We start from the raw sequence: 62,750 nt of genomic DNA on the forward strand, positions 1-62,750 counted from the left end.
CTCCAATACTTTGGCCACCTGATGTGAAGAGCTGACTCACTGGAAAAGACCCTGATGTGGGGAAAGACTGAGGGCAGGAGGAGAAGAGAGCAGCAGAGGATGAGATGGTTAGATAGTATCACTGACTCAATGGACATTTGTTTGAGCAAACTCCAGGAGATAGTACAGGACAGGGAAGCCTGTTGTGCTACAGTCCATGGGGTCACAAAGAGTAGCACACCATTTAAGGAAAGACCAACAGACCTCAGTTCAGTTCAGTTCAGTCATGCAGTCGTGTCCAACACTTTGTGACCTCATGAATCACTGCACGCCACGCCTCCCTGTCCATCACCATCTTCCGGAGATCACCCAAACTCATGTCCATTGAGTCAGTGATGCCATCCAGGCATCTCATCCTCTGTCACCCCTTCTTCTTCTTCCCCCAATGCCTCCCAGCATCAGGGTCGTTTCCAATGTGTTAGCTCTCCGCATCAGGTGGCCAAAGTATTGGAGTTTCAGCTTCAGCATCATACCTTCCAATGAACACCCAGGACTGATCTCCTTTAGGATGGACTGGTTGGATCTCCTTGCAGCCCAAGGAACTCTCAAGAGTCTTCTCCAACACCACAGTTCAAAAGCATCAATTCTTCGGTGCTCAGCTTTCTTCACAGTCCAACTCTCACATCCATACATGACCACTGGAAGAACCATAGCCTTGACTAGACAGACCATTGTTGGCAAAGTAAGGTCTCTGCTTTTTAACATGCTGTCTAGGTTGATCATAACTTTCCTTTCAAGGAGTAAGTATCTTTTAATTTCATGGCAGCAACCACCATCTGCAGTGATTTTGGAGCCCCCCTAAATAAAGTTTCTCACTGTTTCCCCATCAATTTGCCATGAAGTGATGGGACCACATGCCATGATTTTAGTTTTCTGAATGTTGAGCTTTAAGCCAACGTTTTCACTCTCCTCTTTCACTTTCATCAAGAGACTTTTTGGTTCCTCTTCACTTTCTGCCATAAGGGTGGTGTCATCTGCATATTTGAGGTTATTGATATTTCTCCTGACAATCTTGATTCCAGCTTGTGCTTCTTCCAGCCCAGTGTTTCTCATGATGTACTCTGCATATAAGTTAAATAAGCAGGGTGACAATATACAGATTTGACATACTCCTTTTCCAATTTGGAACCAGGCTGTTGTTCCACGTCTAGTTCTAATTTTGCTTCTTGACCTGCATACAGATTTCTCAGGAGGCAGGTGAGGTGGTCTGGTATTCCCATCTCTTTAAGAATTTTCCACAGTTTGTTGTGATCCACACAGTCAAAGGCTCTGGCATAGTCAATAAAGCAGGAAAATGTGGCCTTGGAGTTCAGAATGAAGCAGGACAAAAGCTTATAGAATTTTGCCAAGAGAACACACTGGTCATAGCAAACACCCTCTTCCAACAACACAAGAGAAGACTCTACATGTGGACATCACCAGATGGTCAATGCTGAAATCAGATTGATTGTAGTCTTTGCAGGCAAAGATAGAGAAACACTATACAGTCAGGGGAAAAAAAGACCCAGAGCTGACTGTGGCTCAGATTTTGAACTGCTAATTGCCAAATTCTGACTTAAATAGAAGAAAGTAGAGAAAACCGCCAGACCATTGAGGTATGACCTATATCAAATCCCTTATGATTATAGAGTGGAAGTAGCAAATAGATTCAAGGGATTAGGTTTGATAGAGTGCTTGAAGATCTATGGACAGAGGTTCATGACATTGTACAGGAGGCAGTGATTAAGACCATCCCCAAGAAAAAGAAATGAAAAAAGGCAAAATGGTTGTCTGAGAAGGCCTTACAAATAGCTGAGGAAAGAAGAGAAGCAAAAGGCAAAGGAAAAAAGGAAAGATGTACACATTTGAATGCAGAGTTCCAAAGAATAGCAAGGAGAAAAAAGAAAGCCTTCCTCAGTGATCAATGCAAAGAAATAGAGGAAAACAACAGAATGGGAAAGACTGGAGATCTCTTCAAGAAAATTAGAGATACCAAGGGAATATTTCATACAAAGATGGGCACAATGAAAGACAAAAATGGTATGAAACTAACAGAAGCAGAAGATATTAAGAAGAGGTGGCAAGAATACACAGAAGAACTATACAAAAAAGATCTTCATGACCTAGACAACCACAATGGTGTTATCACTCACCTAGAGCCAGACATCCTGGAATGTGAAATCAAGTGGGCCTTAGGAAGCATCACTACGAAGAAAGCTAGTGAAAGCTAGTGAATGTGATGGAATTCCAGTTGAGCTATTTCAAATCCTAAAAGATGATGCTGTGAAAGTGCTGCACTCAATACGCTAGCAAATTTGGAAAACTCAGCACTGGCCACTGGACTGGAAATGGTCAGTTTTCATTCCAACCCCAAAGAAAGGCAATGTCAAAAATGCTCAAACTACCACACAATTGCACTAATCTCATGCTAGCAAAGTGATGCTAAAAAATTCTCCAAGCCAGGCTTCAACAGAACCTGAACCGTGAAACTTCCAGATGTTCAAGCTGCATTTAGAACAGGCAGAGGAACCAGAGATCAAATTGCCAACATCCACTGGATCATCAGGAAAAAAGCAACAAGTAAGCAACATTTAATTTAGTTGTCAAACAAAGCAGATATTTTTTTGTTTTTCAGAGAGTTGAAGAGTAGAAGGGATTATCCCCAGGTCAGACAGCAAGTATGATGTTGAATTAAACTTTTGATTCACTACTGTGTAACTTATAACCAATAAGAATTATGAAATCATGAAATTTGGGAACTGGAATAAATGCTAAACGTAATTGAATTTAACCAGGTGCTTTTATCTTTAAACAATATTTGCTATACAATTGACCACTCAGAACAACCACAAACATTTTGGCTATAAGATCATGGTATGTCTGATGATTGGAATGTTAAACTTTTGTTGTGAAACCAAATATTTCTCCCTACAGTTTCAAGCAGTTAATGTTACTTTATTTTTTTTTATTTTTTTATTTTTTGTTAAATTTATTTATTTATTTATTTTAAATTTTTACTTTACAATTCTGTATTGGTTTTGGCATAGATTGACATGAATCCACCACAGGTGTACATGCGTTCCCAAACATGAACCCCCCTCCCCACAACATCTCTCTGGGTCATCCCCGCGCGTCAGCCCCAAGCGTGTCATATCCTGCATCAGACATAGACTGGCATTTCGATTCTTACATGATATTATACATGTTTCAATGCCATTCTCCCAAATCATCACACCCTCTCCCTCTCCCTCTGAGTCCAAAAGTCCGTTATACACATCTGTGTCTTTTTTGCTGTCCTGCATACAGGGTCATCATTGCCATCTTCCTAAATTCCATATATATGTGTTAGTATACTGTATTGGTGTTTTTCTTTCTGGCTCACTTCACTCTGTATAATCGGCTCCAGTTTCATCCATCTCATCAGAACTGATTCAAATGTATTCTTTTTAATGGCTGAGTAATACTCCATTGTGTATATGTACCACAGCTTTCTTATCCATTCATCTACTGATGGACATCTAGGTTGTTTCCATGTCCTGGCTATTATAAACAGTGCTGCAATGAACATTGGGGTACATGTGTCTCTTTCAATTCTGGTTTCCTCTGTGTGTATGCCCAACAGTGGGATTGCTGGGTCATAAGGCATTTCTATTTGCAATTTTTTAAGGAATCTCCACACTGTTCTCCATAGTGGCTGTACTAGTTTGCATTCCCACCAACAGTGTAGGAGGGTTCCCTTCTCTCTACACCCTCTCCAGCATTTATTGTCAAGCAGTTAATGTTACTTCAATCTCTTAAGACATACAAAGACATATCTCTAAAATAAGTCAATTCATTTAACATTGAGATGACTGTTATGTGCTATGTGCAGTTTTGCTCTGCTAAAAAATGTCCTCAGCTATTTCAGTCATTCTAAAATGCATATTTCTATATCATTTTTGTGAAGCTGTCTAGTTTTTCCCTGTCACATAAAGTATTGTACCTCAGATTGAGCACACTAATCCAATTATTGCTTGAGATTTAAGTAAGAACATGAGTTTCCATTTTTTGTGATCCTACTAATCTTGGCATCACTGACTCGATGGACATGAGTTTGAGTAAGCTCCAGGAGCTGGTGATGGACAGGAAATCCCAGCGTGCTGCAGTCCATGGGGTCACAAAGAGTCAGACATGACTGAGTGACTGAACTGAACTAAAACATCTTCATAAAGTTAAACTAAAAACACATTGGTGTTAAAAAAAATACACTAACTAGTTAATGTAACTGTTGCTAGTTAATGTAACACATTGGTCTTTATAAAAATACACCAACTATTTAATGTAACTGTTGACTACTGTTTACGAAAATTTCTACTTGTATTTTGCATGTATTCTACTAATTCATATCACCACCATCTTTGAATTCTATGGAGAACATACGCAAAACACATGATTATTTTTTTAAAACACATCATAAATGACCCTTAGCGTTTGTCTTCAAAAGCCATTATTATAGTTTGGAAATATGAATAATTATCTGACTGCCAGTACTTCAACCATGAAGCTTAAATTGCCTAAACCATTCTTAGTGCACTGCTCCTCGGTCAGAGATGTGTGCAATTGAGTGGTAGTTTGAGCATTCTTTGGCATTGCCTTTCTTTGGGATTGGAATGAAAACTGACTTTTCAGTCCTGTGGCCACTGCTGAGTTTTCCAAATTTGTTGGCATATTGAGTGCAGCACTTTCACTGCATCATCTTTCAGGATTTGAAATAGCTCCACTGGAATTCCATCACCTCCACTAGCTTTGTTCATAGTGATGCTTTCTAAGGCCCACTTGACTTCACATTCCAGGATATCTGACTCTAGGTAACTGATCACACCATCATGATTATCTGGGTCATGAAGATCTTTTTTGTACAGTTCTGTGTATTCTTGCCACCTCTTCTTAATATCTTCTGCTTCTGTTAGGTCCATACCATTTCTGTCCTTTATCGAGCCCATCTTTGCAAGAAGTGTTCCCTTGGTATCTCTAATTTTCTTGAAAAGATCTCTAGTCTTTCCCATTCTGTTGTTTTCCTCTATTTCTTTGCATGGGTCGCTGAGGATGGCTTTCTTATCTCTCCTTGCTATTCTTTGGAACTCTGCATTTAGACGCTTATATCTTTTCTTTCTTCCTTTGCTTTTTGCTTCTCTTCTTTTCACAGCTGTTTGTAAGGCCTCCCCAGACAGCCATTTTGCTTTTTTGCATTTCTTTTCCATGGGGATGGTCTTGATCCCTGTCACCTGTACAGTGTCACGAACCTCCGTCCATAGTTCATCAGGCACTCTATCTATCAGATCTAGGCCTTAAATCTATTTCTCATTTCCACTGTATAATCATAAGGGATTTGATTTAGGTCATACCTGAATGGCCTAGTGGTTTTCCCCACTTTCTTCAACTTAAGTCTGAATTTGGCAATAAGGAGTTCATGGTCTGAGCCACAGTCAGCTCCCAGTCTTGTTTTTGCTGACTGTATAGAGCTTCTCCATCTTTGGCTGCAAAGAATATAATCAATCTGATTTCGGTGTTGACCATCTGGTGATGTTCATGTGTAGAGTCTTCTCTTGTGTTGTTGAAAGAGGGTGTTTGCTATGACCAGTGCGTTCTCTTGGCAAAACTCTATTAGCCTTGGCTCTGCTTCATTCTGTACTCCAAGGCCAAATTTGCCTGTTACCCCAGGTGTTTTTTGACTTCCTACTGTTGCATTCCAGTCCCCTGTAATGAAAAGGACATCTTTTTGGGGTGTTAGTTCTAAAAGGCCTTGTAGGTCTTCATAGAACCATTCAACGTCAGCTTCTTCAGTATTACTGGTTGGGGCATAAGCTTGGATTACTGTGATATTGAATGGTTTGCCTTGCAAACGAACAGAGATCATTCTGTCATTTTTGAGATTGCATCCAAGTACTGCATTTCAGACTCTTTTGTTGACCATGATGGCTACTCCATTTCTTCTAAGGGATTCCTGCCCACAGTAGTAGATATAATGGTCATCTGAGTTAAATTCACCCATTCCAGTCCATTTTAGTTCACTGATTCCTAGAATGTCTATGTTCACTCTTGCCATCTCTTGTTTGACCACTTCCAATTTGCCTTGATTCATGGACCTAACATTCCAGGTTCCTATGCAACATTGCTCTTTACAGCGTCGGACCTTGCTTCTATCACCAGTCACATCCACAACTGGGTATTGTTTTTGCTTTGGCTCCATCCCTTCATTCTTTCTGGAGTTATTTCTCCACTGATCTCCAGTAGCATATTGGGCATCTACTGACCTGGGGAGTTCCTCTTTCAGTATCCTATCATTTTGCCTTTTCATACTGTTAATGGGGTTCTCAAGGCAAGATTATTGAAGTGGTTTGCCATTCCCTGCTCCAGTGGACCACATCCTGTCAGAGAAATGTGACAAAGAAAGGCAATGCCAAAATATGCTCAATCTACCACACAATTGCACTCATCTCACACCCTAGTATAGTAATGCTCAAATTCTTCAAGCCAGGCTTCAGCAATACGTGGACTGTGAACAGCCAGATGTTCAAGCTAGTTTTAGAAAAGGCAGAGGAAGCAAAGATCAAATTGCCAACACCCACTGGATCATGGAACCAGCAAGAGAATTCCAGAAAATCATCTATTTCTGCTTTATTGACTATGCCAAAGTCATTGACTGTGTGGATCACAATAAACTGTGGAAAATTCTGAAAGAGATGGGAATACCAGACCACCTGACCAGCCTCTTAAGAAACCTATATGCAGGGCTGAAAGCAATAGTTAGAACTGGACATGGAACAACAGACTGGTTACAAATAGGAAAAGGAGTTCGTCAAGACTGTATATTGTCACCGTGCTTATTGAACTTATATGCAGAGTACATCATGAGAAACACTGGGCTGGAAGAAGCACAAGCTGGAATCAAGACTGTAGGGAGAAATATCAATAACCTCAGATACGCAGATGACACCACCCTGATGGCAGAAAGTGAGGAGGAAATAAAAAACCTCTTGATGAAAGTGAAAGAAGAGAGTGAAAAAGTTGGCTTAAAGCTCAACATTCAGAAAATGAAGACGATGGCATCCAGTCCCATCACTTCATGGCAAATAGATGGAGAAACAGTGGCAACAGTGAGAGACTTTATTTTGGGGGGCTCCAAAATCACTGCAGATAGTGATTGCAGCCATGAAATTAAAAGGTTCTTACCCCGTGGAAGGAAAGTTATGACCAACCTAGATAGCATATTCAAAAGCAGAGATAATACTTTGCCAACAATGGTCCATCTAGTCACAGCTATGGTTTTTCCAGTAGTCATGTATGGATGCAAAAGTTGGACTGTGAAGAAAGCTGAGCACCGAAGAATTGATGCTTTTGAACTGTGGTGTTGGAGAAGACTCTTGAGAGTCCCTTGGGCTGCAAGGAGATCCAACCAGTCCATCCTAAAGGAGATCAGTCCTGGGTGTTCATTGGAAGGAATGATGCTGAAGCTGAAACCAATACTTTGGCCACCTCATGCAAAGAGTTGACTCATTGGAAAAGACTCTGATTCTGGGAGGGACTGGGGGCAGGAGGAGAAGGGGATGATAGAGGATAAGATGGCTGGATGGCATCTCTGACTCAATGAGTGTCAGTTTGAGTGAACTCCGGGAATTGGTGATGGACAGGGAGACCTAGCGTGCTGTGATTCATCGGGTAGCAGAGCCGACACGACTGAGCACTGAACTGAACTGAACTGAACTGAAGGCAGAAAGAGAAAAACAAATATCATTTGTTGTAAAGTAAAAACTAACACAACATTGTAAAGCAATTATACTCCAATAAATATAACAAATAATAAAAGATTTTATGAACTATAAACACTATGCCCTATTTTCAAATGAGTAACTATTTATTCTATTCCCTTAAGGCAAGCTCTAGTGTAATTGAGGCTTATTTCAGTTGAGTAAATGATTGAGCTTTTCCACAATTTTAATGTGGAAATTGATTGAGAAGCACTGTGTTACCCAACTGTAAATTCTTTTAAAAATAATTGAACCTATAAGTGCTCCCTGTTGTGAGTTTCCAGTTTATCTTACATCATACTACAATCTAAGACTGCTTCCAGTTATTCCAGCTTTGGAATAAAAAAGTCAAAGTATATAAAAAAGAAGCACTATAAAACATAATTGCCTTATAATAAACTGTTTCATTAAATATATAATTTAATAAGTAAAATTAGTATAGTGACCACTTCAAAAAAATATTACATCAGTATTCTGTATTCTTGCCCCATAACTCTAAAATTCAATTATATATAGATTTCATTTTTGAATCAATTATTTATATTATCTATTATTATAAAAATTAAATATATATACTACATGAAAAATGATTTTAATTCATTATTAAAATTTTCTGGCTTTATTAACAGTAGGATAAATTTTCAGAATATGTCCTGATGCTCTAAATTTACTATTCACAGTCTAAATGGTGAAGCCACAGCATTGGCAGGAGCTTGTAAGAAGTGCAGAATCTCAGATCCAACTTAGACTGGCCAGATCAGGATCTCCAGTTTAACAAAATCCTTAGCAGAAGCCTGTGAACAAATCTTTATTGCTAGTTGATAAGTTCAGGATTGACAAATTATACCTTTTGAAAGAAAATGTTCGACAACTGGGGACACTTCACCTGCGATTGCCTCTTTTTTCAAGAGCCAGTCTCCTGAGAAATGAACATCCTTGCAGAGTATTTAAATCCATGTTATTTATTGCCTGGTATAGCTAAATCCAGGATACACCTTCATAGCACAGTGATCACAACTGCTCAAGGGAGAACTAAGAAAGGTGCAGATGTTTGCTACCTTGAAGCTGAGGAAACACACTGAAGACTTAGAATTGAAGATGCTGATCTGTGATACATAACAGCTTCAAAAGTGACTCTTGAGACCAGGGTTGTCAGGTCTGCCCTCCCAGCACTAAAGACAGCAGAATGCTGGGTACCTGTCACTCCACACACTAACACTAGTGCTATTCTTCTCTGAGAGCACATTGTGAAATAGATTTGGCATTGAGATTTCCAGGAACAAAGAAAGGTGAAGTGTGTTGATTTTATACTTGGTATTTGAGACTTCAGTTATGAAAGTAAGAACCGTTGGCATTCAGGCAAATATTCCACAACATCTTCATTCATAAAATTATTAGTTTATTCATAAACCATGTTTTTAAACTTGCTGTGATGTGCCAGATGTGGTATATTTTCTTGGATACAGAGGAAACTAAGTCAGATTTGTTCATCGTTTGATTTATAGTACAGCTGGAGTCTGAAAATGTGCTGTTTAGAAATGGGGGATTATTGAGCTTGTAGTAAAAAATGTCTAATCAATTAGAAGGAATTTGAGGGTTTCATGATGGTATTCTGCTTTCCAGGTGCTCAGGTGATAAAAGAATCCACCTGCAATGTGGGAGACCTGGGTTTGATATCTGGGTTGGGAAGATGCCCTGGAGAAGAGAATGGTGACCCACTCCAGTATTCTTGCCTAGAGTATCCCATGGACAGAGGGGCCTGGTGGGCTACAGTTCATGAGGTTGCAAAGAGTCAGACATGACTGAGCAGCTAACCCTACTACTACTATAATGACATTAATTGTAAATGAGATTAGTAAAGATAATAGAGATGAATGGGGTTGGTGAGACTATTATTTCATATGAGTATGTAAAAATCTAGATAAAGTTGAGAGAATTTGACTTATTCCAGAAAACAATCATTTTCTGAATTTGAATGTAAGTTTCTGAAACCGGAAGGAATCACATGTGAACTGAGTCTGATTGAGTGTATTCAGTGATTAAGAACAGACATTTCTAAGAACTCAAAATTTTAGAATATTTTCCTTTGTATTCTTAGATCTTTCAAATGCCGTACATAAAATGTCTTTTGTCTCTTTAGAGTCCCTTGAGATATATAACGACATCTGTTAATTATCCCAACACCTCAAGTATTTTTCAAGATTTACAGTCTTTATTTGCCCTTTATCTTGTCAATATCTCTCCTTAAAAAGAATATCCATAACTAAACTCCAAACTCATTTATAATTTAAGTGTAGCATAGTGCTTCCCAACCTAATTGCACACATAGAAAATGGTAATATTTGCGTGAAGTGACAGGTTAAGTGAATCAGGCTGCATGTGGCCAGTGGTGATCAGCTTAACTCATGAAGAAGTATTGGTTCGATCTCACTTCCTCATATCTGTGGCTTTGTAGTTCCATGGAACTACTATTAGAAAATCATGTTACTGGAATTACTACTGATCTAGACACTGTGTTTCTACAAGTGCAATCTGAAACTAATTTCTTTATTAACCAGTCACTTACTTTGTGAATTTTAGTGACTTAATAAAAAATTGACCCCTTATTCTTTTCAAGTGAATGACACACAAAGCTATATCCAGTATTCAAAGGATTAGGTTTTTTAAAATCTAAATTTTAAACATAAATACTCTTTACTTCACTAAACTTCAAGTTTGTTTGTTTTAACTGTTTTCAGTGTCTCTATTAATTTTTCCAGTTGCCGTCACCCTTGGGGTTTAAGTTGTAGAAACTTGGAAGGTTTTATTGATCACAGAGTGTGCACTGATCAGAGGGCACTGGCAATTTTCAAGCCCAAGCTTCACTGAGAAAAGAAAACTTTCAGCAGAGAGTTTGAGTACCAACTGCTCTTTTCTAATTGTACTCCTACTTATCCCCATTAAAAGTCAAATAAGCTAAGGCCAGTAAGTAGTAACTTTGTCATTTTTAATGTTCAGTGATTCCATCTTATATTCTGATAAATGACTCACCCCCGTATAAGCAGGGTTTATAGCAATGCTATATACACCTAATTCTTACATTAGGTGTATAAGATGAACACTGGATCAGGACTAATAAGTAACAGAAGGCATTTTGAAACAAAAATTACAAAATATTCCGTTCCCTAGCTCTGAATCCATTAGGAGAGCTGTTCAAATTTACATGCCCCTCTGAGTTTTCACTCCAATTTTATTTTCATATTATGCTTCTTTATAATGAATATTAGGCCTTCTTACTATCAAATTTTGAATTTCATAAGGTAAGTAACTGTGTTTTTGTAATTTTTATACTCTAGACTAAACTTCATTTTGAAATGAAGTGCTGTTTCAGCAATTTTTGCCAAATTATTGAAGAAAGAAAGAAGGAAGAAGGTAAGGGAAAGACGAAAAGGAGGAAAGGGAAGAAAGGGGGGAAAGAAATAAGAAGATAAAAGGAAAAGGAAGGAGAAAAAAATTTCTCAAGTTCTCCACCTAAAACATGCTGCTACATGAACTTTGTGTCTTCTAACACAGTAGTTCCCAAATCTCACTGATCATCAGAATTACATTGGCAGTTTTGTTGGTTTATTTGTTTTATATCATTTTGATTATAAGGTGTTAAGAGCTTTAAAATCTTCCAAGATTCTAAACACCTTTGAGGACATTTTTAAAGATAAAGAGCAAAAAGGAAAAGCATTTTTTAAATAAAAGTATCAAATATTAGACTAAAAAGGAAGCAGTGGTAATGATTTAACTAAAGTAACAGCATATATAATAAAAGAGAAATTTGATAAAATTCTGGAATTCTGGAAGTACCAAGATTTGTTAATTATTTAAAATTGTAGAGGCAATCTTTTGAAGAGACAGAAAGAAAAGTGATTTATCAGAGCTACTCTACAGAGATTAATCTATCCCTGGAGTAAAGACTGTTAAGGAAGATGGTTGAAGACTTTCATTTTTAATTATATGTTTACATTTTTACACTCATTATTTTTATAAATGTTGTGATCTCTCTAGGTGACTCTGCTGATCAGCCATATTGGGGAATCCTGAATTAACAGACCATCTTTGTGTTCAGACATGTTCTTTTACATCTGACTGTAAAGTGACCAGCCCGCAGAACTCCATCTTACCCACGCGCATATCATGAGAGGCAGTACCACTTGACTATGTGAAGTGATCATAAGTTATTATATCACGTTCATGTTCATCAACTAAAATCTTGGCCTTGATGTAAAATTCTTTTGACTTGAAATAGGTTGGAATCCAGAAATCTGGAGGAAAGAAGAGTGCTCAAATAATAGTAGAAATGTTCATTTTGACTGCCTTTAAAAGTCCAGAAATCAGTGTTTCTCTTAAACTTTATGAAATATCTCAATTATAAGATTCTTGAAGTTTATAATTTTTACTCTAGTTCAACCAGAATCACAGTTTGTCCTAGAATGACAATAGAAGCTAAAGAAATCCCCACATTATGTATGTCCTCTGATGACCATTAAAGAATGGTCTCAGCAGGATTACTCTCTGCCTCACACACATGCACATGCCTATGTTCATAAATCTCTCTCTCTCACACACACACACACGCACACACACACACACGCACACACACACACACACACACACCACAACACAAAAATACACTCATTTCCTTATTTTTAAACTTAGAACCTGCTGAGAAGAAAATGGACCCTGGAAATCACTCCTCAGTGACTGAGTTCATCCTCGCTGGGCTCACAGAGAAACCAGAGCTCCAGATTTCCCTTCTGGTCTTCTTCCTAGGAATCTACTCAGTCATGGTGGTGGGGAACCTGGGCATGGTCACACTGATAGGGCTCAGTTCTCACCTGCACACCCCCATGTACTATTTCCTCACCAATTTGTCCTTTATTGATTTCTGTCATTCCACTGTCGTTACCCCCAAAATGCTGGTGAACTTTGTGACAGAGAGGAATATCATCTCCTACCCTGAATGTATGACTCAGCTCTATTTCTTTATTGTTTTTATTATTGCAGAATGTTATATGCTGGCTGTAATGGCATATGACCGCTATGTTGCCATCTGTAACCCTTTGCTTTACAATGTCATCATGTCTTATTATAGGTGCTTCCAGCTCACAGTGACAGTTTATATTTTGTGCATCATTGAATCTGCAATCCATACAGGGTTTATGATTAGACTCTATTTCTGCAAGGCCAATGTGATTAACCATTATTTTTGTGATCTCTTGCCACTCTTGGAGCTATCCTGTTCTAGCATCTCCATGAATGAATTATTGGCTCTAGTCTTTAGTGCTTTTAATATCCTGATTCCTGTTTTAACCATCCTTGCTTCCTACATCTTCATCCTCTCTAGCATCCTTCAAATCCACTCCACTGAAGGCAGATCCAAAGCCTTCAGCACCTGCAGCTCCCATATCTCAGCTGTCGCTGTTTTCTATGGATCTGTAGCATTTATGTACCTGCAGCCATCATCAGTCAGCTCCATGGACCAAGGGAAAGTGTCCTCTGTGTTTTATACCTGTATTGTACCCATGCTAAACCCTCTAATCTACAGTCTGCGGAATAAGGATGTCAAATTTGCTCTGAAGAAAATTCTGGACAGCGGAAAATGTAGATGAATAGACTCAATGTCATAGTGTCATATCAGAAATATGTCTTTGGTTTGCTGAGACAGGCAATGCTTTAGTTTTATTGTTAAAATTTTTGGAAATTCAGAATCATTTTCTCATATAATACTTTTCCCAAATTCTCTCTGGGCCACTTCCATTGAACCTGTGTTACAGTGACTATGTATGGAAAAATAACAAGAATAAAGTCAGAGTCTTAAGAATTAAAGAAGTTCCAGTTTAATTAAAAAAAATACAAACAACAACAACTATGATGATCATTATAAAATAATAACATACATGATTGAGATAGTATAAAATATCAAGCAGAAAGCCCAGCACTTTAAAGTAGATGACTTCATTTAATAGTTATAGGTTTCTCTCAGAGCAAGCCCTAGTACTATATTACTTTGAAATCTGAATAAACTGACACTTATTTAGTTTCAGTAAATGTCTAAGTTCCCAAACATAATAAATGAGAAGAGTCTAGAATGTCTGGCTCCAGAATCTGTGCTTTTACTCAAAGTGATATATTGGCCCCAAGTAATCATGGGTAAGTCTAAGGCCTTCCCAGTAATTTTCTTTTGCACATTAATCTACAGTTCCTTATAAGACTGTGTCATTTTCTTCTCTCTCTCTAATCTTAGTATCACTTTTGTTTCATTTGATATAATGAAAATAATCAAAATATTTCAAATCTGTCTTAATCAAAGGAAAAAGAAATCAGTTGGAGAGTTACTGCAGAATCTTATGATGGAAACTCACTAAAGAGATTCAAATTTTCATGCTTAACACCAATAAATTTATGAAAGCAGTCCAACACATTTTTATCTTTATACAAGTAATGCTGTATTGTTTATGGAAAAACTACTCATAGTAGCCAAAAAAGCCATAATTTACAAATAATTGCCATTCCACATCAGTTTTATCTTGGAAACATTTATTCTTTCCCCTTATATGATTCCTTATTTGCTTCTGGGCATCTTACCACCTGGTTACTATAAATCTGGGTCTTCCCTGGTGCCTCAGTGGCAAAGAATCTGCCTGGTAATGCAGGACAAGTAAGTCCAATCCCTTGGTCAGGAAGATCCCTTGGAGAAAGAAATGGCAACCCACTCCAAATTTCTAACCTGGGAAATTCCATGGACAGAGTAGTCTATGGGTGTCAAAAAAAAAGTCGGACATGACAACTATAAATTCTCATGAAAATTTTAAATTCTCAGCTGTCTTCTGTCTCTTCTCAGTTCAAAACATGAACTCATTAATAACAGATCAATGTTCTTTGGAAAGTGTTTAACCTTATTCACCTGTAGTGTCTAATTATGTAACAAAAACACATATAACATAATATTATTTACTACCCTTGTATCCCATTATCCATTAACTCATTGATGTCAGACATTCATTTTCCAAGTGCTCTCATATTATTTGACTTAAATTTAATCAGTATTTTAAAAAAAGATACATAAGTTCCCAATCCTGATTAAAGAAAAAAATATATATATATGCTTTAAAAAAATAAATAAATAAAACCTACCAAAAAAGAAAAAAATAATAATAAAATAAAATAAGATAAATGGCTACAATTAAAACTCCTATCCTTCCAATTAAAATTAATTTAGAAAAATGATTTTTTAAAAAAACCTCCTATCTCAGGCATGATTCCTACTCTGCTGTATATATATATATTCTAGAATATATATGTATATATACATATATTCTATGTATTCTATATATTCTAGAATATATATATATATATATTCTTTCTGCTTGTGCAATCTTGATTCCATAACCTGGAAGAACAAACTTAAGAACTGATGCTTTTGAATTGCTGTGTTGGAGAAGATTCCTAAGAATCCTCTGGACTGCAAGGAGATCAAACCAATCAATCCTAAAGGAAATCAACCCTGAATATTCACTGGGAGAACTGATGCTGAAACTGAAGCTCCAGTACTTTGGCCACCTGATGCAAAGAGCTGACCTATTAGAAAGACCCTGAAGCTGGGAAAGATTGAAGTCAGAAGGAGAAGGGGACTACAGAGGATGAGATGGTTGGATGGCATCACCGATTCAATGCACATGAGTTTGAGCAAGCTCTGAGAGGTGTGGAAGGACAGGGAAGCCTGGTGTGCTGAAGTCCACGGGGTCACAAAGAGTCGGACATGATTGAGCAACTGAACAACAACAACAATATATCAGAACATATACCCTATTAGTACTGAAAGAATGGCATCTATGGGTTTCTTAACACTTTTCAGGATGTATAGTCATAGGAAAAATATCTGTTTTTACTTTTTGTTTACATCTTTTCTGTGTCTGACCTTTCGTTGTTGTTGTTGTTCACTCACTCAGTCATGTCTGACTCTTTATGACCTCAAGACCTGGAGCTTTCCAGACTTCCCTGTCCTTCACCATCTCCTGGGGCTTACTCAAATTCATGTCCACTGAATCAGTGATGCCATCCAACCATCTCGTCTTCTATTGTGCCCTCCTTTTTCTCATATGTTCAATCTTTCCCAGCATCAGGGTATTTTCCAGTGAGTCAGCTCTTCACATCAGATGGCCAAAGTATTGGAGCTTCAGCTTCAGCATCAATCCTTCTAATGAATCTTCAGAATTTATTTCCTTTAGGATTAACTGGTTTGATCTCCTTGCAGTCCAAAGGACTCTCAAGAGTCTTCTCCAACAACACAGTTCAAAAGTATCAACTCTTCGGCGCTCAGCCTTTATGGTCCAGCTCTCACATCCATACGTAACTACTGGAAAAGAGAAAGTTTTGACTAGACAGACCTTTGTCAGCAAAGTAATGTCTCTGCTTCTTAATATGCTATCTAGGTTGGTCACAGCTTTTCTTCCAAGGAGTAAATGTCTTTTAAATTTGTGGCTGCAGTCATCATCTGCAGTGATTCTGGAGTCTACTGTTTCTGTTTCTTCCCATCTATTTGCCATGAAGTGATGGGACCAGATGCCATGATCTTAGTTTTTTGAATGTTGAGTTTTAAGTCAGCTTTCACTGTCCTCTTTCACCTTCGTCAAGAGGCTCTTTAGTTCCTCTTCTCTTTCTGTCATAAGGATGATGTCATCTGCATATCTGAGATTATTGATATTTCTCCCAGCAACCTTGGCTCCACCTTGTGCTTCATTCAGCCAGGCCTTTTGCATGATGTATTCTGCATACAAGTTAAATAAGCAGGGTGATAATATACAGCCTTGACCTTTACCAAACTCCAAAATCTCTTTCTAACTTTTAAAATTCAGCACACTGAAGTAACTGTAAATCATTGTCTGCTCAACTATAAGGTGGCATTCCAGACACACATATTGCCCTTCAAACATCCCAGAATCCTGCAGCCACAGCAAATCCAATGCTAAAGAAACCTTTTAATTGGGGGACATCTTGCTTAAATCTGAAAGAACTCTAGGGAACATCCCCGTGCCCCAGCCCCAAGCATCCTGTATCCTGCATCGAACATAGACTGGCAATTCATTTCTTACATGATAGTATACATGTTTCAGTGCCATTCTGCCAAATCATCTCACCCTCTCCCTCTCCCTCAGAGTCCAAAAGTCTGTTCTATACATCTGTGTCTCTTTGTCTCTATACATTGCTGTCTCACATACAGGGTTATCATTACCATCTTTCTAAATTCCATATACATGTGTTAGTATACTGTATTGGTGTTTTTCTTTCTGGCTTACTCCACTCTGTATAATCGGCTCCAGTTTCATCCATCTCATTAGAACTGATTCAAATGTATTCTTTTTCATGGCTGAGTAATACTCCATTGTGTATATGTACCACAGCTTTCTTATCCATTCATCTGCTGATGGACATCAAGGTTGTTTCCATGTCCTGGCTATTATAAACAGTGCTGCAATGAACATTGGGGTACATGTGTCTCTTTCTATTCTGGTTTCCTCAGTGTGTATGCCCAGCAGTGGGATTGCTGGGTCATAATGCAGTTCTATTTGCAATTTTTTAAGGAATCTCTACACTGTTCTCCATAGTGGCTGTACTAGTTTGCACTCCCACCAACAGTGTAAGAGGGTTTCCTTTTCTCCACACCCTCTCCAGCATTTATTGCTTGCAGACTTTTGGATCACAGCCATTCTGACTGGTGTGAGATGGTACCTCATTGTGGTCTTGATTTGCATTTCTCTGATAATGAGTGACTGGGAACTCATGTACACCCATGGTGGATTCATGTCAATGTATGGCAAAACCAATACAGTATTGTAAAGTAAAATAAAGTAAAAATAAAAATTTTAAAAATTTAAAGAAAAATTAAAAAAAAAGAGATAAATGGGTAAAAAAGATGTGTTATATACATATATAGAATACTACCCAGTCATAAAAAATAAAATAATCCCATTTGCAGCTCCATGGGTAGATTTAGAGTTTACCATACTAAGTGAACTAAGAAGATAGACAAATACCACATGACATCATATATGGAATCTAAAATATGACATAAATGAACCTATCTACAAAACAGAAACAGACTCACAGACAGAGAATGAAACTGTGGTTGCCAAAGGGAATGGGAGGCAGGGGAAAGATGGACTGGGAGCTTGGGATTAACAGATGTGAACTGTTCTGGATAAACAACAAGGTCCTAGGAGAAAGCATGTGGGAATATAGTCAATATCCTGTGATAAATCATAATGGGAAGGAATTTTTAAAAGCATGTATATGTATGTATAACAATCACTGCTGTATAGCAGAAGTTAACATAATACTGTAAATCAACTATACTTCAATAAAAAAAATTTGGAAAAAAAAGAAAGAACTCTAGGGAAGTTATTCAAAACAACAGATCTTCTAACCTTCATTTTTCCAAGAGGTCCATAGATGAGCAGTGACAAGATCTGAGAGGTTTTATTTAAAATGCATAATATCAAGCCATTTTTGAGACTTACTATCACAAACCACTTTTGATCAAGATCCTTAGGTTATTCCTGTGTACATTAAAGGTTTAGATGTTTTCAAAAAATACTGATATCTTATGTTATACTCTTAAAATTTTGACTTTTTGACATAGGGGGTACCGTGGGTATTGAAATAATAATAAAATAAACTCCCTTGTTAACTTGAAATGAGTATCCAAAATTGAGAAATACGAATGCATGCAAGCGTAAACTGGTAATAATAATTGAACTGATATATTTAACTATATTTTATAGTATTTCTCCTAACTTGAGTGTCCAATTTACTTTAAGTTAACCTTATATTATTTCCCATTTTCTGATTTTGGAACAAAAAATGAAAATATACAAACAAATGAAAAAATAGAAGGAATATGAAAATAGAAGGAATAAGAAACAAAGGTGCTAATAAAATGTTTATTTATATTTAGCAACTAGAATTTTTAATAGTGAGGACCTCAGAAAAACCAAATATAACATAAATATTCTGAATTCTTACCTGTAAACTTAAATCCGATTTTATATAGGTTTGACTTTTGAATCAATATTTATATTTCCTACTTACAATTAAATGAATTAAATGTATTTTTATACAAGAAAAAAGGTGTGTTGATTTTACATTCTCTTTACTTCATTATTTTGAAATCTATTGTCCTATTAACATTAAGATAACTTGTCAGGAGGTTTTCCAGGTGGTGCTAGTGGTAAAGAACTAGCCTGCCAATACAGGAGACATATGAGATGCAGGTTCAACCCCTGGGTCAGGAAGATCTCCTGGAGGAGGGCATGGCAACCTACTCCAGTATTCTTTCCTGGGGAATCCCAGGGACAGAGAAGCCTGGCAGGCTACAGTTCATGGAATCTCAAAAGAGTCAGACACGACTGAAGTGGCTTAGCACTCATGCATCCAACTTGTCAAGATGAGCCATGATCCTCTAAAACCTTTTATTCACAGAGTGGACTGGGAACCAGTAGCATTGGCAAGGAGCTTGTAAGAGATGCAGAATCTCAAAATCTCAAATACTCCTCAGAACCACTGAATGAGGATCTGCATTAAAAAAAAAAAAAGTCCCCAGGTGATCCTGTGAAGAAATCTTTATCACTAACTGAAGAGTTCAGGATTGGCAAACAATCCTTCTTAAGGAAAAATCTGGGGACATGTCAACTGGGGACATGTTAACTGCAATTGCTTCTTTTTCAAGAGCTTGTCTCCTGAGAAATAGAAATCCTTAGAGAGTATTTTACTCCATGTTATTTATTCACTGGCATAGCTAAATCCAGGACACACCTTCATAGCACAGTGATCACAACCACTCAGGGGAGAACTGAGAAAGGTGCAGATGTTTGCTACCTTGAATCTGAAAAAACACTCTGAAGACTTAGACTTGGAGATGCTGACCTGTGATGCAGATCAGCTTCAAAAGTGGCTCTGAGACCAGGGTTGTCCCCGCCCTCTCAGCACTAAAGACAGCAGAATGCTGGATACCTATCACTCCCAACACTCACACTAGTACTATTCTTCCCTAAGAGCGTGTTTCCAACAAGATTTGGCATTGTGGTTTCCAGAAGAAAAAAGGTGTGTTGATTATACATTCTCTTTCTGAGACTTTAATTATGAAAGTAATAACCATTGGCATTTAGGCAAATATTCCACAATACAGTTATTCATATAAGTATCAATTTATTCATAGCATATTTTTAACTTGCTATGATGTGCCAGATGTAGGCTGCTTACTGATCAGAGGAGAATAAGTCTGATTTGTTCATCTGATTTATAGACCAACTTCAGTCTGAAAATATGCTATTTAGAAATGGAAGATTCTTAAGCATGTAGTAAGAAAGTCTAATCAATTTCAAGGAATTGGAGGTTTTCATGATGACATTAATTGTAAATGAGATTAGAAAAGAAAAAAATATTTAGCAGATAATAGAGATAATGAGGTTGGTAAGACTACTTTTTTTCATGTGAAATAATGAAAGCATGAGTAAATAAAAATATAGATAAGTTGAGAGAATTTGACTTATTCTAGAAAAAGAAAATGTTCTGAATTTGAATGTAAGTTTCTGAAACTGAAAGGAGCCAGATACAAATTGAGTCTGAAAAGTGGCAAGAGGTGGTGTAGATATCCATACTTTGCCTTAAAAGCCATGAAGAAAATTCTTTCCCTAAAGTCCCTGGTGGTTCATCATCTGATTTATGGTTAAGTGTATTCAATGATCAAGAATTGCCATTTCTAAGGACCCCAATTTTTAGAAAAATTTCCCTTGTATATAATGAAAGGTATATTCATTGGAAGGACTGATGCTGAAGCTGAAACTCCAATACGAAGAGCTGACTCATTTGAAAAGACCATGATGCTGGGAAAGATTGAGGGCAGGAGGAGAAGGGAGCAATAGAGGATGAGATGGCTGGATGGCACCACCAACTCAACGGACATGGGTTTGGGTGAACTCCAGGATTTGGTGATGGACAGGGACGCCTGGCATGCTGCGGTTCATGGGGTCACAAAGAGCTGGACGCGACTGAGCGACTGAACTGATTTTCTTTGATCTTTCAAATGTCATACATAAAATGTCTTTCTTCCCTTTAGGTCCCCTTGAGAAGTTATTGCTTAGTTGATAAGTCCTGTCGAACTCTTTGTGACCCCATGGACTGCGGTATGCCAGCCTTCCCTGTCTTTCACTATCTCTTGGAGCTTACTCAAATTCATATCCATTGAGTTGGTGCTGCTGTCTAACCATCTCATCCTCTTTCACCCCCTTCTGCTTTTGCTTTCAACCTTTCCCAGCATCAGGGCCTTTTCCAATGAATCCGCTCTTCTTCACAGGTGGTCAAACTACTGATGTTTTGACTTCAGCATCAGTCCTTCCAATGAATATTCAGAGTTGATTTTCTTTAGGCTATATCTCCCTTGAGATATATCTGCTAAGATAGATAGATAGATCTGTTATGTATTCCATTATCCTCACATATTTTCTAAGTTCTTCACAGTTTTTATTTGCCTTTTATCTTGTCGATGTCTCTCCTTAAAAAGAATTTCTAAAAAAAAAAAAAAGAATTTCTATAACTCAAAACTCCAGATATAATGTAAGTGTGGCACAGTGCTTCCTAACCTAATTGCACACATAGAAAATGATAATATTGTGTGAAGTGACAGGTTAAGCATCAGGCTGCGTATGACCAGTGGTGACCAACTTAACACATGAGGAAGTAGGTTCATCCCCTCTTCCAGATATGTTAAGAACCCAAGACCTTCGAACCCATATGATGATTTGTGGCTTTGTAGTTCCATGGAACTAGTGTTAGAAAACTATATTATTGGGGTTACTACTGATCATACTCTAGATATTGTGTTTCTACAAGTGTAATCTGAAACTAATTTATTAACCAGCCACTTACTTTGTGGGTTTTACTGAGTTACTAATGAATTGACACCTTATTTTTTTCAGGTGAACTGCACCCAAAGCTATAACCAGTATACAAAGAATTGGGTTTTTTTAATCTAAATTTTAAACATAACAACTCTTTGCTTTGCTAAATTTCAGTGTATTTAAGTGTTTTTAGTGTCTCTATTCACGTTTCCAGTTATTGTCCTTCCTCGGGGACTAGATTGTGGGAACTTCAGCAGTTTTGTTGACCACAGAGTGTGTACTACACCGGAAGGGACTGGCAATCTTAAAGCTCAAGCTTCACTGAGAAAAGAAAAATTTCACACAGAGAGTTTAAGCCCCAACTGCTCTTTTCTACCTTTACTTCCTCCTATCCCCTTTAAAATTCAAATATTGAAAGGCCAGTAAAAAGTATTTTGTCCTTTTTAAAGTTTAGTGATCTCATCTCATATTTTGACAAAAGACTTAACCCTGCTTAAGTGGCCATGCTACTTAATTGGCATTGCTATACACATCCAATTCTTAATTTTTCTAGTATATCTAATCTAACTATATATGATAGGGAAATCTCTATCTTTAATTGATTCTTATATAAGTAGAGTATAATAACTTGTTTCCAAAGAAATATTCAGACTCTCATAGGTAGATCCTATGACAATTGTGGCAGGACTAATAAATAACAGAAGACATTTTGAAATAAAAATTCCAAAATATTCTGTTCCCTAGCTCTGAATCCATAAGGAGATCTATGCAAATTTGCATGGCCCTCTGAGTTTTCACTCCAATTTTTGCATATTATGCTACTTTATGATGAATATTAGGCCACCTTAATATCATCTTTAATTTTATGATATTAGTAACTATGTCTTTGCAGTTTTCATACTCTAGAATAGACTTGCTTTTTGGTAAATTCTGTCTCATGAATTTTTGCTAAATTATTGAGAAGAGAAATAAGAAAGAAGGAGCAGAAGAAGGATAAAAGGGAGGAAAGAGAAGAAATGAGGGGGAAAAATGAAAAGACAAAAGAAGAAATAAAGAAAAAAAAAACAGAATGTTTAAAATTCTCCACCTAAAACATGCCACTATGCTGACTTTGTGTCTTCTAATTCAGTAGTTCCCAAACCTGGCAGGTTTATTGGATTGCTTGTTTTAAATTACTTTATTCAAAGTTCAGATCTTTTAAAATCCTCAAAGATTCTGAATCCCTAATTCTGATGTTAGGTTATGAAATGTGTAATAAAAATTTCTCCAGATGAGTTGAGAGAATTTGGAGAGCTGATGAATAAAAACTTTTGAGAACATTTTTTTTAATTTTTATTTTTACTTTATTTTGCTTTACAATACTGTATTGGTTTTGCCATACATTGACATGAATCAACCACGGATGTACATGAGTTCCCAATCCTGAACACCCCTCCCACCTCCCACCCCATATCATCTCTCTGGATCATCCCCGTGCACCAGCCCCAAGCATCCTGTATCCTGTATCGAACATAAACTGGCGATTCGTTTCTTACCTGATAGTATACATGTTTCAATGCCATTCTCCCAAATCATCCCACCCTTTCCCTCTCCCACAGAGTCTAAAAGTCCATTCTATACATCTGTGTCTCTTTTGCTGTCTCGCATAGAGGGTTATCATTACCATCTTTCTAAATTCCATATATATGTGTTAGTATACTGTATTGCTGTTTTTCTTTCTGGCTTATTTCACTCTGTATAATAGGCTCCAGTTTTATCCACCTCATTAGAACTGATTCAAACGTATTCTTTGTAATGGTTGAGTATTACTCCATTGTGTATATGTACCACCGCTTTCTTATTCATTCATCTGCTGATGGACATCAAGGTTGCTTCCATGTCCTGGCTATTATAAACAGTGCTGCGATGAACATTGGGATACACGTGTCTCTTTCAATTCTGGTTTCCTCGGTGTGTATGCCCAGCAATGGGATTGCTGGGTCATAATGCAGTTCTATTTCCAGTTTGTTAAGGAATCTCCACACTGTTCTCCATAGTGGCTGTACTAGTTTGCATTCCCACCAACAGCGTAAGAAGGTTCCCTTTTCTCCACACCCTCTCCAGCATTTATTGCTTGTAGACTTTTGGATCGCAGCCATTCTGACTGGTGTGAAACGATACCTCATTGTGGTTTTGATTTGCATTTCTCTGATAAGGAGTGATGTTGAGCATCTTTTCATGTGTTTGTCAGCCATCCGTATGTCTTCTTTGGAGAAATGTCTATTTAGTTCTTTGGCCCATTTTTTGATTGGGTCATTTATTTTTCTGTACTTGAGCTGCATAAGTTGCTTGCATATTTTTGAGATTAGTTGTCTGTCAGTTGCTTCATAGAACATTTTTAAAGATAAAAAAGAAATGAAGAAAAGATATTTTTAAAATATAAGTATCAAATATTAGAGTAAATTTTAGGAAGTGGTACTGCTTATGCAATAAAATGAAATTTCAATAAAATGTTGAAAGTTGTTAACTCTGGAAGTACCAAGAGTCTGTGAATTATTTTGAGCTGTAAAGGTAATCTTTAGGAGAAGAAATAAAAGCAAAAATTGTTTATCATTGCTCTTCTGCAAATACTAACATCCCATAGCAAAAGAGTATAAGGACAATGATTCAGGAAATTTTATTCTTAATTATAATCATGTTTACATTTTTACAGTCATTATTTTTGCAGATCTTTCAGCTCTCTAGGTGACTCTGATGATCCAACCATATTGGGGAGTCCTTGAATTAACAGATACTCTTTGTTCAGATATGTTCTATATCTGACTGAAAAGTGACCAGCCCACAGAACTCCATCTTACCCACAATAACATCATGAGAGCCAGCGACACTTGGCTATGTGAAGTGAAGTGAAGTTGAGTCTCTTTCACGTTCACATTGAGAAACTAAAATATTGTCCTTACTGTAAAATTCCTCTGACTTGAGATAGGTTGGAATCTAGAAAGAGAGTCATTTTCTGATAGTATATGTATGTTTTAAATGAACCCAGATATAAGGAGGAAGGGAGATTAAGCATGAAGGCCAGACATTAACATGTTAGACGTGCAGTTGTTTCCCATTATGGTTTACTTTTGCTTTCATTTCTCTGGTGAATAAGGATTTCAGTATCCTTTTATGTTCTTGTTAATTATTCTTTTATCTTCATCTGTGATATATCTGTTCACATAGTTTTCTTATTTTTAACTTGTTTGACTGTCTTCATGTTATTATCTTTTCAATATTATTTTTCATACTTTCAATAACAGTCCATAGTGCTTTTAATATTCTAATAGTATATTTTGAGGAACAGTTTTTAATTTGAATAACAATAATTTATCAATATTGTTATATTATTTGGTTATATTGGTTGGTATGTATGTGTATTCTTTCTAACAAATTCTTAGACTACTCCAATATGTTATATATTCTTTAGTGTTTTCTCACAAAGTTTAACAGTTTAGGCTTTATGCCTAGATTTAAGATTCACTTCAATTTTATTTTTATTTAGCTGTGAAGTAGAACAATTTAGATTTTTCTTTTTAATTTGTATTCAAGTAGCAATTTTGCTATTTTATTTCTACCCATATGTAATGATAATCTGTTTATTGCTTAACAGGAGACTGCATTTCTGATTTTATATCCCCTAATTTTATGACTAGTTTTAATACCCTTTTAGTTAATGAAAGATGAAAAAGAAAAAGTTTAACCATTATAAGTGCTCTTTCTGTATTTTGAAGTGTGTAATTATCTTCTATTTTCCAAATAATAGCATGGTATAACAATAATAAAAACAGCAATTGTTATTATTACCATTTTCAGACTGCTAATCTTTTCTAATTAGACAATGAGATTACTTTACTATTCAAATATTATCAAGCAGTAATTGATGAGTCAGTAGATGAATGCAGATACTTGCACTTTAACTCACAAGCACAATTCATATATCTTTTCTTAAAGCATTTAGTCCACAAACATGCCAACAGTGGACTAGTGAATGTTGTTTGTGCTGTTTTATTTCAAAAAACATTAAAAAGTGAAGATTTTTACATAGAAACTCATGTTTTATAATTATCAGGAAAAATAATTACAAAATCTGTTTTGATGTGTCTCTTTTCTCCTCTGACAGAAATTAAATTCTAGTTAATGAAAGGTTCTGCACTTACATGAGATTTGCTCAACTCCAGGTTGATGCTCAACCAGCTTCTGTCATTTTAATAGGTCCTCTAAAATTTCAAATTTGCAAACCTAAATTGGGAAAAAAGTGCTTAAAATAAGTGAATGTTTGAATTAAGGAATAACCATTCAAATAGGTAAAATGATTACTATTATGGCTGGAAAATGTGTAAGTGAAATAGCTTAATATATTTTTTCTCAAGCTGTAAAAACATTTTTTTTTTTGCTTTACTTTACAATACTGTATTGGTTTTGCCATACATCAACATGAAACTGCCACGGGTGTACACGTGTTCCCAATCCCGAACCCCCCTCCCACCTCCCTCCCAGTACTATCTCTCTGGGTCATCCCAGTGCACCAGCCCAAGCATCCTGTATCCTACATCGAACCCAGACTGGTGATTCGTTTCTTATATGATATTATACATGTTTCAATGCCATTCTCCCAAATCATCCCACCCTTTCCCTCTCCCACAGAGTCCAAAGACTGTTCTATACATCTGTGTCTCTTTTGCTGTCCCACATACAGGGTTATCATTACCATCTTTCTAAATTCCATATATATGTGTTAGTATACTGTATTGGTATTTTTCTTTCTGGCTTACTTCACTCTGTATAATCAGGTCCAGTTTCATCCACCTCATTAGAACTGATTCAAATGTATTCTTTTTATGGCTGAGTAATACTCCATTGTGTATATGTACCACTGTTTTCTTATCCATTCATCTGCTGATGGACATCTAGGTTGCTTCCATGTCCCGGCTATTATAAACAGTGCTGCGATGAACATTGGGATACACGTGTCTCTTTCAATTCTGGTTTCCTCAATGTATATGCCCAGCAGTGGGATTGCTGGGTCATAAGGCAGTTCTATTTCCAGTTTTTAAAGGAATCTCCACACTGTTCTCCATAGTGGCTGTACTAGTTTGCATTCCCACAAACAGTGTAAGAGGGTTCCCTTTTCTCCACACCCTCTCTAGCATTTATTGCTTGTAGACTTTTGGATCGCAGCCATTCTGACTGGCATGAAATGGTATCTCATTGTGGTTTTGATTTGCATTTCTCTGATAATGAGTGATGTTGAGCATCTCTTCATGTGTTTGTTAGCCATCTGTATGTTTTCTTTGGAGAAATGTGTATTTAGTTCTTTGGCCCATTTTTTGATTGGGTCATTTATTTTTCTGGACTTGAGCTGCATAAGTTGATTGTATATTTTTGAGATTAGTTGTTTGTCAGTTGCTTCATTTGCTATTATTTCTCCCATTCAGAAGGCTGTCTTTTCACCTTGCTTATAGTTTCCTTTGTTGAGAAGAAGTTTTTAATTTTAATTAGATCCCATTTGTTTATTTTTGCTTTTATTTCCAGTATTCTGGGAGGTGGGTCATAAAGGATCCTGCTGTGATTTATGTCAGAGAGTGTTTTGCCTATGTTCTCCTCTAGGAGTTTTATAGTTTCTGGTCTTACATTTAGATCTTTAATCCATTTTGAGTTTATTTTTGTGTATGGTGTTATAAAGTGTTCTAGTTTCATTCTTTTACAAGTGGTTGACCAGTTTTCCCAGCACCACTTGTTAAAGGATTGTTATTAAGAAAATGTTGTTCAGAAAACTTATCCGGAGTTTAAACTTTTCATAGAAACCAAGGAAATATTCAAACAGTTAACCTTCTATGTGAGGTAACTTTAATAAACAAAGCCTAAAAAAGACCCTTTCTCTCTCTCTCTCCTTCAGAAACTTCCCAGATAAAATGGCAAAAGGAAATTACTCCTCAGTGACTGAGTTTATCCTCGCTGGACTAACAGAACAGTCACAACTCCAGCTGCCCCTTTTCCTCCTCTTCCTAGGAATCTATGTGGTCACGGTGGTGGGGAACCTGGGCATGATCACACTGATTGGGCTCAGTTCTCACCTGCACACCCCCATGTACTATTTCCTCAGTAGCTTGTCCTTCATTGACCTCTGTCATTCCACTGTCATTACCCCAAAAATGCTGGTGAACTTTGTGATAGGGAAGAACATCATCTCCTACCCTGAATGCATAACTCAGCTTTACTTCTTCCTCCTTTTTGCTGCCTCTGAGTGCTACATGTTGGCTGCAATGGCCTATGACCGCTATGTTGCCATCTGTAGCCCCTTGCTGTATAATTCCATCATGTCACATCAGGCCTGTTTCTCCCTCATTTCGGGAGTGTATATGGTGGGATTGGTATGTGCATTCTCTCACACAGGCTGCATGCTTAAGGTTCGTTTCTGCAAATTAGATGTGATCAACCATTATTTCTGTGATCTTCTGCCTCTCCTAAAGCTCTCCTGCTCTAGCACCTATGTCAACGAAATACTGGTCCTATGTTTTGGTGCACTTAACATCTTTGCCCCCATCCTGACCATCCTCAGCTCCTACATCTTCATCATTTCTAGCATCCTCCACATTCGTTCCACGGAGGGCAGGTCCAAAGCCTTCAGCACATGCAGCTCCCACATCTCAGCTGTCACTATTTTCTATGGATCTGCAGCATTCATGTACCTGCAGCCATCATCTGTGAGCTCCATGGACCAAGGGAAAGTGTCCTCTGTGTTTTATACTATTATTGTGCCCATGCTTAATCCCCTGATCTACAGCCTCAGGAATAAAGATGTCAATGTTGCCCTGAAGAAAATTCTTGAGAGAAGAATATTTTTGTGACCAGACATAACATGAGCATGATATCTTAGGTCTAGTCATTGCTTGTTACACTGTATGAATGTATGGTTCTCTTACGTCAAAATCCTTACCAGTGCTTAATATCTGAGCTAAGAACCCTTCATGCTTTGTAACACTGATCAAACCTGTATGCTCTTACTATTCCACTTATTGTTTTTGGTGTGTACTTGCCTGCTTATTGTCCAAAATGCACAGTACTGTAATGTTCATGAAGGTTATCCCCATGCATGTATTTCACTGCTGTATCTGCAGGACCTAAGATAGTTCCTGGCATTAGAAAGACCTTGATAATTTTCTCATTTCCTTTTTAAAAATATTTATAGGAAGCCAAATATATCTCATAATGTCATTATCCATTACTTTCTCTAATAGCTACATATGACTTTCAAAAAATAGTTCTTCAAAGATCTGCAATAAAACTGATGACATCCTAAATTATTTCTATTCAAAATTTAGAAGCATGAACTTGAGTAACTTCAGTATCAAGCCCCAATACAGGTAAGATAACTTGTGAACACCTGATTTTTTAAGTCATTAAATAAAGTCACCAACCCAAATCCTTGAACCAAAACTCTTGGTTTTCAAGCATGCAGCATACACGTGTTAAAAAATAATATGTGTATTTGTTATCTGATGGGTCAACATAGCAAATCTGGAGATAGAGTGGTATCTGGAACTCGATTACTCCAGCCTTGATTACCAGGGTTTCCCATACCCAGACTAAAATAGAACTTCACCTATATTGACTCTGAGAAAATTCTTAGTATGTAGAATTTTACCACATGCAAATTATAGTTCAAAAAATTTAATTTCAAGATAAAGAGAAAATATGATAACCTATATTGTTTCAGTCAGAGTTGTGGATCTTCCTAGATTGCCACCCTGAACCAGAACATGATTTCTTTATTATTCTATACATTAAGCAAAATTCATCAGTAAATTTTTTCACATTAGGTGACAGATTTCTATGTTATTCCTCAATATTTCTTTTATTTATAGAGTTAGATAAAGTCATTAACTTATTGTACCTGGAAGGAACTTTTCCTGGGGTTATGACAATAACCAGTTGAAACCTTCTTGCAGCCTACATCTTACAATTTTTTAAGTACTACTGTTCTATAAATACATCATGGCATCTAAACACAGTTAATATAGGTCAATGAGAAAAAATATTGATCAAATATTGCACACAAAGATTTTTTTCTGATTTTTTATCTCGTGTAAAATCACTTTAGAGTGTTCCTTTAATGCAGGTCTTAAAAATTTCCTAAAATTTTGAATTCTATAGAGCTTGACATGAAATTCACCAGAGTTCTAATAATATCTATCCCAGCCTTGCTTCCAACCTATAATCTAACAAAAATGATAAATTACAATAATATGATACTAGTAAACACTTGAGAGTCAATGGGAGAAAAGGGAATTGCTAACTGTAACTTTTCCCAACAGTTGATACTTGTGGGATATAATCCTAATGGGAGATCATCAGCATTACCTGTTCCTCATCTGACTCTTGGCATCAATACTCAGATTATAAGTCACCATTCACATCAACCAAAATTAGAACCAGACATCCTGGAATGTGAAGTCAAGTGGGCCTTGGGAAGCATCACTATGAACAAAGCTAGTGGAGGTGATAGAATTCCAGTTGAGCTATTTCAAATCCTGAAAGAAGATGCTGTGAAAGTGCTGGACTCAATATGCCAGCACATTTGGAAAACTCAGCAGTGGCCACAGGACTGGAAAAGGTCAGTTTTCATTCCAGTCCCAAAGAAAGGCAATGCCAAAGAATGCTCAAACTACCACACAATAGCACTCATCTCACATGTTAGTAAAGTAATGCTTAAAATTCTCCAAGCCAGGCTTCAACAGAATGTGAACTGTGAACTTTCGGATGTTTAAGCTGGTTTTAGAAAAGGCAGAGCAACCAAAGATCAAATTGCCAACATCCGCTGGATCATGGAAAAAGCAAGAGAGTTCCAGAAAAACATCTATTTCTGCTTTATTGACTATGCCAAAGCCTTTGACTGTGTGGATCACAATAAACTGTGGAAAATTCTGAAAGAGATGGGAATACCAGACCACCTGACCTGCCTCTTGAGAAATCTGTGTACAGGTCAGGAAGCAACAGTTAGGACTGGACATGGAACAACAGACTGGTTCCAAACAAGAAAAGGAGTGCATCAAGGCTGTATATTGTCACCCTGCTTATTTAACTTATATGCAGAGTAACTCATGAGAAATGCTGGACTGGAAGAAACACAAGCTGGAATCAAGATTGCCAGGAAAAATATCAATAACCTCAGATATGCAGATGACACCATGGCAGAAAGTGAAGAACTAAAGAGCCTCTTCAAGAAAGTGAAAGAGGAGAGTGAAAAAGTTGGCTTAAACCTCAACATTCAGAAAACGAAGATCATGGCATCCGGTTCCATCACACGATTGCAAATAGATGGGGAAACAGTGGCTTACTTTATTTTGGGGGGCTCCAAAATCACTGCAGATGGTGATTGCAACCATGAAATTAAAAGATGCTTACTCCTTGGAAGGAAAGTTATGACCAACATAGACAGCATGTTGCAGAGACATTACTTTGCCAACAAAGGTCCGTCTAGTCAAGGCTATGGTTTTTCCAGTGGTCATGTATGGATGAGAGAGTTCGACTGTGAAGAAAGCTGAGCGCCGAAGAATTGATGCCTTTGAACTGTGGTGTTGGAGAAGACTCTTGAGAGTCCCTTGGACTGCAAGGAGATCCAACCAGTCCATTCTGAAGGAGATCAGCCCTGGATTTCTTTGGAAGTAATGATGCTAAAGCTGAAACTCCAACACTTTGTCCAACCTATGCGAAGAGTTGACTCATTGGAAAAGACCCTAATGCTGGGAAAGATTGAGGGCAGGAGTAGAAGGGGACGACAGAGGACGAGATGGTTGGATGGCATCACCAACTCAATGGATATGGGTTTGGGCGAACTCCAAGCATTGGTGATGGACAGGGATGCCTGGTGTTCTGTGGTTCATGGGTTTGCAAAAGTCAGATACGACTGAGTGACTGAACTGAATCCCCTTCAACAGAAGTCAGGACTAGTGACTCAAAATCATTACAACAGAGTCTTCTAAATTATGACCCTACAACAAGAAGTCCTGCAAGCCTAGTACTCAGAACTATCTACCAGCATCACCAGACCATTTTTCCCTCCAGAGAAATAGAATAGAATAATACACAGCACTGGCATTTTGAGGAATAAGAGGGATGTATCTGAATCTCAGTCTTAGACTTTAAAAATTTTGATCTTCTGTTCTAGCTCCCTTCAGTTCAGTTCAGTTCAGTTCAGTTCAGTTCAGTTGCTCAGTTGTGTCCAACTCTTTGCTACCCCATGAACCACAGCATACCAGGCCTCCCTGCCCATCACCAACTTCCAGAGTTTACCCAAACTCATGTCCATTGAGTAAGTGATGCCATCCAACCATCTCCCTCACAGTGCACTAATAGATATGAGTAGCTATTTTTCTGTCTCTATCTGTCCTCACTCTAATATTCACACTCCCTGAGGAACAAAGGTTCCCTTATCATCTCTCTGTCCCCACTGGAGAAACTTATGGCCAGTGTTTCTTTGTTTACTCACCTCCACTCACGCAGTGTGAGAGCTTCACTCATTTGTTTTGGGGTCTATGTTAGCTTATCACTACACTCCTTTCAATAATTTTATTAAAAAATCATATTTATTGATACTTGTATATAAGGCATTATACCAAGCACTGTATTGAGTTTCCAGTCTAGTACAGAAGAAAAGCCAATAAATAACTCATAATAATTGATACATAATTAAGCATGTGCTAAATGTAAACATAAGAAGGGTATTCCTCAGCACATAAAAATGGTATTGTTAACTGGGGTTTTCATTATTAAAGCCCTTAACTTAATGACCTAACTATTTAATAAATTTCATCAGATACACTGGGAATGTGTAAGAGAAGATAAAGAAATATAATGAGTCAAAGAAAGAGATTCAACCAAATGCTGTTTTGTGTAATTGTTAAATCATGTGATACCTGGTGGGATATGAAATTAAAAGATTTTGTTGTTGGGTGATATAAATCATTGAATGACAGAAATTTATTCAAACTTTATTTGGAAACCTTGGAAAATATTGATATTTAGGAGTTAATATTTAGTAAAACTTTTAAATTTCAGTATCATTGTATATATTTAGGTAAAAAGGAGGAACAAGAAAATGTCTTAAGGAAAAAAACAAAAAAATCCCAGCTACCATTGCAGGAATGAAAATGCTGCTGAAACAAAAGATATAATGGAAAGAAACTCAATAGATTAAAAAGAAAATAACAGAGACAAAATTTAGTTCTTACCAAGGGTATGAGACTGTGCTAAGCATCTCATAGGAATCATTTATCTGAATATACACAGGAGGTAGATTTTAGTATTTCTGTTTTTCAGAGAGTTGGAAAGTAAATACATTATCTCAAGACTGCACAGCAAGAATGGGGTTGAATTGAGGATTCAAACCTCTAACGTCTACCATATTCAGGATCCGTTAGAATGAAGATAATAGAAGTACATTTAATCCAACTACCCATTAGGTGTGTCCTTAAAGAATACCCGCTATCTACGTGGTTATTCAGTCTGTGCTCCAACTTTTATGACTGTCAGCTCAGGGTGTGTCTGGTGATAGCGATGTTTGTCTTTCCTGTGAAACCAAATATTTCTTCCCATGGTTTAAGGCAGTTCATTTTACTCAGTCTCTTGAATGTATACAGTAAGTTCAGTACCTCTCACTGCCATATGATGAATTTTGAAATAACTCTCTTGTGCCACGTGAACTTTTGCTTTGCCAGAAAAAAATATTCTCAGTTATTTTGGCCATCTTAAAATAACTGATTTCTAGATCATATTTAGGAAACTGTGTAGCTTTTCCTATATCACACAGTATTTTACTTCAAACTGAGCACAATAGCCAAATATCACTTGAGTGTTAAGAATATGAATTTCTATTTTCTAGAACCTACTCATTTCCTTTGCAAATCTAAAGATACATTGGTCTTTAAAAAATACATCACACTGTTGACTAGTATTGAATTGAGACTAAAATTACTTATTTTATTTTGCATGTACTTTATTCATCCACATCTCTTCCATCTTTGAATTCTATTGAGAACACATGCAAAATACATGACTATATTTTTAAAAGGTTGGCATACCAAACACCTAGTGTTTGTGTTCAAAAGAACTTTATGATTTGGAGAATAGAATCATTTTCTCACCGCCACCATTTAAATCATGAAGTCCAAATTACATAGATCAATCTTGGTACACTGATGCCCTAGTTACAGTGTTGGAATACATGACTTGTATTTAGGCCATTATACTCTCACCCCTAAGATTATCCAAATTAGAATAAGAATGGCTCCTGGTGTGGAAAAACCTATCGAGGTATAAGCATGATGTCTGCCAAGCAATTGCATATTTGCCCTCTGGAGTCAAATTCCAGGGAGAAGGAAGCTGGGACATTAGTCCATCAGATCTCAGGTGAAATGATACTGGTGGTCACATTTCAGGTATTTTCAGTTGAGATGTTACTAAAGACAGCCCCAACAAATATAACTACTTTCCACAGACTTGTGAATCCTCCTGCATTAATTATAGAAAGCATACACTACTATTATTTATTATAAATGGAAGGGAAATGCTATGTCATTTGACATGCATGATATTAATATAATATATCAACAGAGAAACTTGGAGGAAAGAAGAGTACTCAGAAATAATACTAGAAACCTTCATGTTGACTGACTTTAAAAATCTATAAATTGTTGTTTCTCTTAAACTTTATGAAATTTCTTAATTATAAAGTTCTTAATGTTTATAATTTCTATTCTAGTTCAACCAGAATGATTGTTTGTCCTCGAGTAGTAGGAGATACTGGAGAATTCCCTGCATCATGTATGTCCTCTGATGTAGGATAAAGAACGATCTCTGCAGAATTACTCTCTGCCTCTCTCTCTCTGTCTCTCTCTCTCTCTCTCTCACACACACACACAGAAATACATTCATTTTCTGTTTTTTTAATTAGAATCTGCTGAGAAGAAAATGGACCCTGGAAATCACTCCTCAGTGAGTTCATCCTCGCTGCCTCAGAGAACAGCCACAACTCCAGCTGCCCCTTCTCCTCCTCTTCTTAGGAATCTATGTGGTCACGGTAGTGGGGAACCAGGGCATGATCACACTGATTGGGGTCAGTTCTCACCTGCACACCCACATGTGCTATTTCCTTGGCAATTTGTCCTTTACTGATCTCTGTCAATCCACTGTCATTTACCCAAAATGCTGGGGAACTTTGTTACAGAGAAAAATGTCATCTCCTACCCTGAATGCTTGACTCAGCTCTATTTCTTTCTTCTTTTTATTATTGCAGAGAGTTATATGTTGGCTGAAATGGCATATGACTGCTATGTTGCCATCTGTAAGCCCTTGCTTTATAATGCCATCATGTCTTATTATAGGTGCTTCCAGCTCAAAGCAGCAGTTTATATCTTGTGAATCATTCAGTCAACCTTCCATACTTGCCTTATCTTGAGACTCTATTTCTGCAAGGCCAATGTGGTTAACCATTATTTCTGCAATGTTTTTTTATTCTTGGAGCTATCCTGTCCTAGCATCTATTTCAACAATTTTTTGGCTCTAGTCTACAGTTCTTTCAACGTCCTGATTTCTGCCTTAACTATTCTTATCTCCTACATCTTCATTCTCTACAAAACCTTCCACATACACTCCACGGAGGGCAGGTCCAAAGCCTTTAGCACCTGCAGTTCCCACATCTTTGCTGTTGCTGTTTTCTATGGATCTGCAACATTCATGTACTTGCAGTTATCATCTGTGAGTCCCATGGACCAAGGGGCTCATATAAAGACAAGGGTGTTATACCTGCACTGTGCCCATGCTGAACCCTCTGACCTACACTCTGCAGAATAAGGATGTCAAATTGGCCCTGAAGAAAATTCTGGACAGTTGAAAATGTAGATGAATAGACTCAGTGTTGGTGCCTTAAGAAATAAACCTTTGCTTTACTGAGATATGTGATATTTTAGTTTTATTGTTCAAATTTTTGGAAATTCAGGATCATTTTCTCAGACAATACATTTCCCAAATTCTCTTCAGGCTAAAACCTTTGAATTTGTGTTATATGACTATGGAGAAATATCAAGAATAAAGTCAGAGACTCGAGATTTAAAGTTTCAGTGTAGTATTAAAAAAATAAAAACAAGAATAACTATGATGATCATCATAAAGTAATGACATATTATTATTGAGATAGTATAAAATATCAAACAATGTGCCCAACACTTTATATTAGACAACTTTCTTTAATATTTATGATATTCTCTCAAGGCAAGCCTTAGTATTGTTTCCATTTGAGAGATGAATCAACTGAAGCCTCTTTACTTTGACTAAATGTCCCCATAGTCCTAAACATAATAAAGACAGAGGCTAGAATGTCTGGCTCCAAGAACTGTAATTTTACTCAAAGTAATCTATTGGCCCCATGTAATTGTGGGTAAGTGTAAGGCCTTACCAGTAATTTCTTTCTACACATTAAGCATCTACCTTTTGTGTAAGATTGTATTGCTTTTTGTTAGATCTCTCCAATGCTATTTTCACTTTTATTTCATTTGACTTAATGAAAACAATCAAAATATTTCAAACTTGTGTTGATTAAGCAAAACCACCAAATGCAGGGTGATTGCAGAATCTTATGATAAGACTTATCAAAGAGATTCAAATTAACATGTTCAATACCAACACTTTCTACACAAGTAGCTCAACATATTTTTATCTTTAAACCATTAGTGCTATACTGTTTATGTAACAAGTGCTTTCCCTGTGGCTCAGCGGTAAAGAATACAGCTGCCAATGCAGGAGACATGGGTTCAGCCCTTGGGTGGGAAAGATCCCCTGGAGAAGGAACTGGTAACCCACTCCAGTATTCTTGCCTGAGATATCCCATGGAGAGAGGAGCCTGCAGGCTATGGTCCATAGGGTTGTAGCCTGCAGGCTACAGTCCACAGGGTTGCAAAGTGTCCATCCAACATAACCTTGCCACTAAACTACAACAATAAATGTATGTTAACAGCTACTCAGAATAAACCCAAATTCTGTAAGTTGTATTACTTTCATGAGGTTCATGCCTTTTGCCATATAAGTTATAAACAATTGCCATTTCTTGTCAGTTTTATCTTGGAAACATCTCTTATCTCCCCTCATATTGTTCCTTTTTAGCTTCTGGGCATTAACATCTGGTAACTATAAATTCACATGAAACTCTGAATACCCAGGTGTCTTCAGCTTCTTCTCAGTTCAAACCATCTTACTCATTACTGACAGATGGACATTCTTTGGGTAGTGTGCTGCCTTATTCAACTATAATGTCCAAATATATGACTATATATATATATATATATTTAACATAATTTTATTTACCACACGTGTATTTCATTATCCATTCATTCATCAATGGCAAACATTCATCTTCATCTATTTCGTATTATTTGACTTAATTTCAATATTGTCTTATTATTTTCATATTATTTGACCTAATATTCATCAATGCTATAAAAGAAGGTAGAATGGCTACAATTACAACTTCTACCTTAGGCATAATTCCTAGTCTGTTATATATAGCCCAGAATATATAAGTATGTATATATAAATCAGCTAAATCAGAACATATAATCTGTCAGAAATGAAAGAATGGCTTATATGGATCTCTTCATATTTTTAATTTCTGAATAAGTATAGGAATAACCTCTTTACTTCTTGTTTACATTCTTTCTATATCTGACCTTTACCAAATTCCAACTCTCTTTTTCACTTCTTTTATTTGGCACACTGAAGCAACTTCAATCATAGTCTGTTCACTTATACGGTGGCATTCCAGACACACAATATTCTTCTCCAAACATATAAGAATCCTGCAGCCATAGCAAACCCAAAGCTAAAAGATTTTTGGTGCATGGGTGTGGTGGATTTACCTTGAATCTGAAAGAACTCCAGTGGAAGGTATTCAAAACAAGAGACCCTCTAGAACCTTGTTTCTCAGAGTGGTTGATAGACGAGAAATAGTGGCAAAATCTGAAAGATTTTATTTAAAATGCATAATCTCAAATCTATTGTAAAGTAATTAACCTTCAATTAAAATAAATAAATTTATATTAAAAAATAAAGTTTAAACTAGGAGCCTTAAAAAAAAAGACTTACTATAAGAATCTGCTTTTGATCAAGATCCTTAGGTTATTCCCATGTACATTAAAAGTTGAGGAGCTTTTGAAAAATATTGATATCTGACCTCACACCCTGAAATTTTGACTTAATTGGCATAGGGTTCAACCTCGGAATTGAAATCAAAAGAAAAAAAAAAAACTTCCCTGATAATTTTTTTAATGAGTTTAAATGAGTATCAAAATTGAGAAGTATTAACTTCTCTTGTGGCTCAGCTTGTGAAGAATCCACCTGCAAAGCAGGAGACCTGGGTTGGGAAGATCCCAGGGAGAAGGGAAAGGCTAACCAGTCCAGTATTCTGGCCTGGAGAATTCTGTGGACTCATAGTCCATGGGGTCACAAAGAATCAGAAACAACTGAGTGACTTTTACTTTCAATGTAACAAAAGTATAAACTGGTAAAAAGTAAAACTGAGTCTTCTTATATTTAACTATAAGATTTCTCCTGACTTGAGTGTGCAATTTACCTTAATTCAATCATTTCTAGGTATGTTTCCAATTTTCCTATTTTAGAACAAAAAGTGAAAATACAATACATAAGAACAGAAGAAACATGAAATATAAGTGCCTAATAAAATGTTTTATATATGCAGCTTAGCACTAGAATCATTAATAGTGAGCACCTAAAAAATCAAAAATTCTCAATATTCTGAATTCTTACCCCATAACTTTAAACCCAATAACATATAGATTTGACTTGAATTAATATGTGTATTTTACATTTACATGTAAAATGGATTAAATACATTTTTGCAAGGATAAATGATTTACTTCATCATATTAAAAACTGTTTCCATTTTAACATTAAGATAACTTGTCAGAATGTTGCCCAATCCTCTAAAACCTTTTACTCACAGAGTGGACTAGGAACAACTAGAACTGGCCAGGAGCTTGTATGAGATGCAGAATCTCAAAATCTCAAATGCTCTCGAGAAGGATCTGATGCTGGTTGAGGATTTTATTTTGAAAAAATCTCCAGGTGATCCTGTGAAGAAATCTTGATCACTAATTGTTGAGTTCAGGATTGACAGAGAATTCCTCTTGAAGGAAAAAGTTAGACAACTAGGAACATGTCAACTGCAGCTGCTTCTTTCTCAAGAGCTTGTCTTCTGAGAAATGGAAATCCTTGGAGAGTATTTGCCTGGCTTATATGAAATCCACGACACATTTTCATAGCACAGTGCTCACAACCGCTCAGGGGAGAACTGAGAAAGGTGCAGATGTTGCAGATGTTTGCTACCTTGAAGCTGAAGAAACACACACTGAAGACTTAGAGATGCTGACCTGTGATGTAGACCAGCTTCAAAAGGGGCTGTGCCAGCCCTCTCAACACTAAAGACAGCAGAAAGCTGGGCACCTATCATTCCTGACACCAGTACAGAGCTATCTTCTGAGTCAAAGGAAGAATGTTGCAAGCAAAATTTGGTATTGAGATTTCCAGCACAAAGAAAGGTGAGTGTATTCATCTCACGTTTGTGGCTTGAGACTAAGTCTGGAAATAATACTATGAAAATTCAGGCAAATACTCCTGATACATTCTTGTATGGAATTACTTATAAAATTCCATTTATATCCCCCTATGTCCTAAACACTATGCAATTTACTTGCTATACAGAGGAGAATAAGTATGATTCAGTGCATCAACTGACTTACAATATATCTCAAGTCTAAAAATGTGCTGTTTAGAAATGACAATTTTCTGAATGTAAAGCGGGAAAGTTAAATCAATTACAAAGTGTTGGAGAATGTTTTCATGATAATTTCTAACTTAAGTAAGATTGAAAAGAAAAGAGAATATATTTACCACACAACATAGACAAAGAGAAATGATAGGATTATTTCATGTGTGGAAAAAAAAAAAAGAGACAGCTGCTGCCTGCTTCTCCTTTAGCCTTCAATCTTTTCCAGCATCAGGGTCTTTTCCAATAAGTCAGCTCTTCACATCAGGTGGCAAAAGTACTGGAGCTTCAGCTTCAGCAACAATCCTGTCCAATGAATATTCAGGGTTGATTTTTATGGCACAAATAGAAAATGGTAATACTGACATGGCATCAAAGGGTAGATGGATGAGGCAGTTTGTGGCTGATGACGAATTAAAAGACTCTGAATGTCACACTTTAAATCCCATCTATAGATACCATCTCTATATGTTGCTGTATATGTTTATATATGCACATACATATATGTATATATGTGAATATGCATATGATTATGTATGTACATACTATACTATGACTCACTCATCTATTCATCAGTTGATGGACATAAATTTGAATTGTTTCCAATTTGCATTGTTATGCATAAAGATGCCATGCATGTTTTTATTATTATAAACATGGCTAAATGCTTTAATAGAAGCAAAACCAATACAATATGGTAAAGTAATTAACCTCCAATTAAAATAAATAAATTTTTATTTAAAAATAAATTTTTAAAATCATTTATTATAAGATCATTTATTATATTTGAAAATGAGGCTTTATAAATATTGAATTTATTTTTTTATTGGGGTTTCTTTTTTATTTATTTATTTTAATTGGAGGCTAACTTTACAATAGTGTATTGGTCTTGCCATACATCAACCTGAATCCGCCACGTGTACCTTCCTTCCATAAATAGACCCAGAGTTAAGTGATTATATAGGTGGACAGGATGCCAAAAATGTGAATCATTTATATGGAGCACTCTACTCCAAATGAAAAAGAACGGAATGAATTCCCTCCGATGACTGTGTTTTACTTTTTCCCCTCCAGAGACTATGCAGATGGAAATGGCAGCAGAAAATCACTCCTCAGTGACTGAGTTCATCCTCGCTGGGCTCACAGAAGAGCCACGACTCCAGCTGCCCCTTTTCCTCCTCTTCCTAGGAATCTATGTGGTCACGGTGGTGGGGAACCTGGGCATGATCACACTGATTGGGCTCAGTTCTCGCCTGCACACCCCCATGTACTATTTCTTAAGCAGTTTGTCCTTCATTGACCTCTGTCAGTCCACTGTCATTACCCCCAGAATGCTGGTGAACTTTGTGACAGAGAAGAACATCATCTCCTACCCTGAATGCATGACCCAGCTCTTTTTCTTTCTTGTTTTTATAATTGCAGAATGTTACCTATTGGCTGCAATGGCATATGACCGCTATGTTGCCATCTGTAGCCCCTTGCTGTATAATTCCATCATGTCACATCAGGCCTGTTTCTCCCTCATTTCGGGAGTGTATATGGTGGGATTGGTATGTGCATTCTCTCACACAGGCTGCATGCTTAAGGTTCGTTTCTGCAAATTAGATGTGATCAACCATTATTTCTGTGATCTTCTGCCTCTCCTAAAGCTCTCCTGCTCTAGCACCTATGTCAACGAAATACTGGTTCTATGTTTTGGTGCACTTAACATCTTTGCCCCCATCCTGACCATCCTCAGTTCCTACATCTTCATCATTTCCAGCATCCTCCACATTCGTTCCACGGAGGGCAGGTCCAAAGCCTTCAGCACATGTAGCTCCCACATCTCAGCTGTCACTATTTTCTATGGATCTGAAGCATTCATGTACCTGCAGCCATCATCTGTGAGTTCCATGGACCAAGGGAAAGTGTCCTCTGTATTTTATACTATTGTTGTGCCATTGCTGAACCCCCTAATCTACAGCCTCAGGAATAAAGATGTCAATGTTGCCCTGAAGAAAATTCTTGAGAGAATATTTTTGTGACCAGACATAACATGAGCATGATATTTTAGATCTAGTCATTGCTTATTACATTGAATGGATGTATGATTCTCTTACTTCAAAATCCTTACCAGAGCTTAAAATCTGAGTTAAGAACAAAGTTTCATGCTTTGTTACATTGCTCAAAGCAGTATGCCTCCTACTATGCCATTTATTGTTTTTGGTGTGTACTTGCCTGCTTACTGTCCAAAATATATATCTACTGTAATGTTCATAAAGGTTACCCCCATGCTTGTATTTTACTTCCATATCTTCAGGACCTAAAATAGTTCCTGACACTAGAAAGACTTTGATAACTTCCTTATTTCCTTTTTAAAAACATTTATGTGAAGCCGTATATATCTCATACTGTCTTTGTCCATTATTTTCTCTAATTAGCTACACATGACTTTATTTTTTTTCAGTTCTCAATATTTTTATTTATTTTTCTTTTTTTTTCCTTTTACTTTATTTTACTTTACAATACTGTATTGGTTTTGCCATACATCAACATGAATCCGCCAAGTTAAAATCAATTAAATTTATATTTGATGAGTTCTTCAAAGACCTGCAATAAAACTGATGGCATCATAAATTATTTCTATACAAAAACTTAGAAGCATGAATGTAAGTAGCTTCTGTATCAAGCCCCAGTGCAGGTAATATAACTTGTGAACAGCTGATTTCTTAAGTCATTAAATAAAGTTAAAAAGCCAATATCCTTGAAACAAAACTCTTGGTTTTCAAGCATGCAGTGTACATGTGTTAAAAAATAGTATACATGATTGGTATCTGATGGGTCAACATAACAAATCTGGAGATACATTGGTATCTGGAACTCAAATACTCCAGTCTAGATTATCATGGTTTCCTATACCCAAGCAGAAGAACTTCACCTATATTGATATTGAGAAAATTCTTAATATGTAGAATTTTACCACATGTAAATTACAGTTCAATAAATTTGCTTTTAAGATAAAGAGAAAATACAATACATTTTGCTATATTGCTGCAATCAGAGTTGTGGATCTTCCTAGGGTGTCACCTTGAATGAGAACATGATTTTTAATTATTCTATGCATTAAGCAAACAACAACTTTTTCACATTGTGACATATCTCTATATTATTCCTCAATATTTCTTTTTTTATAGAGTTAGATAAAGTCATTAACTTATTCTACTTGTTAGGAACTTTTCATGGGATTATGACAGTAACCAGTTGAAACCTTCCTGCAGCCTACATGCTAAAATATTTCAAGTACTACTGCTTTATAAATACATCATGGCATCTAAATACAGTTAATATATGTCAAGGAGAAAAAAATTGTTCAAATATTGCACACAATTTTTTTTATTTTTTAAATCTCTTTTGTGAAATCACTTTAGAGTGTTTCTTTAATGCAGGTCTTAACATTTTCCTAAAATTTTGAATTCTTATATAGCTTGACATGAAATTCACCAGAGTTCTAATAAGATCTATCCCAGCATTTCTTCCAATCTATACTCTAACAAAAATGATAAATTACAATGATATGACACTATTAAACACTAGAGAGTCAATGGGAGAAGAGGGAATTGCTAATTGTAACTCTTCCCAAGAGTTGATATGTGTGGGATATGATCCTAATGGGAGATCATTAGCATTATTTGTTCCTCATCTGACTCTTAGCATCAATACTCAGATTATAAGTCACCATTCACATCAACCAACATTTGCATGGAGCCATCGACTTCAACAGAAGCCCGGACCAGTGACTCACAATTATTACAACAGTCTTCTAGGTTATGACCCTACAACAACAAGAAGTTCTGCAAGGTTAGTACTCAGAACTATCCACCTGCATCACCAGAACCATTTTCCCTTCAGAAAAATAGAGGAGAAGAATACACAGCACTGGTGTTTTGGGGACAAAGAGGGATGTATTTGCATCCCAGTCCAGGACTTTAGAAAGTTGAATCTTATGTTCTAGGTCCCTCAGATGAAAAGATGCGAGTAGCTATTTTTCTGTCTCTATCACTCCTCACTCTAATATCCATACTCCCTGAGGAGCAAAGGTTCCCTTATCATCTCTCTTTGTCCGCTGGATAAAAGTATGGCCAGTATTTCTTTGTTTACTCATTTCAACTCAGGTAGTGTGAGAGCTTTGTTCACTTGTGTTGGAGTCTATGTTAGCTTATCACTACACTCCTTTCAATAATTTTATTAAAAATCATATTTATTGATACTTGTATATAAGGCATTGTGCCAAACACTATTGAGTTAACAGTTTAGTACAGAAGAAAAGCTGATAAGTAACTCATAATAATTGATACAGAATTAAGCACGTACTAAATGTAAACATGAGAAAGGTATCCTCAGCCCACAGAAAATGATCTTATAACTGGGGTTTCCATTATTAAAGCCTTTAACTCAAGGACTCTAACTATTGAATATGTTTCATCAGATACACTGGGAATGTGTGAGAGAAGATAAAGAAATATAATGAGTCATAAAAGAAATTCTATCAAATGCTGTTTTGTGTAATACTTAAAACATGTGACACCTGGTGAGACATAAAAATAAAAATTTTTGTTGTTGGGTGAAATAAATCATTGAATCACAGAAATTTATTCAAACTTCATTTGGATACCTTAGAAAATATTAATATTTAGGAAGTTTATATTTAGTAAACACTTCAAATTTCAGGATCATTGTATGTATTTAGGTAGAAAGGAGGAACAAGAAAATGTCTTAAGAAAAAAAAAAAATTCCAGCCATCATCAGTTCAGTTCAGTTCAGTGGCTCAGTTGTATCCAACTATTTGTGACCCCATGGACTGCAGCACACAAGGCCTCCCTGTCCATCACCAACTCCCAGAGTTCAGCTAAACTCATGTCCATTGAATCATTGATGCCATCTAACCATCTTATCCTCTGTCATCCCCTTCTTCTCCTGCCCTCAATCCTTCCCAGCATCAGGGTCTTTTCAAATGAGTCAGTTCTTCATATCAGGTGGCCAACTATTGGAGTTTCAGATTCAACATCAGCCCTTCCAACAAATAATCAGGACTGGTTTCCATTAGGGTGGACTTGTTGGATCTCCTTGAAGTTCAAGGGACCTCAAGAGTCTTTTCCAACACCACAGTTCAAAAGCATCAATTCTTCAGCACTCAGCTTTCTTTATAGTCCAACTCTCACATCCATACATGACTGCTGGAAAAACCATAGCTTTGACTAGACCAACCTTTGTTGGCAAAGTAATGTCTCTGCTTTTTAATATGCTGTCTAGGTTGGTCATATCTTTTCTTCCAAGGAGCAAGTGTCTCTTAATTTCATGGCTGCAGTCACCATCTGCAATGATTTTGGAGCCCCCCAAAATAGAATCTGTCACTCTTTCCACTGTTTCCCCATCTATTTGCCATGAAGCAATGGGATCAGATGCCATGACCTTAGTTTTCTCAATGTTGAGTTTTAAACCAGATATTTCACTCTCCTCTTTCACTTTCATCAAGAGGCTCTTTAGTTCTTCACTTTCTGTCATAAGGGTGGTGTCATCTGCATATCTGAGGTTATTGATATTTCTCCCAGAAATCTTGATTCCAGCTTGTGCCTCATTCAGCCCAGCGATTCTCATGATGTACTATGCATATAAGTTAAATAACCAGGGTGACAATATGCAGCCAGCCATCATAGCAGAAATGAAAATGCCACTGAACCAAAAGATATAATGGAACAAACTCAATAGATCAAAATTAAAATAACATTGACAGTATTAAGGTCTTTCCAAAGGTATGGACCATGCTAAGCATCTCATAGGAATCATTTATCAGAATTCACACGGAAGGTAGATTTTATTGTTTCTGTTTTTTGGAGTGTTGGAGAGTAAACATGTTATCTCAAGACCACACAGCAAGAATGGTGTTTAGCTGAGGATTCAGTCTCTTACTGTCCACCATATTCAGGTTCCATTAGAATGAAGATAATAAAAGTACGTTAAATCCAACTACGCATTAGGTGTGTCCTTAAAGAATACGTGCTATGTACATGGTTTCTCAGTCTGAGCTCAAATTTTATGATTGTCAGCTTGGGGTGTGTCTGATGATAGGGATATTTGTCTTTGCTGTAAAACCAAATATTTCTTTTCATAATTTGAAGCAGTTAATTTTACTCAATCTCTTGAACATATAAAATAAGTTCTGTACCTCTCATTGCCATATAATGAACATTGAGATAACTGCCCAGTGTCACAAGAATTTTTTCTTTGCTGGAAAAAAATATCTTCGATTGTTTTAGCCATCTTAAAATACCATATTTCCAGATCATATTTATGAAACTGTGCAGCTTCTCCTTTATTACACACAGTATTTTACTTCAAACTGAACACAATAGTCCAAATATTGCTTGAGTGTTAAGAATATGAATTTATATTTTCTAGTACCTACTCATTTCCTTTGCAAATCTAGACCAAAGGTACACTGGTCTTTAAAAAAACATGTCACTGTTGACTAGTATTGAATTGACACTAAAATTACTTATTTCATTTTGCATGTACTTTACTCATCCACATCTCTACCATCTTTGAATTTTTTGAGAGCATGTGCAAAATACATGATTATATTTTTAAAATGTTGGCATACCTAACACTTAGTGTTTCTGTATAGATCAATCTCAGTACAGTGATGCCCTGGTCATAGTGGTGGAGTACATGGCTTGTATTTAGGCCATTATATTCTCACCCCAAGATTATCCTATTTAGAATAAGAAGACTAGTTCCTGGGGTGGGAAAATCTATTGAGGTATAAACATGATGTCTGCCAAGCAGTTGCATTTCTGCCCTCTGGAGTCAAAGTCCAGGGAGAAGGAAGCTGAGACATTAAAGCATTGATCTCAGGTGAAATGATACTGCTCATCAGATATTTTCAGTTGAGATGTTACTAAAGAATACAACCCCAACTAATATAACTACTTTTCAAAGACTTGCGAATCCTCTCTTCATTAATTATAGAAAGCATACACTATATTAATTATTATAAATGAAAGGAAAGTTCTATGCCATTTGACATTGATGATATTAATATATAAACATAAAAATTTGGAGGAAAGATGAATACTCAGAAATAATATTAGAAACATTTCTTTTGACTGACTTTAAAAATTTATAAATTGTTTTTCTTAAACTTTATGAAATATCTTAATTATAAAGTGCTTGAAGTTTATAATTTCTATTCTAGATCAACCAGAATGATTGTTTATCCTACAGTAGCAGGATATACTGGAGAATTCCCTTCATTATGTATGTCCTCTAATGATGGATAAAGAATGATCTCTGCAGAATTATTCTCTGCCTCTCACACCCACAAACACACACACACATATACATATATGTGTAAGCCTCTATCTCTCTCATACACACACACACACACACAAACACACACACACACACGTGCACTCATTTTTCTGTTTTTCAAACTTAGAACCTGCCGAGAAGAAAATGGACCCTGGAAATCACTCATCAGTGACTGAATTCATCCTTGCTGGGCTCACAGAACAGCCACAACTCCAGCTGCCCCTTTTCCTCCTCTTCCTAGGAATATATGTGGTCACGGTGGTAGGGAACCTGGGCATGATCATATTGATTGGACTCAGTTCTTGCCTGCACACCCCCATGTACTATTTCCTAAGCAGCTTGTCTTTCATTGACCTCTGTCAGTCCACTGTCATTACCCCCAGGATGCTAGTGAACTTTGTGACAGAGAAGAGCATCATCTCCTACCCTGAATGCATAACTCAGCTTTACTTCTTCCTCCTTTTTGCTATCTCTGAGTGCTACATGTTGGCTGCAATGGCACATGATCGCTATGTTGCCATCTGTAGCCCCTTGCTGTATAATTCCATCATGTCACATCAGGCCTGTTTCTCCCTCATTTCAGGAGTGTATATGGTGGGATTGGTATGTGCATTCTCTCACACAGGCTGCACACTTAGAGTTCATTTCTGCAAATTAGATGTGATCAACCATTATTTCTGTGATCTTCTGTCTCTCCTAAAGCTTTCCTGCTCTAGCACCTATGTGAACGAATTACTGGTTCTTTGTTTCAGCACACTTAACATCTTTGCCCCCAGCCTGATCATTGTCAGCTCCTACGTCTTCATTATTTCCAGCGTCCTCCGCATTCCTTCAATGAAGGGCAAATCTAAAGCCTTCAGCACATGCAGCTCCCACATCTCAGCTGTTGCTATTTTCTATGGGTCTGCAGCATTCATGTATCTGCAGCCATCATCAGTCAGTTCCATGGATGAAGGGAAAGTGTCTTCTGTGTTTTACACTATTGTTGTACCCATGCTGAACCCCCTGATTTATAGTCTACGGAACAGGGATGTCAATGTTGCCTTGAAGAAAATGCTAGAGAGAAGAATATTCTTCTGATCAGAAACAATATGAGAATGAAGTTTTAGTCTAATTAACTGGCTGTTTTATTGTGCAAGTTGATATTTAATTTTAACTGACATGTTAATATATATTTATTAACATATATCCATACATTTAGTGGTATTCTATTGACATTATTTCATATTCGTATGGCCTGTGATGCCATTTGTCTCTGAGTTTTTCTCTCATAAACATCACTGAGATACAGATTAAAAGAAATAGGATGATCTGGATACATGGGCCCACTTAAAGCCATCAACACCATTCCTCCCTCTTGTCTACAATCGATAAAAAACCTCTGTCAATGAAATATCTTCTAGCAGTTATCACTAATGTTCTTTCTTCTGTCCAAAAAAAAAGAAAAGAAAACAGCAAAACTGCTATCAGTATAATGATTGTAATCTCTAACTTTTGCACATCTAATCTGGAAAAGTATCTTTCCCAAATCCTAACTTGTGAATATCTGATTTCTCAAGTCATTAAGTTGCATTGACAACCAACCTTGGGCTTTGAAAAAATTTCTAGATATCATCTCAAAATCATAACTCATAAAAAATTGATAGTGTGGATTTCATCAAAATTAAAATATTTTACTTTTCAAAGACAGTTATAAGAAAATAAAAGATGGTTTTAGGTAAGTGTATACACTTTTATTTTTACATCTAATATATATGTAGATAGATGGATAAACAGTAATTTCCAGGTTTCATATTTTGCTTTCTTAAGTGGCACTTTTTATGATAAATGAAAACCACATGACCTACTATAATTCATTATCCAGCTTAGTGTATCATGCATTCTGTTTAAGTCTTTTTACAATATCCTTTTTTGCTAATGTTAGGTGATACTTAAAGAATCCTAGAGTTTGCCTTGTTTCTAATGTGTGACTGGACTCTACAAAACAAGTGTGAATCTATTACATAATTCTGGCACCATACCAGAAGCCACAATACCTAGAATGAACACTAGATCTTCCTTTCCAAACTCGGATAATTCTTCCATATGTATAACCTTTCATATTTACAAATCTTAAGAAAAAAGTACTCTTCCCTTCTGAGTTACATTCAATTTAACATCTTTGAGGGTTCAAAGAATCATGCTTCACTTTTTCCTCTTTGGTTTTCTTGACCAATTTCTACCACCCACCCATGCACTTATAAAAGAAATAATATGTGAATACTTACTTTATATAGTGGGCATGTCGGGCTTACCATTACCAAGTCAATGGGTTGCTAATCCAGGCAACTCAGGGTTACAATTGAAGATACTGTCACTGGATGTGTGTGTGTGTGTGTGTGTGTGTGTGTGTGTGTGTGTGAACACGCTTGCTCAGTTGCTCAGTCATGTCCAACTCTTTGAGGCCCCATGGACTGTAGCCTACCAAGCTCCTGTGCCCATGGTATTTTTCAGGTGAGAATACTGAAGTGGGATGCCATTTCTTACTCCAGGGGATCTTCCAGATCTAGAGATCCAATCCACATCTCCTGTGGCTCCTGCATTGGTGAAACCCCAAAAGAGGAGCATCAAATTTACCATTCTATTTGACTTAATAATAGCTTCAATTGTTTTTTCACAAGCAGTTTTTTATGTTGATGAGAGAGAACTGAATTACAAGTGGATTTTAAAGGTCATTTTAACACATGAAGGAAGTTAACTTGTATAAATTATTTGTGAAAATTTATTTCCTGATGCTGGAGTTAGGGTATTTAAATTATCATATTCATAATTCACAAATCATGGATTCAATCAAGTCTATTAGAATGTGAGAACCAGACACATTCATTTCTGTACTTTCTTTGCTACCTGTATTCAACACTACTGGAAAGTGGCTTCAGAGATTTAATCAGAACAGATGAAAGTTAAGGTTCTGACACGTGGACTGAAATGCATTGATGAGCAGGTCTTCTTCCTTCAGCTTTCTCATATTCTAAGAAGGGTTTGTTAGGTCAGTCATACTCATCCTTAAATATTTTATTACATAATATAACTTCTGTGATCTTCAAAACACGTAAGAAATATAAAGACGATCTATACAAAACTTACTCTGTATAGATCTAGAAGACAGATCTATAGACTCTTAAAAATAACTTGATTGTTGCCTAGTTGGTATGTGAAAATAATATGATTTATAATAGATGCTACACTGTTACATTGGCACACTAAGGCAAGTTATTATGAACCAGTGATGTCTCAGGAATTGTTGGAAATGTTGTATAACATTTGAGATGTTATAGTTTTGAAATATGGAAAAAAAAACTGGCTTAAAAAGGCAGATGCAAGTGTTTGCCCCTGCAGCCTCTTTTGTTGATGAAATTAGTCATTTATTATTATAAATGAGTTTCTACAATGACAAAATGAGAGACATTTAGGGAAGATAATATTATAATAATTAATAAAGTTTTGTACTTAAATATTTGTGAAAGTTTCCTTTTCTGAATTGTGCAAGAGACACTACACAAAACTGTTCTCATGATGGTTAGAATCATAAGAAACTATCATCACTTATGATGATTTAGCCATATCAGCCTATCTTCTTTTTGCTTTTCAGGAATGCTTGAAGTCTATAAACCAAGGGAAGAAGAACTATGGCATTAGTTGGTATTAATTCTGCAGTTTCTCAGAGTTTCAGCTCTTACCCTGGAGAGGATAACATACAAATCTATAGCATCATCCACAATACGTAGAGTGAACCCTAGATCTTTCTTTCCAAACTTGGATATTTCTTTCATATGTATAACCTTTCACATGTATGAATCATATGAAAAAGTATCCTTCCCTTCTGTTTCACATTCAATTCATCAGTCTTTTAACCCTACTTGACTTTTTCCTCTTCTGATTTTCTTGACCAATTTCTACCACCCACCCATGCACTTACAAAACAAATAATATGGGAATACATACTTTAAATAAATGCTTTTGTGTTCATGTAAATGGACAAACTTGCAAAAGTAAAAATCAACACCCAGTTAGAGAGGTGGAATTTATTTCTATGAGTGAGACTATTTCAGGCCAGTTCAATGGGGGAAATATCTGCAAAACTTGAAGAATATTGGAACTCATAAATAGAAGAGAAATAAAGAGATAGGCTGATATTTCTTGATGTAAATTTTCATTGATACTGCACCATAATCTCAGATATCCCCTTAGGGATTGTCCTCAAGAAATGAAATTTCTCTGTAGCTATGAAAGTGAAAGTGAAGTCACTCAGTAGTGCCCGACTCTTTGTGACCCCATGGACTGTAGCCTACCAGGCTCTTCTGTCCATGGGATTTTCCAGGCAAGAGTACTGGAGTGGGTTGCCATTTCCTTCTCTAGGAGATCTCCCCGACCCAGGGATTGAACCCAGGTCTCTCACATTGTAGGCAGATGCTTTACCGTCTGAGGCACCAGGGAAGAAGTAATGTAGCTGTGGGACCTATTGAAATATAATATGTTGTTGAGAGATTCACCTCCCTCTTTGGAGCTACAATCTAGTACCATAAATTTTTCAGTGAATAATAAATAGACAGTTAATGGTTGTGGGGATGCCTGGAAGACTTCTCCAAATCTTAAGAATGAATCTATAAGTGGTTTTTCCTTCATAAAAGGACAATTGGCATCTGTATTGTCTTTTTTTTTTTTTTTTGAGGAAAGAACACTAAACTTGGAATCAGAAGATCTGAGTATGACTTGCTCTTCACTTTTTAGTTTTAGAAAAGTTTCTAACTATCTGAATGTCAGTGTTCTTTTATAGAAATTGGGATTCATTATCACTGTTTCACAAGGATTTTGTGAGAATTAAAAGATAATAAATTACATTATAAAAAATAAGCAATATAAACATATTTTTATTTAAAATTATCATTATTTTGAATGAATGCTAGAAAGGCAGAATTAGTAACTCAGCTCAGTCATGAGTAGCTTGCTCAGTTGTGTTTGACTCTCTGCAACCCCATGGACAATATAGTTCATGGAATTCTCCAGGCCAGAATACTGGAGTGGGTAGCCGCTCCCTTCTCCAGGGGATATTCCCAAACCAGGGATTGAACCCAGGTCTCCCACATTGCAGGCGGATTCTTTACCAGCTGAGCCACCAGGGAAGCCCAAGAATACTGGAGTGGGTAGCCTATCCCTTCTCCAGGGTATCTTCCCAACCCAGGAATTGAACTGGTGTCTCCTGCATTGCAGGCAGATTTTTTACCAACTGAGCTACCAGGGAAGCCCAATAACTCAGCAGATGTTCCTACTGTTCTTTCTGGGAGATCTTACTCTACCATCTAACAGATGTAGGAACTTGGTCAATTTTCTTAACTCTTTGTGCCTCAGTTTCCTAATGTAAACAGGAATTAACCCTACCTACCTCAGAGAATTGTGGTAAAGACTAAAGGTGTTAATGTACATGAAGCATTCAGCAGTGCCTGGACATATTTCTATTAACATAACCGGTTTTGTCTCTTTTTAAATTAATCAATTTTTATGCTTTAAAAAAAATTGGAGTATAATTACTTTACAAGCATATTGTGTTAGTTTCTACAATATAACAACATGAATCAACTATATATATATATATATACACACAACAGATTCTTACCTCCTTTAAAAAAAAAAAAAAAAACTACAGACCAAACACAAAAGCATCCCAAAGATTTTCTTCCATTTTAAGGGGCTCTTGCTCAGTGGTATTCTGGCCTTCTCCATGGCACGTGTCTATCTTTTATTAAGATACATTAAGAATGGTATTAAGTTGTTATTGTAACTTTTATACCTATATTCATAATTCTTATTGTTATAGAGGTAGATAGACATATCATATTTAAATCAAAGCCATCTGCTCACCAGAAGAATCATTTGTAAAATGTGTGCCTCTTCAGATATATTTGAGAAAATGAACAATGTAATAAAGGCAAAGAATTTCAGAGGATATTAAGGGTGTGGGTAGGAAAATTTTGCATTTAAACTGGGAATGCAAGTTCTTCATATTTGAAGAATATCATCCTACAAATAATCAAACCCTTATCATGATGAGAACACAACACTTAACAAGGCAACTCAGCCATTCATTTTTTCCTATATTGAAACAAAATCTAAATTTTTACTTGTTCCAGTTTTTTACACATTATTCACCATGGATAAGCACACAACACATCAACATAGCAGCCTCCAATTATTTGAATATATACCTCAGGTATCTGCTTCTCTAAGTAAAATTTCCTGGGAGCTTTCACAGCAGATATGTTAGAAGTTTAAATGCAATCAGGCCTGAGTTTTAATCTCAGATCAGTTATTTTCTAGCTACATGATCAGGTTACTAAAAACTCCCCAAGCTTTTTTTGTCTTCTTTCACTTAATAAGGTTGTTTCTGAGACTTAAATTTTAAAATAAAAGAAATCAGCATAACACTTGCAAATACTTAGTCAAAAGCTGTTATTTTAAATAAAGCATTTTCATATGGAATGATTTTTTTCCTTTTAAGCATTTTCAATATAAATTTATTTATTTTAATTGGAGTTTAATTACTTTACAATATTGTATTAGTTTTCGATATATCAACATGAATCCGCCACAGGTATACACGTGTTCCCATCCTGAAACCCCCCTTCCCTCCTCTTTCCCCATACTATCCTTCTGGGTCGTCCCAGTGCACCAGCCCTAAGCATCCAGTATCATGCATCAAACCTGGACTGGCGATTCGTTTCATATATGATATTATACATGTTTCAATGCCATTCTCCCATATCATCCCACCATCTCCCTCTCCCAGAGAGTCCAAAGACTGTTCTATACATCTGTGTCTCTTTTGCTGTCTTGCATACGGGGTATCGTTACCATCTTTCTAAATTCCATATATATGTATTAGTATACTGTATTGGTGTTTTTCTTTCTGGCTTACTTCACTCTGTATAATAGGCTCCAGTTTCATCCACCTCTTTAGAACTCATTCAAATGTATTCTTTTTCATGGCTGAGTAATACTCCATTGTGTATATGTACCACTGTTTTCTTATTCATTCATCTGCTGATGGACATCTAGGTTGCTTCCATGTCCTGGCTATTATAAACAGTGCTGCAATGAACACTGGGGTACACATCTCTTTCAATTCTGGTTTCCCAGCGTGTATGCCCAGCAGTGGGATTGCTGGGTCATAAGGCAGTCTATTTCCAGTTTTTTAAGGAATCTCCACACTGTTCTCCATAGTGGCTGTACTAGTTTGCATTCCCACCAACAGTGTAAGAGGGTTCCCTTTTCTCCACACCCTCTCCAGCATTTATTGCTTGTAGACTTTTGGATAGCAGCCATTCTGACTGGTATGAAATGGTACCTCATTATGGTTTTTATTTGTATTTCTCTGATCATGAGTGATGTTGAGCATCTTTTGATGCATTTGTTAGCCATCTGTATGTTTTCTTTGGAGAAATGTCTATTTAGTTCTTTGGCCCATTTTTTGATTGGGTCGTTTATTTTTCTGGAATTGAGCTGCAGGAGTTGCTTGTATATTTTTGAGATTAGTTGTTCATCAGTTACTTCATTTGCTATTATTTTCTCCCAATTCGAATGCTGTCTTTTCACCTTGCTTATAGTTTCCTTTGTTGTGCAGACGCTTTTAATTTTAATTAGGTCCCATTTGTTTATTTTTGCTTTTATTTCCAGTATTCTGGGAGGTGGGTCATAAAGGATCCTGCTGTGATTTATGTCGGAGAGTGTTTTGCCTATGTTCTCCTCTAGAAGTTTTATAGTTTCTGGTCTTACATTTAGACCTTTAATCCATTTTGAGTTTATTTTTGTGTATGGTGTTAGAAAGTGTTCTAGTTTCATTCTTTTACAAGTGGTTTCCAAAACTGAACCAGGAAGAAATAGAAAATCTTAACAGACCCATCACAAGCATGGAAATTGAAACTGTAATCAGAAAACTTCTAGCAAACAAAAGCCCAGGTCCAGATGGCTTCACAGCTGAATTCTACCAAAAATATAGAGAAGAGCTAACACCTATCCTATTCAAATTCCTCCAGAAAATTGCAGAGGAAGGTAAACTTCCAAACTCATTCTATGAGGCCCCCATCACCCTAATACCAAAACCTGACAAATATGCCACACACAAAAAAAGGAAATTACAGGCCAATATCACTTATGAACATAGATGCAAAAATCCTTAACAAAATTCTAGCAATCAGAATCCAACAACACATTAAAAAGATCATACACCATGACCAAGTGGGCTTTATCCCAGGGATGCAAGGATTCTTCAATATCTGCAAATCAATCAATGTAATTCACCACATTAACAAATTGAAAAATAAAAACCATATGATTATCTCAATAGATACAGAGAAAGCCTTTGACAAAATTCAACATCCATTTTTGATAAAAACTCTCCAGAAAACAGGAATAGAAGGAACATACCTCAACATAATAAAAGCTATATATGACAAACCCACAACAAACATTATCCTCAATGGTGAAAAATTGAAAGCATTTCCCCTAAAGTCAGGAACAAGACAAGGGTGCCCACTTTCACCACTACTATTCAACATAGCTTTGGAAGTTTTGGCCACAGCAATCAGAGCAGAAAAAGAAATAAAAGGAATCCAAATTGGAAAAGAAGAAGTAAAACTCTCACTGTTTGCAGATGACATGATCCTCTACATAGAAAACCCTAAAGACTCCACCAGAAAATTACTAGAGTTAATCAATGAATATAGTAAATTTGCCGGATATAAAATCAACACACAGAAATCCCTTGTGTTTCTATACACTAAGAATGAGAAAATAGAAAGAAAAATTAAGGGAACAATTCCATTCACCATTACAATGAAAAGAATAAAATACTTACGAATATATCTACCTAAAGAAACAAAAGACCTATATATAGAAAACTATAAAACACTTGTGAAAGAAATCAAAGAGGACACTAATAGATGGAGAAATATACCATGTTCATGGATTGGAAGAATCAATATAGTGAAAATGAGTATTCTACCCAAAGCAATCTATAGATTCAATGCAATCCCTATCAAGCTACCAACGGTATTTTTCACAGAGCTAGAACAAATAATTTCACAATTTGTATGGAAATACAAAAAACTTCGAATAGCCAAAGCAATATTGAGAAAGAAGAATGGAACTGGAAGAATCAACCTGCCTGACTTCAGGCTCTACTACAAAGCCACAGTCATCAAGACAGTATGGTATTGGCATAAAGACAGAAATATAGATCAATGGAACAACATAGAAAGCCCAGAGATAAATCCACACACCTAAAAGTTATGACCAATCTAGATAGCATATTCAAAAGCAGAGACATTACTTTGCCAACTAAGGTCCGTCCAGTCAAGGCTATGGTTTTTCCTGTGGTCATGTATGGATGTGAGAGTTGGACTGTGAAGAAGGCTAAGCGCCGAAGAATTGATGCTTTTGAACTGTGGTGTTGGAGAAGACTCTTGAGGGTCCCTTGGACTGCAAGGAGACCCAACCAATCCATTTTGAAGGAAATTAGCCCTAGAATTTCTTTGGAAGGAATGATGCTAAAGCTGAAACTCCAGTACTTTGGACACCTCATGTGAAGAGTTGACTCATTGGAAAAGACTGTGATGCTGGGAGGGATTGGGGGCAGGAGGAGAAGGGGACGACAGAGGATGAGATGGCTGGATGGCATCACTGACTCAATAGACATGAGTCTGAGTGACCTCTGGGAGTTGGTGATGGACAGGGAGGCCTGGCATGCTGCGATTCATGGGGTCGTGAAGAGTTGGACACGACTGAGCGACTGAACTGAACTGATGGACACCCTTTCTTTGACAAGGAGGCAAGAATATACAATGGAGAAAAGACAATCTCTTTAATATGTCGTGCTGGGAAAACTGGTCAACCACTTGTAAAAGAATGAAACTAGAACACTTTCTAACACCATACACAAAAATAAACTCAAATGGATTAAAGATTTAAATGTAAGACAAGAAACTATAAAACTTAGAGGAGGTTTATAGTTTGAGCTACTCTGTAGCTCAAGGAACTCTACTCAGTGCTCGGTAGTGACCTAAATGGGAAAGAAATCTAAAAAAAGAGGATAATATAGTAGAAACTAACACAACATTGTAAAGTCACTATAGTGTTAGTGTTAGTCGCTCAGTCGTGCATTACTCTTTGCAACCCAATGGACTGTAACCCACCAGTTTCCTGTGTCCATGAGATTTTCCAGGCAAGGATACTGGAGTGGGTTGCCATTTCTTTCTCCAGGAGATCTTCCCAACCCAGGGATCAAACCCAAGTCTCCTGTACTGCAGGCAGATTCTTTACCAACTGAGTGACAAAGGAGTCACAAAGTCACTATACCCCACTACAGGTTTTTTTCTTTTTTTTTCAAAAGGAACACAATACAGGGAAATGGATATACATTACCTTTATAGGAAGAAAAAGCATATGTGTGTTTCTTATTCATTCTAGATTTTTCATCTTGGTGTGAGTGATAAAATTATTTTAAATGTTTGAGGGGCTTAGGTTTTTAAACATTCGATCTACAGATTTGTATATTTTGAGAGGCACTGGAAGTATTGTGCATCATCGGCATTGAAGGCTCTTTATCCCAAAGGGTGTACCTTTGGCAAGTGCTTCTGAGACCAAGAGGAAACAAAACAGGGCTAAGGAGGTGAAAGGACTCTTCTTTATCTCCCACTGACCTGAGAACAATGTTTCAAGTCAAAAGAGAAGTAGGATTTTTTGTCTAATATTCGTTCCAATATTGAATATGTTACCTGGGTTTGTATCTACATTTATGTTTTTATCTTGTGGAGACTTATGTGGGCTGGTGTACAAGAAGGACAAGTAATAAATACATCGACTAGAAGCACTACAGGGAAGTGAAAGCTCAGAGCCATATGGAAATCCCATCGATGCTTTAAGCACCAGAGGTACGTGAACTCAGATTGGAAATACACCTGCAGGAGGTTGTACCCAAATTAGGAGGAAGAGACAAGATGAGATTAATAAGAGAGGAGAAGGGTGGACATAACCAAGTAGAAAGAACAGTAGGTCAAGTCTCCTCCTGGATAAAGCACAAACATTACACATGGTTAGCAGCATTGCTAATCACCAACCATCCTCTATTAGATTGGGTACAATTGCCATGAATAAAACTGGACACTTACCCTGACACTGTTCAGAGACTGAAGTTCTTAAAAATTGCTTACTTTGCTTAGGAAACAGGTTCTTGTAATCACCAAGAATGAACAAATCCCTTTCAACTGGCTGATGTGCACATTTATATGTCAATGGTTGAATTATTTGATTGGCTAAAGGTAAAACATCAAAATTGATCTAATAGTACAAACTCTTACAAAAAAACATCATGATGTTCGATTTCCTGGTCTTAAAAAGCAAGAGAGTGGCATGTTATTCAACTTTTATTTGTGGCTTGTTAAACTTAGGGACACCATTAGATATACTCACAGGTCCCCTAATACCCATTGAGCCTAGAGATTATCAGAGTGCTCAGTATTTAATAATCCTTTTCAAAAATAATCTTATCATCCCCTGTGCCTGCCTATTGCTGTATTTCCCAAGAGTAGTAAAGATCCCAACACAAGCTTCTTATTTTATATTTTCACATCACCTATGAGGATTCTGAAACACAGTGAAATAAGATCAGTGATTACTGAAATGCAATTGCTGGTTCTTGACTATGATTTCATCAGTCAGTAGAAAAAACTGGAGGAAACTAATAAAATATACTTTTTGTTACAGCTAAATGATTCAATATAAAGACTGTCCTTTATTTTCTCTTTAAAAATTGTAATAAAATATACATATTTACTATTTTAATGTGTACAGTTCTGTGCCATTAAGTACATTCACATTGTCATTCAATCATCATCACCATCATCCCCAGAAACTGAAACTATACTCATTCAACAATAACTTACCATTCTCTCTCTTCCCAGGTCCTGGCAATCACACTTCTTTCAGTCTCTATGAATTTGACTACACTAGATACTACATATAAGCAAAATCATAATGTTTTTCTCCTTCTGTGTTCAGCTTATTCCATTAAGCATAATCTCCTCAAGGCTCACCCATGTTATGGCAAGAGTCATAATTTCTTTCTTAAGGCCAAATAATTTTTCATTGTATGTACATATCACATTTTGTTTACTCATTTGATAATAGAACCTGGGTTGCTTCCAGCTTTCAACTGTTGTGAATAATGCTGCTATGAACATGGGTGTACAAATATTCCTTTTTGGGGGGAGGGGGTTATCATTTCCATCTTATTTTTATTGTGGTTGGGATTCCAAATACTGTTTAATTATATGATATGATTTTGACAGTAAATTATAGTTATATTTCTTGATTATTTGCTTATTTGTTTGCTTATTCTGTTTGAATGTCTATGGTTCAGAGGGTAAAGAATCCACCTACAAGCAGGAGACACAGCAGATGCAGGTTTGATCTCTGGGTAGGGAAGATCCCCTGAAGGAGGAAATAGCAACCCATTCCAGTTTTCTTGCCTGAAAAATCCCATGGCAGAGGAGCCTGGCAGACTAAAGTCCATGGGTTGCAAAGAGTGGTACACGACTGAGTGAGTAAGCACAGCACTTCAGCCAAACTAAAAATGTGGCAGCCCTCTAGAGGCCAAATGCTGTGAACCACAGTTTGGCAATATGGACAAAAGTCTTGTCTGCCCTTCCTATCTAAGGACTCAGAGCCTTATACAGGTCAGAAATCTCCTGGGAGCCCAAGACATATATTCCATGAATCTTCCCCCCTGAACTCGTCTTTAATTACCAGAATGCAATGATGGTTCTGTGTCTGCTCCGATACTGTTTCCTGTGACAGGAGTCAATACCATTAAATGGCTTGAGCAACATAAATCCATTTTTGTTTATTAAACCTTTCCCGTGCTCTTCCTATTCTAAGATAATTGTGGCATGTGTTCTTAGTGACTTAGTTGCTGCTCTTCAGTCACTCAGTCATGTCTGACTCTTTGCAACCACATGGACTGCAGAACACCAGGTTTCTCTGTCCTTCCCTATCTCCTGGAGTTTGCTCAAACTCATATCCACTGAGTTGATGATGCCATCCAACCATCTCACCACTATCAAAGACAATGGTAATGTTTAAAGGCCCCCTCAGCTTTTCTGTTCTAGGCTTGCCAGAAATACCAGGGTTTTACCACTGAACTCCCTTCTCTAATGAAGTTCATTTGTAAAGCATCCAAGGATCTCTAGCAAATTTGACACACGAATGAGGTAGCAATACAGTTGATTCAGAGTTGAATTTGTTCAGTAGTGTGTTTTCATTCTCTGGTTCCAAATCTGTTCCAATAATAATAATATCACTGACTACAACTGCTCTTCCTAGTTTTACAATTAGAACCACTGTTCATAGATGCTCATAACTAAGCATTTTACATATATACTGTCCATTTGGTCAAAATAACTGACCTGAGGAAGTTCCTAGAATTCTCTGAGACTCACTTTCTCCTGCCACTCATATCTGTTCTTCTTTCTCACCTATATGGATGGGCAAAATTATTCTGTATGTATGCGGTGATGGAGGTAGATTTGTTGACTAACCATGATGTATAAGATCTGTTTCTGCCAGTTTAGAACCTGTCTGAGTAAAATATAGATGATTAGATAATGTGACAGACACTCTACTTCAAATCAATACAAGGAGCCAAACCCTCAGAAAAGATAAGTGAGATTATTATGGCTGACTAAAGTACTGGAGTTTATTTTAAAAGAGAGATATGAAAAACCTACAAATGCCTCTAATGAGCCTCCAGGGTGTAGAATACAAAACAAAGAAATTGCTTTTTTTATATCCACATACCTTGATAATAACTTGGACTCAAAGAATATCCTTTTTCCAGGTATCTAGATACATGTCCTGAAATAGTTACAGTAATATTTTGTGGCTTTATGTCTTGTAGTTTGAGTCTTTTTTTTTTTTTTTTTCATTCTATTGTCTAAGACAAGCTATCTGAGAAGCCTAGAAGTTACACACAATTCTAAATTAATCTCAGAGGTCCTTGTTTGCCCATGGACCCATGATAAGCTGAAAAACTATCTCCCCAAATATTTCTACTTCCTAAACCCTGGAACCTATAGGTGCTACATTTTAGGGCCACAACAGTCTGTGCAAGTGTGACTACGTTAAGATCTTGAGATGGGGAGAGTACAATGGATTATCCAGAGGGTCCTACATACAATCAAACACATGCTTATAAGAGGGAAGCAGAGGTGATTTCACACCAAACAGGAGGCAGTGATGTAACCAATCAGGCAGATATTGTGGTGATGCAGCCAAAAGCCAAGGAATTCCACCAGAAGCCAGAAGAGGCCAGGATCAAATTCTCCCTAGAACCTCTAGAGGGAACTAGGCTCTTGTCCACTCAATCTGATTTTTGGATGTCTGACCTACAGAACTGTGAGAGAATAAAGTTCCATTATGGTAATTTATTGGGCTTCCCTGGTGGCTCAGGCAGAGACCTGGGTTCATTCCCTGGGTCGGGAAGATCCCCTGGAGAAGAAAATGGCAACGCACTCCAGTATTCTTGCCTAGGAAATCTCATGGACAGAAGAGCCTGGTGGGCTACTGTCCATGGCTTGACAAAAGTGTAGAACATGACTGAGCGACTAACATTTTCACTTTCTTTTTCACATTACAGTAGCCACAGGGAACTAACAGAAGGCCCCAAACAAAGATTTTCTATAGTTCCTTGAGAGAAAGATGCCCCCAACCCCCAAATTTCACCTTCTTAGATGTAAGCTGTGTTCAGACCAGGAAATGAGCATACAGAGGCTGTAGGCACACTTACAAATGGTGATGGTATGGAAATGAGAAATTTGAGAAAAAGGCTTTCTTAAATTGTCAGAAAAATGTGACTCTCTGCAACTTTCTTCCTCATAGCCTAGTTATGCCCTGTGGCAAAAACTACCACAAGTTTCACAGCCAAACTTCTGCCCCCCCCTTTTTTTTTCCTTTTTTGAATCTAAGCACCCTCCCCACCCATATTCTCTTGCTTTACCTGATTTATTAAAAAAGTATTTTGTGACCTGTTACATTACATATATGTCTCCTTGTTTATTTTCTTTGATACCAAAACCTAAATCTAATGAAGACAAGGACTTCTGTTTTTTTATTCATCTCTTTATCACCAGTATGAGGAATAGGCTAGGTATATACTGCAGTATTTGCTATATGAACAACCAAGAGAATGAATATAGGAATGGATGTATGATTTCAAGTCCCTTATTCATCATGCCCATAGACCTCAGAATGTAAAAGGAGCCAAAGGTCTTTGAAAAGTGATATCCACTGAATGAATTACATTCAAATGGAAGTATTCTAATCATTATAGTGCAAATGATTTTTTTGAAGTTTTATTACTCTGCTAAAATGCAGCTATTGCAGTAAGGTAATATTAACTTTTTTTTTTTACATTACAATATTGTATTGGTTTTGCCATACATCAACATGAATTCACCATGGGTGTACGTATTCCCAGTCCTGAACTCCCCTCCCACTTCCCTCCCCATACCATCCCTCTGGATCATCCCAGTGCACCAGCCCCAAGCATCCTGTATCCTGCATCGAACCTAGACTGGCAATTCATTTTTTATATGATTATTCAAGTCATTGAAGAAAGACAAAAAAAAATCATTTAGCTAGACCCCCAGCCACTTCATGCATATACCTCTAAGACCCCCATACTTAAGAGTAGAGTAAGATGGAAGTTATGCACTGATGCCCAAAATGAGG

At 36.7% G+C, this 62,750-nt stretch overlaps 4 protein-coding genes and 1 pseudogene across 4 annotated transcripts; all 5 read left to right on the forward strand.

Moving 5' to 3' along the window:
- The first annotated feature begins 9,761 nt into the window (after positions 1–9,761).
- LOC120874390 lies at positions 9,762–13,444 on the forward strand. The gene is made up of 2 exons (XM_040255759.1): positions 9,762–9,812; positions 12,503–13,444. The coding sequence occupies exon 2, from the start codon at positions 12,509–12,511 to the stop codon at positions 13,442–13,444; it is 936 nt and encodes a 311-aa protein (XP_040111693.1). The 5' UTR covers positions 9,762–9,812; positions 12,503–12,508.
- A 14,219-nt stretch (positions 13,445–27,663) lies between these two features.
- On the forward strand, positions 27,664–28,599 carry LOC120874352 (olfactory receptor 8G1-like). The gene has a single exon (XM_040255728.1). It carries the CDS (start codon positions 27,664–27,666, stop codon positions 28,597–28,599), a length of 936 nt encoding a protein of 311 aa, XP_040111662.1.
- Positions 28,600–34,705: 6,106 nt separating this feature from the next.
- LOC120874394 lies at positions 34,706–35,658 on the forward strand (annotated as a pseudogene).
- A 4,980-nt stretch (positions 35,659–40,638) lies between these two features.
- On the forward strand, positions 40,639–41,608 carry LOC120874392 (olfactory receptor 8G1-like). The gene has a single exon (XM_040255761.1). The coding sequence runs from the start codon at positions 40,664–40,666 to the stop codon at positions 41,606–41,608; it is 945 nt and encodes a 314-aa protein (XP_040111695.1). The 5' UTR covers positions 40,639–40,663.
- Positions 41,609–47,015: 5,407 nt separating this feature from the next.
- On the forward strand, positions 47,016–48,011 carry LOC120874884 (olfactory receptor 8G1-like). The gene has a single exon (XM_040256564.1). It carries the CDS (start codon positions 47,076–47,078, stop codon positions 48,009–48,011), a length of 936 nt encoding a protein of 311 aa, XP_040112498.1. The 5' UTR covers positions 47,016–47,075.
- Positions 48,012–62,750: the final 14,739 nt, after the last annotated feature.

The sequence above is a fragment of the Oryx dammah genome, unplaced genomic scaffold (assembly GCF_014754425.2).
Source record: "Oryx dammah isolate SB20612 unplaced genomic scaffold, SCBI_Odam_1.1 HiC_scaffold_15, whole genome shotgun sequence".
Taxonomy (NCBI): Eukaryota; Metazoa; Chordata; class Mammalia; order Artiodactyla; family Bovidae; genus Oryx; species Oryx dammah.

Coding starts and splice junctions, on each gene's coding strand:
- LOC120874392 (XM_040255761.1), top strand. CDS start 40,664: ATGCAGATGGAAATGGCAGCAGAAAATCACTCCTCAGTGACTGAGTTC.
- LOC120874352 (XM_040255728.1), top strand. CDS start 27,664: ATGGCAAAAGGAAATTACTCCTCAGTGACTGAGTTTATCCTCGCTGGA.
- LOC120874390 (XM_040255759.1), top strand. CDS start 12,509: ATGGACCCTGGAAATCACTCCTCAGTGACTGAGTTCATCCTCGCTGGG.
- LOC120874884 (XM_040256564.1), top strand. CDS start 47,076: ATGGACCCTGGAAATCACTCATCAGTGACTGAATTCATCCTTGCTGGG.